The sequence below is a fragment of the Nerophis lumbriciformis genome, linkage group LG02, assembly GCF_033978685.3.
Source record: "Nerophis lumbriciformis linkage group LG02, RoL_Nlum_v2.1, whole genome shotgun sequence".
Lineage (NCBI taxonomy): Eukaryota > Metazoa > Chordata > Actinopteri > Syngnathiformes > Syngnathidae > Nerophis > Nerophis lumbriciformis.
In genome coordinates, this window is record NC_084549.2 from 52312625 (window position 1) to 52369313 (window position 56689).

At 40.6% G+C, this 56689-nt stretch overlaps 1 protein-coding gene and 1 long non-coding RNA gene across 3 annotated transcripts; one reads left to right on the top strand and one right to left on the bottom strand.

Moving 5' to 3' along the window:
- Positions 1-4336: 4336 nt before the first annotated feature.
- LOC133608805 (uncharacterized) lies at positions 4337-7509 on the top strand. Its single transcript, XR_009815631.2, has 3 exons — positions 4337-4549; positions 7106-7272; positions 7363-7509. It is a non-coding gene; the product is annotated as an uncharacterized lncRNA (long non-coding RNA).
- A 1268-nt stretch (positions 7510-8777) lies between these two features.
- LOC133608795 (calcium homeostasis modulator protein 2-like) lies at positions 8778-37764 on the bottom strand. Of its 2 annotated transcripts, XM_061964337.2 has the most exons (4): positions 37744-37764; positions 37585-37639; positions 36774-37344; positions 8778-9272 (listed from the first exon to the last, which is right to left on the bottom strand). In XM_061964337.2, exons 3-4 carry the CDS (start codon positions 37323-37325, stop codon positions 8853-8855), a joined length of 972 nt encoding a protein of 323 aa, XP_061820321.1. In that variant the 5' UTR covers positions 37326-37344; positions 37585-37639; positions 37744-37764; the 3' UTR covers positions 8778-8852. The 2 variants fall into 2 exon arrangements, with proteins under 2 accessions (XP_061820321.1, XP_061820331.1); XM_061964347.2 differs by lacking the exon at positions 37744-37764 and having other exon boundaries at positions 37589-37697.
- Between the last annotated feature and the right edge of the window lie 18925 nt (positions 37765-56689).

Below are 56689 nucleotides of genomic sequence, written 5' to 3' on the forward strand. Positions count from 1 at the left end.
TGCCAATCCAGAGGTACCTCCCCCGATGTCCACGCGATGCTGCAGAGTCTTGTCAACCAAGACAGCCCCACAGCATCCAGAGCCTTAAGGAACTCCGGGCGGATCTCATCTTCCCCTGGGGCCTTGCCACCGAGGAGCTTTTTAACTACCTCAGCAACCTCAGCCCCAGAAATAGGAGAGCCCACCACAGACTCCCCAGGCACTGCTTCCTCATAGGAAGACGTGTTGGTGGGATTGAGGAGGTCTTCGAAGTATTCCCTCCACCGATCCACAACATCCGCAGTCGAGGTCAGCAGAACACCATCCTCACCATACACGGTGTTGATAGTGCACTGCTTCCCCTTCCTGAGGCGGCGGATGGTGGACCAGAATTGCTTCGAAGCCGTCCGGAAGTCGTTTTCCATGGCCTCACCGAACTCCTCCTATGTCCGAGTTTTTGCCTCTGCGACCGCTGAAGCCGCACACCGCTTGGCCTGTCGGTACTTGTCCGCTGCCTCAGGAGTCCTATGAGCCAAAAGAACCCGATAGGACTCCTTCTTCAGCTTGACGGCATCCCTCACCGCCGGTGTCCACCAACGGGTTCTAGGATTACCGCCACGACAAGCACCAACTACCTTGCGGCCACAGCTCCAATCAGCCGCCTCGACAATAGAGGCGCGGAACATGGTCCATTCGGACTCAATGTCCAGCACCTCCCTCGTGACATGTTCAAAGTTCTTCCGGAGGTGGGAATTGAAACTCTCTCTGACAGGAGACTCTGCCAGACGTTCCCAGCAAACCCTCACAATGCGTTTGGGCCTGCCAGGTCTGTCCGGCATCCTCCCCCACCATCGCAGCCAACTCACCACCAGGTGGTGATCGGTAGAAAGCTCCGCCCCTCTCTTCACCCGAGTGTCCAAAACATGAGGCCGCAAATCCGATGACACAACTACAAAGTCGATCATGGAACTGCGGCCTAGGGTGTCCTGGTGCCAAGTGCACATATGGACACCCTTATGTTTGAACATGGTGTTTGTTATTGACAATCTGTGACGAGCACAAAAGTCCAATAACAAAACACCACTCGGATTCAGATCCGGGCGGCCATTCTTCCCAATCACGCCTCTCCAGGTTTCACTGTCGCTGCCAACATGAGCATTGAAGTCTCCCAGTAGAACGAGGGAATCACCCGGGGGCGCACTCTCAAGTACTCCCTCGAGTGAATCCAAAAAGGGTGGGTACTCTGAGCTGTGGTTTGGCGCATAAGCGCAAACCACAGTCAGGACCCGTTCCCCCACCCGAAGGCGGAGGGAAGCTACCCTCTCGTCCACCGGGTTGAACTCCAATGTGCAGGCTCTGAGCCGGGGGGAAACAAGAATTGCCACCCCAGCCCGTCGCCTCTCACTGCCGGCAACGCCAGAGTGGAAGAGAGTCCAGCCCCTCTCGAGAGAACTGGTTCCAGAGCCCTTGCTGTGCGTCGAAGTGAGTCCGACTATATATAGCCGGAACTTCTCCACCTCGCGCACTAGCTCAGGCTCCTTCCCCCCCAGCGAGGTGACGTTCCACGTCCCAAGAGCTAGCTTCTGTAGCCGAGGATCAGACCGCCAAGTGCCCTGCCTTCGGCTTCCGCCCAGCTCACATCGCACCCGACCTCTATGACCCCTGCTATGGGTGGTGAGCCCATTGGAGGGGGGACCCACGTTGCCTCTTCGGGCTGTGCCCGGCCGGGCCCCATGGGGGCAGGCCCGGCCACCAGGCGCTCGCCATCGTGCCCCACCTCCGGGCCTGGCTCCAGAGGGGGGCCCCGGTGACCCGCGTCCGGGCGAAGGAAATCTGGGTTCCTTGTCAGTGTTCCTCATAGAGATCTTCGAGCTGCTCTTTGTCTGATCCCTCACCTAGGACCAGTTTGCCTTGGGAGACCCTACCAGGGGGCATAAAGCCCCCGGACAACATAGCTCCTAGGATCATTGGGACACGCAAACTCCTCTACCACGTTAAGGTGGCAGCTCAGAGAGCATGTTTAGCATACTGCAATTCGTTTTTTGTTGACCAAGTCGTAGTTTTGATACCCGAACGAAACCAACTTTGGTATAAATCTTTCTCACTGACGCGTTGTTTGACAACTCTTGTTCGGTGGTTGTCCTGCAGTTTGATTGGATGAATATTGTGGGACGAAAACAACATAGATCTAATTTGATTGACTGTTGTACTGAGAGCACACACGCTGACAAGCAGCTGACAAGCAGCACACACGCTCATAGACAGACAGACACGTACAAAATGAAAGCTACGGAGCGCTGAATAACTTTTAAATCTTTGGGTTTTGGGGAAAGTAGCAAGTCATGTCAAGTCAAAAGGCTCAAGTCCAAGTGAAGTCACAAGTCATTGATGTTAAAGTCTAAGTCGAGTTGCAAGTCTCTTTGCATTTTGTCAAGTCGAGTCTAAAGTCATCAAATTCATGACTCGAGTCTGACTCGAGTCCAAGTCATGTGACTCGAGTCCACACCTCTGGTTCCCAGAGTGAACTCAAATCAAGGGAGAGCATCATTCAGTCATTATGCAACAAATAGCTGGAATAAACTTCCTGAAGATGTCAGACTTTCCCCAACTCTGACTACTTTCAAAACTAGACTGAAAACTTTTATGTTAACCTTAGCTTTCAGCGAAATCTTTTAATCTTTTAACTTTTAACGTCGGCACTGTTTTTATTTTTTATTGTCTGCATTTTAATTTTAATTTTAATTTTGCTTTCATTTTCTTTCATTTCACTTTGTTGTCCCACATGTTGTGCTGTGAAGCACTTTGAGTCTGCATTGTGTATGAAAAGTGCTATACAAATAAAGTTGCCTTGCCTTGCCTTGCCCAAGCTTTATTAGGCTGATGAATTCCGTTTATTGAAGTATTCCAAATAATAGTTGTGCAGCTTGTTCTTGATTACCGTAACTTTAGTCATGTCTGGTGTGGGAAACAAAAGATCCATTGTGCCCTCGTTGCTGAAGGATGTATTTGACCAATGGCGCAGAAAGCACAAGACGGAAAAGGTTTGCTGTTCTGGGTTTGCGACCACTCCCACCCCCTTTAGCATCATGACTATCTCTCCTCCAACGTTTCACCCTCTCTTCGTTCTCTCGGAGTTTCCACAACCAGCAGTTCAGCTTCAAAAAGATAAGGTGGTGAATCATTATTTTTTTCCAAAAATAGTCGCATTCATCGTCTATTACGAAGTCTGCCTTGATTTGCTAATGCAGGCTTGTGTTGCTGGAAGTACGATGCAATGGGCACTCAAATCAATGCGCCGAGGATATAAGTTCCGGGAATGCTTAAAATTACCAAAATATGGTAAATATTGAACATATTATATTTAGAAATGTCCGATATATCGGCCTGCCGATATTATTGGCCGATAAATGCGTTAAAATGTAATATCGGAAATTATCAGTATTGTTTTTTTTATTATCGTTATCGTTTTTTAAAATTATTTATTTATTTATTTTATTAAATCAACATAAAAAACACAAGATACACTTACAATTAGTGCACCAACCCAAAAAACCTCCCTCCCCCATTTACACTCATTCACACTCATTCACACAAAAGGGTTGTTTCTTTCTGTTATTAATATTTCTGGTTCCTACATTATATATCAATATATATCAATACAATCTGCAAGGGATACAGTCTGTAAGCACACATGATTGTGCGTGCTGCTGGTCCACTAATAGTACTAACCTTTAACAGTTCATTTGACTAATTTTCATTAATTACTAGTTTCTATGTAACCGTTTTTATATTGTTTTACTTTCTTTTTAATTCAAGAAAATGTTTTTAATTAATTTATCTTATTTTATAAATTTTTTTAAAAAGTACCTTATCTTCACCATACCTGGTTGTCCAAATTAGGCATAATAATGTGTTAAATTCCACGACTGCATATATCGGTTGATATCGGTATCGGTAATTAAAGAGTTGGACAATATCGGAATATCGGATATTGGCAAAAAGCCATTATCGGACATCCCTAATTATATTAGATTGTTATGCACCTGTCTGTTACATTACATAAACTCTTAAAGCGTGCATACAGTATATCCATTGATGGAGGGCTCTGAAGGTGTTTTAGAGGGCCCAGAAAGCTACAATTGTGACTCCCATTAGTTGCATCTCTCAAGCAATTTTTTATCTTTAGAATACAATAAAACTATGGCTGTCAAAGGTAACGGGATATTAACACGTTAACTATAAGGTCCTTTAACAGCGATCATTTTTTTAAATGCGCGATTAACGTCCTGACTCCTTTTTGACCCTAGACCCGTTCCGTAGGTTGAGGAAATGTAATGACGTCCCGTTAATATGAAGCCACAAGTGTGGAAAATAGCGAGCAGAAATGTACAAAGAAAGCGGGACGTTATAGAACTCTCAGGTCTAAAGGCATGGCAAGTCGTTCTAAGGACAAGACAAGACAATTTTTTTCTTCAATCACGAACGCTACTGGCGAGCTTTGCCGCTTGTAGAGAGGAGGAGCTTCACGTCCGTGTTTACATTGCAGTTGAGTGCATTAAAAACATAAAAGGTAGATTGTTACTCGAACTGCTTTATTGAGATGGAATAAAAGCTCAACAGAAAAAAAAGACGGTCGCGAGGAAGTCTAAAGTCACTTTAATCGGAGACTTTCGTCAAAATATGTCAAGTCTTTTCTCATACCAGTCACACACATCCGGCTTCACAATAGCACACCGCTTCACATCCGGTCTAACCAACAAACAATGAAAAATAGTCCAAAAATACGATTATGCTTTGTCAAAGATGTTTTGTAAAGTTATTCTGTGATATTTCTGGCAGATTGAAATAAAGTGCATTGCAATAGCGGCGGCAATATGATGGCGGTAGACTGTCTTTGAACAAGTCAGCTTTTTATTTTTGTTCACAAATAGTACTGTCGAACTCAATAGACAGAGGCGCGACACACACACACACACACACACACACACACACACACACACACACACACACACACACACACACACACACACACACACACACACACACACACACACGACATCTACATCTTCGAACACTTTCTCTTTCTTGTCTTCTTCGCTCCCACTGAGACTAGGTTTATTTTACAGGCATGCTTGCCACTGCCCTCCGTAGCCCACATCGACTAATCACAGTTCACTACACAATATTACCATCGCTACAGTATTACCTTTTATAACATGTTCTGATTGATAGTCCACAATTACAGAATGCATTACAAATATGATTTACTTTGCAACAAAACAAACATGATTAACTTGCCCAACATGTAATGTACAGAATATCAGAAGCATTTATTCAGGTAGAAATATCACTTTATACATTACCAAACATCGTTGACAATCAGAGCATGATCGTAACAATCCACATTTTGTGTTATCAATGAGTGAAACTGATATCTTAACATGGAAGTGTAGCTCCTCCTCTGAATGCAAGTGCTTCTACAGTAGAAATACAAATGTTGTATTCCTACAAAATACAAAATCTGGCTAAACACCAAAAGTTTTGTATGTCTTTAAAAGCTTGTGTATGTCTTTATTGTGGTGAGCTGTTTAAGAAGGGATATTGTGTTAAAACAACATTAACATTAAAGCAAACTAATTGTCCAGTCATGGTATTAAAACTTCAGAATGATCTGTCTCGGGTACATTTATTAATGATGAAAAATGATATCTATCTGCGATTAATTTTGAGTTATCTATGGCAAACGGTGATTAATCACGATAAAATATTTTAATCGTTTGACAGACCTAAAAAAATCACAAACAAATGTGTCTTCTTGACCCCCATAATGTCAGTTCCCATTTAAGTCAGTTTTACATCGCCATGGACTGTGAGAATGCCAACCAAGAATGGAGCCACTGTACCGAAATTTCCAACCCAAAAATGGACTAACATTTGCAGCTACCCACATGGTCAAGCCAAATGCCTTTGGGACAACATTATTTTTGGTCAGACAAGACAAAGACCAAGCTATTTTGCTTTACCTTTAATTAACAGCCAGACAGCTGATACTTGGACACAGTTGGGTGTTCTCACTAGTCAACAATTTACATAAAGATTAAGCTATTTTGATTTATTTCCAATCAACAGTGAAATGGCAATACTTGGACTCAATTGGGTGTTCCAACAAGACAGCAATATCAAATACATATCAAAACTAGTTTACAAGGGTTTCAGGCAGATTATATTGACTTTCTAGAATGGCTGTCCCAAAGCCTTGACCTCAAACCTATTAAACATTTGCGAACAATGCGTAGAAGCAGTGCAAAAAAAAGCATTTTTTAAAATGCAATAGATGATCGAGAACTGCTGCTGATATTGTCTTCTGAGGGGCAGAAATTATGCCTGTGGAGGTAGGTAAAGAATGCAACCTATACCGCCTGAACAGGGATTTGAACCCTGAATCCCCAAATGAAAAGTCTGATGCTACAGCACTTGAGCTGACCAGGCCCTTTTAACCACTTGAAAAACAATCATTTAAAAAACAAAACTATTCGAATACCTGTGGCAGCATATTTGACCACTATTCTTGGCAGAATTGGTAGAAAAAGCAGGTATTTGATGAGAAAATGTCAAGTTTTTGGAGTTTTAAACAGGGTAAACATTTTATATACAGGCTCAAATACATCCATACAGCCAGCTGAATATTTTAATTAGAGGTGCGGAATGCTCTAGAACAGGGGTGTCAAACTAATTTTAGATTGGGGGCAACATGGAGAGAAATCTACTCCCAAATGGGCCGGACTGGTAAAATCCCGGCACGATAACTTGAAAATATAGACAACTTCAGATTGTTTTCTTTGTTTAAAAATAGAACAAGCACATTCTGAAAATGCACAAATCATAATGTTTTTTTTTTTATACTTACAGGTTATGGTTAATAGTATTCTACCTTTATTTGTCCTTATTTATACTTTCTGAGTATATTATGTGATAATGTTCATCAGTCATCTCATTGGTGTTCATTTTCAATCTATCAAGATAAAAAAATTATATAAAAACCTAATTATAGGAATTTCCTCGACTGGTGCACTAACATAATGTGTTTTTGTCACGGCGCGGGCTCGAACCCGCTTTTCTCCGGCAGCTGGGTCTGCCAGCACCTCCGCTGGCAGCGCACCGAGACACGCCCCTGCTCGCACTGGCCGCTCGCACTGCCCGCATCAGCAATCAACACACCTGGGACTGATGAGGGCGAGCTGTATTTAAACCAGTGGACCCAAGGATCTTCGCCGGAACTTAGTCTTCTGTACTGTAAGCCGATAACCCAGCTTTATGCTCTCTCTCTCTCTCTCTGCGTTTTCCCCTTCGTGTTTCATTGTTCTTCCTTGTCGTCCTCCCCAGCAATCTACCTTCGTCCCCGCGTGATCGAGCTGTGCGCCTCGACTTCCCTTTTGGACTTTGGACTGCCACCCTTGATCCTCGACCCCTCGCATGGACACGGACTCTGACGCCTCTCTCTCGCCCTGGATCATCTGCCTGCCCCACAGACTGCCTTCCTGCCTTGTTCCTTCTCCTTGTTTTTTTTTAAATATTTCTTTTTACATATGTAGCATAATCTACAAAGATAAAAATAATTGCTTTTGCGACATCTCGTAGACACATTTAGAACAGCAGTTTCTTTCATTAAAAAAAATTTGGCTCATTTTTATATTTAGCAAACTCTTCCCGTGGACCGGATAAAACCTGTTCGCGGGTGTTACGTTTGACATCCCTGCTCTAGAACATGCTGTAAGTTGACAGGACCAAGCTCTGCTAACTTTTTGTAGTTGTCACAATCAACTGCAGCGGGTAGATGCTATTGGATCCGCCAATACTATATACAATAAGAAAGTCAAAGGAACTGAGTTGAGAGCTGAGTAGGAGTACAAGTTGACAGAATCTTTTCGTGCCATTTCAAAACAAATGCAGAGTCCAGCAACATTAGTTTAAACAATTGTATATAAGTCAAATGTGTTAGATTCCATCATTTTCATTGTAAATAAAAACTACATTTAACTTAAAGCACAAGGTGAAACCTATAAGAAGTATATAAAACCAATAAATACTAAGAAAATATATCATCATCTTACATACTTCCCATCATGACACACATGCATGCAAGCAAATAGTGCCTAAAGAAATGCAATCATCAGGAGGGCGGTCCCCGCATCTGTGACATCTTCCCAAGGTTTCGTCTTTTTACCTTTTTGGACTTTTGGAGTTTTTCCTTGTGAGTTCAGATCAGGGGATGTTGTGGTTTGTGCAGCCCTTTTAAGGGACTTGTGATTAAGGGCTATTTAAATAAACTTTCATTGATGGATTGAGTAATCATAAAATAAGACATTTCTGTAATTAAAACAAGTATTGCAATTGACTTTGCTGGGTGGTTTTAGCTTGCTAACAGCTTTGACTTTTGCTTCATCAGGACAAATTCCATGCTTGATAATGTGATGTCCAAGATAGTTTGGTCCCTGGCATGAGCTGTAGCTTCTCAGATAGCTCTATGTCACAAATTCCAATGACCAATATGTCGCGCATATTGTCATTCTTAGCATCGGCAAATGCACAGTTCAATGCTAGTTCATGCAGACTTCATATATATTCTTCCGCAATATCTTCAAGAATCTTCCGACACCGTGAAGTATTATTTAAAGTATTCCAAAACCTGGTCTAACATTGTTGAGCTCTATTAAGAGGACTAAAGAGGACGCTTGGCTGATGACTTCACTTGAATTACTACGTCTTGTAATCCACATATAACATAGTACCATACGACACAGTAACAAGCAAAACAAGTAAACCGAGTTTCAACTGTCTGAAATGCACATGAAAGAAAAATGATGTAGACTATGCTAACTAATAAAAACCTCCATTTCTTTATCAAAACCTTCTACATTGTTGTCCGTAGAGTATGTTGCCCATTTATTGAGCCTGCTGTAAAGAGGTAGATTGTTTTTCTCCCTGTAGAGGTAGACACCTGTCACTCTGTTCCACTCCCTGCTACAAATGGGCTTGACGGCAGTCTGGTATTCGGCAATTTGTTCCTTCTCCGCCTTCTCCAAAGCCACAAAACCAAAGAAGTTTTCAATGTGTTTCGAGGCCATGACGTTGGCGTGGACCTCTGCTGTGCGTTGAAAGAGTTCCTTTTCTCTGGAGCGATACTTGGACCAGTATTCCTCCTGCTGGTAGCCAAGGGGCGAACAGCATCGTTTGAAACACATCACCAGGAACACCGTCAGAGCCATTCCAGCCAGGATCATCCAACCTATCAGCTGAAAACACAAACAAACCTAATTAATGCTGAGCTGTGTTGTTTTGGGGTTAGTCTACTTTTCTGTATAATTATGTGTGAATGTAATATCAGCATTCACACATTAAATTCTGCATCACTATGTGATTCATCTTATAATTATAATTTTTATTCTGGCTTTTTATTTTACTTATGAATTTCATTACTTGAAGCCCTCTTGGAAATTCTCAAACTAACGTTTTATGACAGCATTTTAGCTAATGTTGTATATTTAAAACTATAAATCAAAGATTTATTAACTTGGTGCCATCTTGAAAGTTTGCTAACTGCTAATGTTAACATTAACATGCTAACTATTTTAGATAAATTTGCAGTTATACACATAAAAGTCACATTTTTTATTACTTGACACTAGCACACTAATTTTTAGCATGTTAGAATTCTGACTTCTGAAGCTAGTTTTGTACATTAAAACCTAAATAATGTGAATTTTGTCACTTGACGCTATCTTGCTGGCATGTCAGTCCTAGCATGTTAGCATTAACAATAACTTGCTATTTTTTTTTAACTTATTTTGCAGGTATACACCTAGGAGTCATACTTGTTGCCTGACACTATCTTGCTCGCATGTGCTAAATGTTGACATTTCAGTATGCTAAAAATAACATACTAACTTATTATCTCAATTTACAGATATATATTACACCTAAGAGTCATATATTTTTCATTCCTGTTTTTTATTCCACTAAATTCATTCCACTATTCATTTGACATTTCAAGAGTCATACATTTTATTTCAGCTTTAGCTCTTCAACATTCAACCCATTCGTAAATTAATATTCAATCTACACATTTCTGCATTTATTCTACATTCTAACAGCTTTTCAGTTTAGCTTCAGCTCTTCACCATTCAAACTATTCCTACATTAATTGTACTTATTTTAACATTTATTCAACATTTCACATGTCAAGTTGACCAGGTTTGTACAGAACAATTTACGCCCGTGTTTAGATTAGATTAATTGTGTCAAATGCTTTTGTTGGATCCATAAACACTGCAGCTGCACACTAGCATATAGTTGAATTTATATCTGTCAGTAGACTCCATGTACAAGCACTAAAAACTACAACAAAAGATGACTGGGAGAAGACACCGTCGAATAGGAAGCACGTAAATAGGACTGCCCACAAAACAGCGCATCCTCAAAATACGGTCAGAAAGCGGCTTGAAGGTGGTCTGTAAAATATAATCTATGCAGAATTTTGACCAAAGAACCACTATTGCATGTTATGTAGACCACAAGGAAGTAAAAACAATTTTAAAATGACCTCTTTAAAATATCGTATTTTTCGGATTATACGGCGCACTTAAAATCCTTTCATTTTCTCAAAACTCGACAGTGCGCCTCATAACCCGGTGCACCTAATGTACGGAACAATTTTGGTTGTGCTTACCGACCTCGAAGCTATTTTACTTGGTACATGGTGAAATGATAAGTGTGACCAGTAGATAGGCAGTCACACATAAGAGATACTTGTCGACGGCAATATGACTCAAGTAAACAACACCAACATTTTATATGTTCCCTTGAAAATATAGAACATTACACACAGCGCTCAAAAATCTATCAAAATGTTTTAGTACGACTTTGGTAAGCTATGAAGCCGCACCGCTTGACGGGTTGTCAACATACGAGTATTATTATGGTGTGTGTATAAGGTAAGACATATTATCTGACCTTTTTTTTCGCAATATTATGCAAAAGCAACATTTCTTACCTTCTGGTACCCGCTGATCTGTATTTGGGATCTGCATAAGTCCTGAAAATTTGCGCATGTCCGCCTTTGTATTCGACAAGCTTCTTCTTTTTCTCTATCTTCTTGTTAAGGTACATTCCTCCTCCGCTGTTGCCATTTCTAATATAAAGTAGCAAAAAGTTCTTACTTATATCTAGCAGTAAACTCGCCATGAAAGCGCTAAAACATACCGGGGTAGTGAGTTTCCATTATTCACCCAAGGAACTTTAGTTAGTAGAGTTCTGGTCGGATGCTTTTTCACGAGACACATTTCCAGCGTTGTTATTGCACGAGTGAGCCACGGAGGAGGAGATGTTATTGATTTAAGTAAAGTCTGAATGTCATTAAAACAGTTAGCTGCATCTTTTGACACTTCTTCCACTCCCGTCCTTGCACGCTACACCGCTACAACAAACATGACGGAGAAAAGACGCTACCAAAGGTGAGCCACGCAAATAAGACCGCCCACAAAACGGCGCATCCTGAAGCGACTGTCAGAAAGCGGCTTGAAGATGATCTGTAAAACATAATTTATGCAACATTTTGACCAAAGAACACCACCATTACATGTTATGTAGACCACAAGTGTTTTCAATTTAGAAAAAAAAAAAAAAAAAAATGACCCCTTTAATGCGCCCTATAATCAGGTGCGCCTTTTGTATGAAAATAGACCTGACGAGACCCGCTCATTGGCAGTGCGCTTTATAATCCGGTGCGCTCTATGGTCCGGAAAATACGGTAGGTCTTACTTCCGTCCTATATGTATTATAATACATCAGGGGTGCCCATTAGGTCGATCACAAGCTACCGGTTGATCGAGGAGGGTGTGTCAGCCGATCACTAGGCCTAAAAAAAATTGACCTTAAAATTACAGATCATCAATCTTCACTATGACGTCACTTTCGTCACTTAAATTGACATTCACGACACCCGAAGATCTTGTGAGATGACGCTGGCTGCTGTGAGCTTAGTATGAAAAACAAAATACGACTATATCCCTGAAATGTATGTTTGTATCCCTAGCCGCGTTCTTTGTTCAGACAGCAGCAACACTTCCTTGGTATTAGCCATGTCAATGATACAAAATGTGGATTAATACGATCATGCTTTGATTGTCAAACATGTTGTTGGTGTGATATGTGACATTTCCACACGGATAAATGCTGTTGATCATCTGTACATTTCGTGTTGTACTTACCGTATGTTCTGACATCGCTGCACAAATTATGCTTCTCTATTGTATACGGTGTGACATTGCAAAGCGGTCGGCCAGCCTGCTACTGTTTGTAAATTACATTAATAACATCCTGTTGTTTGATTTTTATTATTATTATTTGTTTCATCTTCTGATAGATTAAAATATACCACAAATCCAATGGGAACAACAATGATGTCCAATGTAGATACCAATGTCTACCCAATTCCATGTAAAAAAACCAAAAAAAACATTACGTATTTTATGCCAGAAAATGTGTGTCTATTTTCCTCAAACTATGTTTGTAACATCATGTGGATCATTTACAGACTCAGCCTTATACAAACCTTGCAAAGTTGGACTCATTTTATTAATCGCAGATGAAGTTATAGGGGATACATAATATTTCAGCATATTTGTGTGCTGTCAGTAAATGTGTCTCCCCTCTATTTTGCTTAAATGATGTACAAACATTAAGTGGGTTACTTTACACTTTAGTAGCATCTACAGCAGGGGTAGGGAACTTACGGCTCTAGAGCCAGATGTGGCTCTTTTGATGACTGCATCTGGCTCTCAGTTAATCTTAGCTGGCATTGCTTAACACGATAAGTAATGAATAATTCCGCTTCTAATCACAGTGTTAAAAATAACGTTCAAAATATAAAACATTCTCATGCATTTGAATCCATTCATCCGTTTTCTACCGCACCTGTTCAAGAAAGAACAATGTAATTAAAAATAATTAGAGACTTATTATGCTCTAAAAATGTTGGTCTTACTTAAAAAATGCACGCATTTAGTTGTCCATCCATCCATCCATTTTATACCGCTTGTCCCTTTCTGGGGTCACGGGGGATCACTGGAACCTATCTCAGCTGCAGTCGGGCGGAGGGCGGGGTACACCCTGGACAAGTCGCCACCTCATCACAGGTCCAACACAGATAAACAGACAACATTCACACTCACATTCACACACTAGGGCCAATTTAGTGTTGCCAATCAACCTATCCCCAGGTGCATGTCTTTGGGGGTGGGAGGAAGCCGGAGTACCCGGAGGGAACCCATGCAGTCACGGGGAGAACATGCAAACTCCACACAGAAAGATCCCGAGCGCAAGATCGAACCCCGGACCTTCGTATTGTGAGGCAGATGCACTAACCCGCATTTAGTTGTATTCAGTGTTAAAAAATATGATATGGCTCTCACGGAAATACTTTTTAAAATATTTGGCTTTCATGGCTCTCTCAGCCAAAAAGGTTCCCGATCCCTGATCTACAGCTTAACTTCTACATTTGGATTTATTTTATTAATTACAGAAAAAGTTATTAGGGGATACATATTATTTCAGCATATTTGTGTGCAGACAGAAAATATGTCCCCGAATGATGTACTAACATCATGAAGGCTACTCGTACACAATTACCAGCATTTACTTGTACATTTGGACTCATGTTATTAATCACAGAACAAGTAAGTAGGGAATACATCATATTTCAGCCTATTTATTTTCTTTTTCTTGCAAGAGGTTTCATATAATGCTAAACTTTTAAAACAATAATGAAAGGGTAATTATTGATCTTGTCGAAAAAAAAAATACACTTTAATATTGTTTGAACAATGACAATGATTATTGTTATAATATTCATACAAACAATAACATTATTACTCACAATTTGTTATTGGGCAACAACACAAGTTAAAGATAAATAAGGACATTTAACACAACAAACATATTGGCTCAACAGTTTAACAAGAACAAATCTAAACATATGCACAAGGACTGTCAAAATTAACGATTTAAGTCATGTAATTAATCACAAACAAATATATCGCATTAATCAACAAGACACTTAGATTAATTATGTAATTTATTTTGAGCATAAAATCTTATTTACCTTAACTATGCGGTCAGTGATCAGATCAATGCATACGTCAGTACAAAAATGAGTGAGGAAACTCCGACTGGTGTGCTGGCTGGAAAATTTCACTCCAAATATCACGAAAAAACTTTAGATAAAACTGTTTATAAAAAAGTTTAGTGCAAATAAATGACATGCATTCATGTAAAATGTTTGAAAACTTTCCTGGATGACATTCCGATGATAAAATTGCATTTGTGTAAAAATATTGGGGGCTTTTCTTGAGCAAATTTTAATTATGCAAGCGAATATTCACCTGTGATTATTCATGATTAATCCAAATTCTAAAATGTGATTAATCTGATAAAAAAAACAAAAAAACATTTGACAGCACTACTAAGAACATTTTCATGCGATACAAATGAAACCCTCTTCTGTTAATGGTGGGCCTTGAAGGCATTCTTGGAGGACACATCGCAGATGCATGACATCACATTGAATCTGAGAGACAAAGAATCTACGGTAAGTTTAAACAAAAAAGTATTTTTTAAGATACCCTACATTGTTATTGTTGAACAGTATTACGTCACAAATATAATTCCAGGTGGAGCAAAAATACAAATAAAAAAATAATCCTTGGTACATCAGTGTGCCATTTTTGATTAAAAACACACTGAATTGCTTGAAGTACCAAATTCACGTATGAGTGATGTTCATGTTCTCCACAAAAGTGGCATTTGTCTGCCAGGTCATCTATTAAAATTGAAGAAAACGGAAAACATATGTGCATATGTGATACTGTCATGCACCAACATTGTCCTAATAATTGGGTAACTTGATAGTATTTACTATGACTAACAGTTTTACTGGATTTTAATGGATTCATGAAATCATTTTTTTCCCCTACCAGTTTCCAGGAGAAGGGTAGCTGCAATATCCAGTCTCAGTCTGTTTATTACAGGTTTTGTGGCAGTCTTTTAGGGTTAGGGTTAGCTTGTGGTTTTTTTAAAGGTAAAACTGTATTATATTATATATTATCAGTGATGGGCAGTAACATATGAGGGGCCGTTAGGGACATTATTCAGAATTACCTCTTACATACACTACTGAAATGCTCTCACACAAACAACTGAAATCTTTTTCTTTTATACACACTACTGAAACACTCTTATAAACACTACTGAAATGCTCTTACATACACTACTGAAATGCTCTCACATAAACAACTGAAATGTTTTTCTTTTATACACACTACTGAAACACTCTTATAAACACTACTGAAATGCTCTTACATACACTACTGAAATGCTCTTATAAATACTACTGAAACACTCTTATAAACACTACTGAAACACTCTTACATACACTACTGAAACACTCTTATAAACACTACTGAAATGCTCTTACATACACTACTGAAACACTCTTATAAACACTACTGAAATCCTCTTACATACACTACTGAAACACTCTTATAAACACTACTGAAATGCTCTTACATATACTACTGAAACACTCTTATAAACACTACTGAAACACTTTTATAAACACTACTGAAACATTCTTACATACACTACTGAAACACTCTTATAAACACTACTGAAACATTCTTACATACACTACTGAAACACTCTTATAAACACTACTGAAACATTCTTACATACACTACTGAAACACTCTTATAAACACTACTGAAACATTCTTACATACACTACTGAAACACTCTTATAAACACTACTGAAACATTCTTACATACACTACTGAAACACTCTTATAAACACTACTGAAATGTTTTTGTCTCACGCACACACACACACACCTGGAATTATTTTTCACTAGTATGTATACCGTAAACGGATTTCACCTGTGTGTGTGTGTGCTTTTTACACGTCCGTGTGAGAGACAACAATTTCAGTAGTATGTGTGCAAAGATATCAGTTATGTGTATGAGCGCATCTTACCAGTGTGTATGCAAGCATTTTACCAGTGTGTGTAAGAGCATCTTACCAGTGTGTATGCGAGCATTTTACCATTTTACCAGTGTGTGTAAGAGCATCTTACCAGTGTGTGTAAGAGCATCTTACTAGTGTGTGTGAGCGATGTTGCATTCCGGTTCCGGTCACCAATAATCCCCGCCCCTTTTCAGACAAGTTTTTTTTTTTTTTTTTTTTTTTTTTTTAAAGCCAAGTTGTTGACAAAATGTCTGCCGACAAGTAGCTTAACCGAGGCGGGAGCTCCACTTCATAATTTGAGGGCTTCAGCGGAGAATATAAGAACACTTTCAATGCAACAAGGGTCGGGCTGCCGCCGTGGGTCGCCCCTGCAGGACGCGGCACCTGAGCGGCCACACAGGTGTCTTTCTCCTCCCGACAGCCAAGCAGCCTGGAGCAAATGTTACCTTGCGAGTTTACACTGCAGCATCATCAAGTGCAACGTTTCAGTTCATGGACATCGAAGCAAGAGGAGGAAAAGGTAATTAGACATTATTTATTTCTAAATGATTGTTGAATCCCTCGAAATGTAAGGCGACATGGCATTGTAGTGCGCTACAATGGTAACATGTCGAAATGTGAGTCACGTCGTGGTACGTCAGTAGCTAATCAAATACTAATGATAATGGATTACAATTATTTAGCGTTTTTCTATCGACTTGATAAGGGGTCCCTAAACTACGGCCCGCGGGCCGGTTACGGTCCACCAAAGTCCAACATCTGGTCCGCTGGAAAAAAAAAAGTTGTATTATTATTTTCAATCTGTCTTTTCTAATCCATTTTTTGGTGTCCCCTAGCCGCTCAGGCAAATCATATTGTCTAAAAATGCATTTCCCTGTATGACTTATATTGTCTTGGCTGTTTTCATGTGATCTGATTGTTACATTCTTATTCCAGAGTCACCACACAGCTGCGTGACCATTTCAACAAGGACAGAATAAACAACCTCTGGATTCATGGAACTTCTCTGCACACAAATATATTAATTGGAATATTCAATCAATTTCACATAGAAACATTGTGATTATTATTTTCAACAGTGTGTTGAAAACAACCTTTTTTGGCTCAGAAAGGTTCCTTATGTCTTATTATTCATATGCTTTCAATACTTGTCGGTGTGTAATTCCAGACATAGATGTAAACATTAATGAGACAACAATGAACATTTTTCAACAAGTGAACCCACTTGAAAATGATGGCAACTATGGAATAGACATTTTCACTTCAATTCTGCACTTTATTCAGTGAACAATATGTGATATATAAGGTTTGTTAAAATGTTTTCTTCTCTTGTGCAGTGTATTCTGCAAATTAACATTTTGTAAAAAATAAATAAAGGAACCTGTTATACAGACATATATGAAGTTGCCCACTTTATTATTGCAAATATCAAAATAACACTGCAATATGTTTGTGCTGTAAACATTTATGTTTCTACCGTTGAGGTTTTTAAGTTATTTTATGTTCTGACGAGTAATGTCATCCAGCCCCCACCATCACACACACTTTGTCAAAATCTCCCCAAACTTGTCCCAAATGTTTGTGCTACACAATTTTTTTGTCTTATGATTATTGTATTTAGGCTAGGTGTAAATATTAACACATTAACTTAAACTATAATTTTAGACAAACAATATATATTGTCTGACTACAAGAAGCATTGAAAAGTATATAAATAATAAGGCATAACAGGGGCATCACTAGCTTTTAAGGACAGGGGGGGCTTAGCCCCCAGGAGATGCACAGGATGCGAGCGAACGTAGCGCACGAGCAAAACACTTCACAAACGGCTAACAAAGACTTATAAATAATTCATTGTTATTATTATTTCAGTCGGTTTATTTTCAATCTGTGTTCAGTACAACAACAAACATGGCTTTGCACAGTGATATTTTGTTTACAGCATCAACAAGAAACAATTACTTGCATGATCCTTCAAGATACACTGAAACACAATGAAAGTGGTGGCATTAGCCTTTATGTTATTAATTCACAACATAGAGGCTAATGCCACCACTTTAGCTCACAATACAATAATTGTTTGTTCCCAAATATTTTGAAGTTGCACAGATTACATTTTGGGCACATACCTGTATGTGACTAAAATGGTTGTAAATTAAAGCCCTGGAAATATTACTTAGTTACTTGAATTAAAATAATATCTGGATCGGGATAATTTGGCTTAAATATAATATAATATATATATAATATATATATATATATATATATATATATATATATATATATATATACATATATATATATATATATTATGGCAAGCCGTTAAGGAAATTAAATATATATGGAAGTCTGAATAGAAATGAGAAAGGTTTATATATACTGTAAATAAGAAAGACTTATAGAGTCCGTCTGCTGATCTGAAAAAGAGCCAAAGCTGTCAAAGAGTTGAGGGATCATCTTCAAAGTGCAATGCTGAAACAAATAATGCAAACAATAAAATGTAACTTCCAGGGCTTGAGATTAACGTAGTCCCGGGGACGGTAAAAAAAATGCACGTGACGAAATGAAATGCTCCCCGGGACAATGGCTTTTAACCATTGTTTTTCTTTTTCTTTTTATGTATTTATTAATTTTACATTTGATATTAAATGTCTTGGTTTTTCCTCCCTCTGAAAATACAATACAATAAAACAAATATATTTAATGATGTTTTTTTCATTATTTTAACAATAGGATAATGTATATTACTTTATATAGACTCTACCAGAAACACAAAACTTAAAAACTAAATTATTTACAATTGCAGACACAAGGTTTCGTGCAGCTTCACTCATTGTAAAGGAAGACAGAAGTCCACGCAGGAGAAAAATGACTACAAAGATGGTGTCTGGGTTTTTCTTATATAGATATATATATATATATATATATATGCAAGGTCGCAAAGAAAATGCGGACTGGATTTTGAGTGATGTGGGCATTTTCTATATGAACAAGTGGAATGGATTGGATACCGACGCACTAAAGGGGCTCTCTACCTTACGCTATGAAGTGAGGGGAAACTGAGTGAATAATGACAGGTTATATAATTATTTATTTAAACTCATATTCGGGCCACTTTATAATGAATATGTCGGCATGTATTTGTAAAAAAAATAAAAAAAAATTGTCCCCTAATTATTTAGGGGGGCTTAAGAATATTTTAGGGGGGCTTGAGCTGTTACGATCCGCTGCACGGATCATAGTTTGTTTATGTTTCTCGTCACATATGTTTTCAGCACATTTGATTTTGTTTGTGTTCAGTTGCCATGTCAGCTGATTACTTTCACCTGCCTCTGGTTAGTGTTCGGGACGCGCACCTGTTGCCCGGGCACTAATCAGAGGGCTATTTAGTCTTTGCTCTGGCCTCACTCTGTCTGGCTTCGTAGTTTGTTCCCATACAACTGTTAACGACTACTTTGATTCTGCTAGCTTTTCACGCTATGCTATTTTTTTCCTGCTAGCTCCCACGCTAGTCCTTTTGTTTTGCCTTTTGTGCTACATGCATGTTTTTTGTTTATCCATCATATGATTTGTATTTAAAATAAATCATTTTCCTACCTGCAAGCTGTGTCCGAAGCCGTCTGCATCCTTGGGAGAACCACACCCGCATCACTATGCGACCTAGTCGTCTCAGTACGAAGCCAGCAAGAAACAATTCTCCCGCACTGGCTAACGAGGAGTTGGACGAAGGTACGCTCATGGTGTTGCGAGCGATGGAAGCCGAGACGCTTCGCTATTCGACGGAGGAGAGGTCGAATCTCATGTGGGGACCTGGAGGCTCTCTTATCCCCATCGATTCCCTCTGGTCGGAAGACATTGCCGCTACACCGCAGTACTGTGCGCGCCGTCAAAGACGGAAGCCGGCCAGGAGGTCTTTCCCTCGCCGCCAAGACGCGCCGCTCCTGCAAACTCCTCCCCCGGACCGAAGCAAGCTACATGCAGCTCAAACTCCCCCTCCTCAGATGTTTGGCAACCCCATCGACCACTTCGCCAAAAAATTCTCCGATTGGGCTGTAAGTCACATGGACAGTTGCAACAGTGATGTCATTTCATTGGCGCCTCCCGAAGAGGTAACTCCGCCCACTTCTGATGACATCATTGAACAAGAATTTTTTTCCCCCTCTTCTAATTCTTTCTGTCAGCCAATACCAAATGATTTTCATTCTAAGATAAAACATTATCAGGACATTTTTGCTAAGTGTAAATCTAGTCAGTCACATTCTGATTTTCAAACTCCACCTCCAGTGACTTTGTTTCCACCCCCAGTGACTATTGCTCCGCCCACTGCACATATTTTTTCCCCCTGTGCTCCCACCCAATCTCAAGTGAGGAGTAATAATAGTCAATTTGGACAATTTAAAGAAGAGTATACCCCCCTCCATACCTCCCCCCACCCACCCTTGAAGACGGTTCCAAACCGCAAAGAGCGCGTCTGGTATCCGCGTCTTGAGGGGGGGGGCTAGTACTGGGAACTGTGCTAGTGCGGTGGCACAACTTCGGCGTACTAAGCCGCAACCACCTGCACGGCCACCGCCACCAGTTTTTCGGCGTGCTAAGCCGCAACCTCCTGCACGGCCACCGCCACCAGTTTTTCGGCGTGCTAAGCCGCAACCCCCTGCACGGCCACCGCCACCAGTCTTTCGGCGTGCTAAACCGCAACCTCCTGCAAGGCCACCGCCACCAGTCTTTCGGCGTGCTAAACCGCAACTTCCTGCAAGGCCACCGCCACCAGTCTTCCGGCGTGCTAAACCGCAACCTCCTGCACGGCCACCGCCACCAGTCCTTCGTCCTGCTAAGCCACAACCGCCAGCTAGGCCACCTCAAGCTGCACCTCGGCTAGCACCTGTTCCTGCACCTCGGCTGACACACCAAGCTTCGTCTCCAGTACCTCCACCACGCCAAGCTCCACCATGCCAAGATCCAAGGCTGGTTCCCACACCAGCGCCGGCTCCAAGGCTGGTTCCCACACCAGCGCCGGCTCCAAGGCTGGTTCTCACACCAGCGCCGGCTCCAAGGCTGGTTCTCACACCAGCGCCGGCTCCAAGGCTGGTTCTCACACCAGCACCGACTCCAAGACCAACCCCTGTCCCGGCTCCAAGGCTGGTTCCCACACCAGCGCCGGCTCCAAGGCTGGTTCCCACACCAGCGCCGGCTCCAAGGCTGGTTCCCACACCAGCGCCGGCTCCAAGGCTGGTTCCCACACCAGCGCCGGCTCCAAGGCTGGTACCCACACCAGCGCCGGCTCCACGGCTGGTACCCACACCAGCGCCGGCTCCAAGGCTGGTTCCCACACCAGCGCCAGCTCCACGGCTGGTACACACACCAGCGCCGGCTCCACGGCTGGTACCCACACCAGCGCCGGCTCCACGGCTGGCGACGACGTCTCCTCCTGCCTCCACGGCGACGACGTCTCCTCCTGCCTCCACGGCGACGTCGGCTCCTCCTGCCTCCACGGTGACGTCGGCTCCTCCTGCCTCCACGGCGACGTCGGCTCCTCCTGCCTCCACGGCGACGTCGGCTCCTCCTGCCTCCACGGCGACGTCGGCTCCTCCTGCCTCCACGGCGACGTCGGCTCCTCCTGCTTCCACGGCGACGTCGGCTCCTCCTGCTTCCACGGCGACGTCGGCTCCTCCTGTTTCCACGGCGACGTCTGCTCTCTCCTCGTCTTCGTCTCAGCGACCTCGAGTGGTCTGGCTGCGCAAGCGGCGCTCTCGGAGGTTTGTTTATGGACGCCAGTGGCGCAAACAGCAGCGACACCCGAGACGTAGTCGTAGAACTCTCCGGCTGGTGAACTTCTGGCGCCACTCACGCCCACCTTCTCGGCAGCCATGAATGTGGCCTTTCCGTGGTCGCCCGCCTCGCCTGCGGCAGCGGCGTTCCACTCGCCGCCGCCACCTGAGTCTTCCCCGGTGGATTCGGGGACACGTGGCCTGGCGACCCACCACCAAATCCTCCCTCCACCCTCCCTTGACTCTCGAACTATTTCTTGTTTTTTGGGTTCTAGTTTTATTTAGTGTCAAGGGACATCTGGAATCTGTCCTTTAAGGGGGGGGTACTGTTACGATCCGCTGCACGGATCATAGTTTGTTTATGTTTCTCGTCACATATGTTTTCAGCACATTTGATTTTGTTTGTGTTCAGTTGCCATGTCAGCTGATTACTTTCACCTGCCTCTGGTTAGTGTTCGGGACGCGCACCTGTTGCCCGGGCACTAATCAGAGGGCTATTTAGTCTTTGCTATGGCCTCACTCTGTCTGGCTTCGTAGTTTGTTCCCATACAACTGTTAAAGACTACTTTGATTCTGCTAGCTTTTCACGCTATGCTATTTTTTTCCTGCTAGCTCCCACGCTAGTCCTTTTGTTTTGCCTTTTGTGCTACATGCATGTTTTTTGTTTATCCATCATATGATTTATATTTAAAATAAATCATTTTCCTACCTGCAAGCTGTGTCCGAAGCCGTCTGCATCCTTGGGAGAACCACACCCGCATCACTATGCGACCAAGTCGTCTCATGAGCCCCCCTAAAACAGGCCTAACAACGCCAATGAGGCATAAGGAACCTTTTTTGAGCAAAAAAAAAAGGATATTTAATATGTTTATGTGAAATTGATTGAATATTCCAATTAATATATTTGTGTGCAGAGAAGTTCCATGAATCCAGAGGTTGTTTATTCTGTCCTTGTTGAAATGGTCACGCAGCTGTGTGGTGACTCTGGAATAAGAATGTAACAATCAGATCACATGAAAACAGCCAAGACAATATAAGTCATACAGGGAAATGCATTTTTAGACAATATGATTTGCCTGAGCGGCTAGGGGACACCAAAAAATGGATTAGAAAAGACAGATTGAAAATAATAATACAACTTTTTTTTTTCCAGCGGACCAGATGTTGGACTTTGGTGGACCGTAACCGGCCCGCGGGCCGTAGTTTGGGGACCCCTTATCAAGTCGATAGAAAAACGCTAAATAATTGTAATCCATTATCATTAGTATTTGATTAGCTACTGACGTACCACGACGTGACTCACATTTCGACATGTTACCATTGTAGCGCACTACAATGCCATGTCGCCTTACATTTCGAGGGATTCAACAATCATTTAGAAATAAATAATGTCTAATTACCTTTTCCTCCTCTTGCTTCGATGTCCATGAACTGAAACGTTGCACTTGATGATGCTGCAGTGTAAACTCGCAAGGTAACATTTGCTCCAGGCTGCTTGGCTGTCGGGAGGAGAAAGGCACCTGTGTGGCCGCTCAGGTGCGCGTCCTGCAGGGGCGACCCACGGCGGCAGCCCGACCCTTGTTGCATTGAAAGTGTTCTTATATTCTCCGCTGAAGCCCTCAAATTATGAAGTGGAGCTCCCGCCTCGGTTAAGCTACTTGTCGGCAGACATTTTGTCAACAACTTGGCTTTAAAAAAAAAAAAAAAAAAAAAAAAAAACTTGTCTGAAAAGGGGCGGGGATTATTGGTGACCGGAACCGGAATGCAACATCGCTCACACACACTAGTAAGATGCTCTTACACACACTGGTAAGATGCTCTTACACACACTGGTAAAATGCTCGCATACACACTGGTAAGATGCTCTTACACACACTGGTAAAATGCTTGCATACACACTGGTAAGATGCGCTCATACACATAACTGAAATCTTTGCACACATACTACTGAAATTGTTGTCTCTCACACGGACGTGTAAAAAGCACACACACACACAGGTGAAATCCGTTTATACATACTAGTGAAAAATTATTCCAGGTGTGTGTGCGTGTGTGTGTGTGCGTGAGACAAAAACATTTCAGTAGTGTTTATAAGAGTGTTTCAGTAGTGTATGTAAGAATGTTTCAGTAGTGTTTATAAGAGTGTTTCAGTAGTGTATGTAAGAATGTTTCAGTAGTGTTTATAAGAGTGTTTCAGTAGTGTATGTAAGAATGTTTCAGTAGTGTTTATAAGAGTGTTTCAGTAGTGTATGTAAGAATGTTTCAGTAGTGTTTATAAGAGTGTTTCAGTAGTGTTTATAAGAGTGTTTCAGTAGTATATGTAAGAGCATTTCAGTAGTGTTTATAAGAGTGTTTCAGTAGTGTATGTAAGAGCATTTCAGTAGTGTTTATATGAGTGTTGCAGTAGTGTATGTAAGAGCATTTCAGTAGTGTTTATAAGAGTGTTTCAGTAGTGTATGTAAGAGTGTTTCAGTAGTGTTTATAAGAGTGTTTCAGTAGTATTTATAAGAGCATTTCAGTAGTGTATGTAAGAGCATTTCAGTAGTGTTTGTAAGAGTGTTTCAGTAGTGTGTATAAAAGAAAAACATTTCAGTTGTTTATGTGAGAGCATTTCAGTAGTGTATGTAAGAGCATTTCAGTAGTGTTTATAAGAGTGTTTCAGTAGTGTGTATAAAAGAAAAAAATTGCAGTTGTTTATGTGAGAGCATTTCAGTAGTGTATGTAAGAGGTAATTCTGAATAATGTCCCTAACGGCCCCTCATAGTAACAGGCTTCATGTAGCTAAACTACGTAGTTTAACTACATCTTGGTGGTAGCTTAGCTACTTTTTTAAGGAGTAGCTTTTCCTGTAGCTTAGCTACTATTAGACCCATCTAACGAAGTAGCTTACATACAATCTAAAAGCTACAAAGACAAAATAGACAGAGAGTAGACGTTGGGGGAATTATTGTAATGGGATGACACATAGAGGGTGACTGCAGGAAGACTTCAGATGCCTTATGGTAGCAAAACAGTGTGTCTCTGTTTACGTAGAGACACACTGTTTCAATCCAGGTAAAAAAAAAAACAATGAGAAAATCCAATGACCTGGATGAAAGAGAACATCCATACATACGGATAACATCAATGATGATTGGTTGGTGTTTGTATGATGAGTCACAATTGGCTAAGTTTAGGGCGAAAAAATATGAAATGACCAAGCAGAGGCAAGATAAGGCGGGTCATCAAAACGAGTGAGCAAAATAATAACATGTCACATGACGACGAGGGAGTCTGAGACAGAGGGACGCTTCAAGCTGACGACTCAAAACCCCCCCAAAAAACCTTGAATATAGTAGAGAAATTCCCTACGGCAAATTAGATTTTTCCTTTAGTGGTGAAGATGACGTGCAGGAAACCCACAACAATGTGTATCCAAGGCCCTATTTAGACAAATGTATGCATTTAGAGAAAACAACACCCAAAACCTTAGTTTTTAGTTGTTAACTCCGTAAACCAAAATCATAACTGCTCTCTTCATCTAAGACGTCCAACACACATTTAGGAACACACATTAATGTGAGTTGAGTTCATGACAAGTTTTACTGCACATAACTATTACTAATCTGTTCCCAAACAACACACAAGTCATTGTTTTTTTGTGTTTTTTTGTCAAGCTATAGATAAATGCTGTTTTTTTGTTTTACTGTAGATAGACAAAATAAAAAAAATTATAGGGCTGGGCCAAAGAAAATGCAAACTGAATAAATACATAGAGTGTGGTGCGGGGACTCCTCGAGGTAGATGTAGTGTGTCCCCAGCTAAATGACAGAATGACAGGTAATGGAACCTTGTTGGGTCCAGTTGTACACTCTCAGTTATATTAACATTGATATTATACATGAGGGCCCATAGATAGAAATGTTGTTGAATGTAGCTTTGGTGTAGCAAGCTACTTTTACATTTAATTGAGAGTAACTTGTAGCTTGGCTAACTACATTTTCCAAGTCGCTTGCTCATCACTGTATAGCAGTGTTTTTCAACCTTTTCTGAGCCGAGGCACATTTTTTTCATTGAAAAAATCCCAAGGCACACCACCAGCAAAAAACATAAAAAAATTAAACTCAGCACCCGATATTGACAGTGAAAAGTCGTTTTCGCAATTGTTGAATACAAATTCTAACCATAACCAACCATGCACTGCAGCTCTTGTCTCAAAGTAGGTGTACTGTCACCACCTGTCACATCACGCTGTGACTTATTTGGAGTATTTTGGTGTTTTCCTGTGTGTAGTGTTTTAGTTCTTGTCTGGCGCTGCTATTTTGTTGTTGATTGTCATGTCATGTAGTGATGTACTTTGTGGACGGTGTCTGCTGCGCTACACGCTGTAAGTCTTTGCTGTCATCCAGCATTCTGTTTTTGTTTACTTTCTAGCCAGTTCAGTTTTATTTTCGTTTTGCGTAGCCACCCCTAAGCTTCCATGCCTTTTGTTTATTTTTGGTTTAAGCATTAGACACCTTTTTACCTGCACGCTGTCTCCCGCTGTCGCCTGCATATTGTGATCACGACACATCATGTTCCTGACGTCTACAAAGCAATTAGCTACCTGCTGCCACCTACTGATATGGAAGAGTATTACACGGTTACTCTGCCGATCTCTTGACATCACAAATAATTACTAGTTTGCAAATAATATTTTTAACCCAATTAGGTGAAATTACATAATTTACCACGGCACACCAAACAATATCCCACGGTACACTAGTGTGCCGCGGCACAGTGGTTGAAAAACACCGCTGTATAGTATACACTGTCAGAAGATGTTGAGCCAGGAGAAATAGAGTATGCAGGATCATTTTGCGCAAACACAATACATTTAAGCTTCTGGAAGATACATTTGTCAATCCACATCTGGCAACCTTGACTGATATGTTTTCTGGGCGCACATATACTGAAATATGCTGTATTCCTTTTAATTAAATGAGTCAAAATGTACAAGCTTAGTTGTGAATGTGTACAGAAAAAATCAACATGATGTTATTACAATGTGTACAGAGTAACCTTCATGATGTTAGTACATCATTTGAGGAAAATAGACAGGGGACATATTTTCTGGCGGCACACAAAAAATGCTAAGTCTGTACATAATAAGCCACATGTTAGAACATAGTTTGAGAAAAATAGATGATATAAATAAGTAATGTTTACATTTTTTTTTTACATGGATATGGGTCTACTCTGCAGTGTTGTTCCCATTGGATTTGTGGTATCTTTTAATCTATCAGAAGATGAAGTAAATAATAATAAAATTCAAAATTAAACTACAGGATGGTATTAATGTAATTTCCAGACAGTTGCAGGCTGACCGACCACTTCGCAATATTACACTGTATACAATAGAGAAGCATAATTTGTGCAGCGATGTCAGAGCGTAAGTACAACACGATAAGCATTTATCTGTGTGTAAATGTCACATGTAACACCAACAACATTTTTGACAATCAAAGCATGATTGTAATAATCCACATTTTGTATCAGTCTGACATCGCCAATAAGTAGCCTCCGGGTCTGCAGACACATACTATTACGGCAGGTGTTTTGGAATATTTCAGGGATACAGAATTTCCTTACCGGCCATCAAGAGTTTAAAGACCAACAGCACACTTCCTGTCTTCACAATAAGTGTGCTGCTCCATACTTCCTGCGCTAACAAAATAAAAGTCTCAGAAAACTTGCATACAAGCTTGCGAGCTACGGAGTTAACTCCAATGTATTTCTGGTAGGGATGTCCGATAATGGCTTTTTGCCGATATCCGATATTTCGATATTGTCCAACTCTTTAATTACCGATACCAATATCAACCGATACCGATATCAACCGATATATACAGTCGTGGAATTAACACATTATTATGCCTAATTTGGACAACCAGGTATGGTGAAGATAAGGTACTTTTTTTTAAAAATTAATAAAATAAAATAAGATAAATAAATTAAAAACATTTTCTTGAATAAAAAAGTGTTAAGATTGATCTGCGCTCTTGCTCTGTGTAGTACTGTGTATCTTTGTTCAAAGGTTGAATGTTATAGCGCATGTTCCCCACTTGGGGCGCTCTGGTGCTGGTGAGTTATATTCAAGAAGAAGAAGAATAATAAAGTCTCCTCGTGTGAGAGGACGATGAACAGACTCGATGAAAGTGTCATTCATGTGCACGCAGAAAAGAACTCCACGAAGCTCAAACACCTTAACAGGTTATGGTGCCCAGGAACCCCAGAGATTCCAGCCAACTCAAGCAAACAAGGCCAGGTAGCGTTGAGTCGACGCACGGACAGAGAAGCCAAGAAAGTTTGCAGGTGTGGACTTGAGCTAACAGAGGAGAACTGCTTGACCAAGGATAAAGGTATTGCAAACGTGAAGTATTACACGGAGCATAAAAGTGACTTTAGCCAATAAAGTAGCATGTACCCTCGAAGAAGAAGTAACCGCAGTAAAGTTTGAGCTAATTAGCATAGCATAGTGCTAAAGTGCGGAGCTTAAACAAATATGGCGGCTCGTACTACTGGAGCAGTATCCCCGCAACTGTACTTTGATGGATCCGAAAGCAAGTATGACCTTTGGGAAGCAAGATTTTTGGGACACTTACATATTTTAAAGTTGAAAGACACTGTTCTAAATGAACCAGTAGGAGAAGAGCAAGCAGCAGCGGACAGAATAAAGAATCCAGACTGCTATGCAGAGCTCATCAGGTTGATCGATGATAAAAGCTTGTCTTTAATAAGACATGATGCTGCATACGATGGCAGGAAAGCACTGAAAATACTGAGGGACCATTACTCAGGAAAAAGCAAGCCACGAATAATCAACCTGTACACGTCCTTGACAAAACTACGGAACGCAGACAGAGAGTCAACTACGGACTACATCATCAGAGCAGAAAACCTGATTACAGCACTTCGTGATGCCGGTGAGACTCTCAGTGATAGTCTGATCATAGCCATGATTCTTGGAGGCCTACCTGACTCTTACAAGCCATTAGCTGTACATGTAACGCAAAATGAAGACAATGTGACATTTACAGATTTCAAAAGAAGATTACGTATTTACGAAGAGTCAGAGAAAATTAGTACTGCTGAGCCAACAGACAATGTGATGAAAACGTTCACAAAACAGGATAGAAATATCCAGAAGAAGTACACCAGCAGCACTAAAAGTAGAAGTGAAGATGGAGATCTGACATGTTTCAAATGTGGATTAAAAGGACACAGAGCAAGAATGTGTATCCGAAAAGTGTGGTGCAACTTTTGTAAGAGCAACACACACCAAGAAACCATATGCAAAAAGAAAGATAAACGAGACAATGTCAGAAAGGTTACTGATGAACAATCCAGTGATTACCTCTTCAAAGCAGCACAAGAAGAAAGTGAGTCAGCACCCAAAATAAAGATGAAAGGCATTATGGTGGATGCAGGAGCGACATCCCACATTGTAAATGATGTAAATAACTTTACAAGCTTTGACAACACTTTTCAACCAGAGACTCATTCAGTGGAACTAGCTGATGGGACAAGATGCAGTGGAATGGCCCAAGGAAGAGGAACAGCAACGATACATCTAGTGGACAGCGATGGACGACAGCACAGGGCACAACTACGAAATGCTCTGTACATGCCCTCATATCCCCACAACATCTTTTCAGTGGCGAGAGCAGCCGACGGAGGAGCAACCATAACTTTCAAGAAAGGAGAGAGCCACATGATCACTAAAGATGGTAACAGATTTAACATAAACGAAAATGAGAAGCTATATTATCTACCAACTGTTGATGCAAATGAAGATCAGTGTAAAGTTTGTCATGACGTACAAACATGGCACGAGATTCTAGGGCACTGCAACTATGATGATGTAATCAAACTCCAAACTGTGGTCAAAGGTATGGTAATTAAGGGAAATGTTGTTAAGCCAGATCAGATGTGTGAAATATGTACAAAAGGCAAGTTTACCCAAACGAGAAATAGGGAGCTAGATGCTAAAGCAAATAAACCCCTGGAGTTAATCCATACAGACCTAGCAGGGCCAATGAAAACTGAGAGCATAGAAGGACACAAATACGCACAATGTTTCACAGATGACTATTCAGGTGCTGTATTAGTATATTTCCTTAAGTCAAAAAGTGAGGCAATTGCTGCAACAGAAAAGTTCTTAGCAGATGTAGCACCCTATGGAGATGTGAAGTGTATACGTTCAGACAACGGCACTGAGTTTACAAACAGAGAGTTCCAAATGTTACTAACAAAGAACAAAATAAGACATGAGACGTCAGCGCCTTATTCGCCACACCAAAATGGCACAGCAGAGAGAGAATGGCGAACACTGTTTGACATGGCTAGATGCTTACTGATAGAAAGCAAACTACCAAACTATTTGTGGAACTATGCCATTCAAACAGCAGCACATGTTAGAAACAGGTGTTACAATAGACGGACAAAGAAAACAGCATATGAGTTACTTACAGGAAAAGTACCAAATGTGTCACAAATGCAAAAGTTTGGGTCTACATGTTTTAGTTACAAACAAGAAAAAGGAAAACTAGACTCCAAAAGTGAGCAGGGCATTTTCATAGGATATGATAAAAACAGCCCAGCCTTCCTTGTATATTATCCAGAAATGGAAAAGGTCCAAAAGATCAGATTGGTGAGATTCGCAACCAAAACAAGTGTAGAGAGAGAGACACAAACTTTGGAGCCATACGCAGGACATGACATTGGCAACAGAGACAATGCAGTCTGTGACTGTGACCAGAAGGATGAGGACAGAGTTCAACCTGAAAACAAAACTGAGGATTTAAATGAGCAGGAAGATGTGGAACACTCAGCGGCAAATGCTGAAACAGAAATCAGAAAGAATCCATTCAGGATAAAACAAAAGCCAGCTTATTTACAAGATTTTGAGACTGATGATTCATTGGACAGATTACAAACATGCGTTGATTTCTGTTATCGAGCAGTTTGTGACATTCCAGAAACTTATCAGGAAGCCGTGTTATCATCCAAGTCAATGCACTGGAAAAACGCCATGGATGAGGAGATGAACTCACTAGTGGAAAATGACACATTCCAGTTGACTGACTTACCACCAGGTAAGCGAGCTTTAAAAGCGAAGTGGGTTTATGCACTCAAAACAGACACAGATGGATCTAATAAATATAAGGCGAGATTTGTTGCCAAAGGATACGACCAGAAAGTAGGAACTGATTACGAAGAGACGTTTTCACCGACAGCTGACATGTTAAGTGTAAGAATTCTCATGCAGAAGGCGGCACAGGAGGACCTAATCTTACATCAGATGGACGTGAAGACCGCGTATCTGCACGCACCCATAGACTGTGAAATCTATTTAGAACAACCACAAGGATACGAGAAAAACTCTAACACTGGTGAAAAACTGGTATGTAAACTGAACAAATCATTGTATGGACTCAAACAGTCGGGCAGAAACTGGAATACAGTGTTACACACCCATTTATGTGAAAATGACTTTGTGCAAAATGAAACAGATCATTGTGTGTACACAAGAGAAAAATATGGTCAAAAGGTAATACTTATTATTTGGGTAGATGACCTTATTTTAGCTGCTTCAAGTGAAAAATCAATGCAGGATGTAAAAAGAATGTTAACTCAGCGATTCAAAATGAAGGATTTGGGAATCCTAAAACATTTCTTAGGAATAGACTTTGCACAAACAAATGGACTAGTCAAAATGTCACAAGAGAGATATGTGAAAAAGGTTTTACAAAGGTTTGATATGGAAAATTGTAAACCAAGAGAAACTCCTTGTGAACCAAAACTTGATTACGCAGAAAATGCTGAAAAGTTGAAACAACCAAGACAGTACAGAGAAGCAGTGGGAAGTTTAATTTACTTATCAACATGCACTCGACCTGACATAAGCTTTGTTGTGAGTAAATTATCTCAACACTTTAATGAACCTACTATGGAACATTGGAATACAGTGAAACATGTATTCAGATACCTAAAAGGTACATCAGAACAGGGATCTTAACAAAACAGGATGATAGAAGATGTTCTTGAGGTATTGTTTAAAAAATTGGTTTAACACAGTGAGCTAATAGCGAGTGGGGGTGTTAAGATTGATCTGCGCTCTTGCTCTGTGTAGTACTGTGTATCTTTGTTCAAAGGTTGAATGTTATAGCGCATGTTCCCCACTTGGGGCGCTCTGGTGCTGGTGTGTTATGTTCAAGAATAATAATAATAATAAAGTCTCTTCGTGTGAGAGGACGATGAACAGACTCGATGAAAGTGTCATTCATGTGCACGCAGAAAAGAACTCCACGAAGCTCAAACACCTTAACAAAAAGAAAGTAAAACAACATAAAAACAGTTACATAGAAACTAGTAATTAATGAAAATGAGTAAAATTAACTGTTAAAGGTTCGTACTATTAGTGGACCAGCAGCACACACAATCATGTGTGCTTACGGACTGTATCCCTTGCAGACTGTATTGATATATATTGATATATAATGTAGGAACCAGAATATTAATAACAGAAAGAAACAACCCTTTTGTGTGAATGAGTGTGAATGAGTGTAAATGTGGGAGGGAGGTTTTTTGGGTTGGTATCTTGTGTTTTTTATGTTGATTTAATAAAAAAACAAAACGATACTGATAATAAAAAAAAACGATACCGATCATTTCCGATATTACCTTTTAACGCATTTATCGGCCGATAATATCGGACATCTCTAATTTCTGGTAAAGTGCATAAAAACAATCATGAAATCCTGACCGATAAGAAGCTAAAAACCAACCATGTGGTATCGGAAAGCGAGGACTTTTTACCTCTTACAATGTAAATTCGAAGTTGTGGAATTTATCAGCTGTACTGTGAATCCTGTGTGATTATGATCAATGCAAGTGTGAATAAGGTCAACTTATATTATTGTCTTCATGAAAAAAGGGAATCTGTATATATATACATATATATATACATAATAGATGTTTTTTTTAAACATACAGAATGTTTAACACATACAGATTCCCTTTTTTCATGAAGATAAGAATATAAGTTGATGTATTACCTTATTCAGGTAACTTGCATTGACAGTATTTGTCTTATTATGTTGTGGCAATCGATAAAAGATAATCACCAAGTGGGACTGCCGTTTCGGGGTGAACAGTAACGTCCGGTGTCATGGCAATGAAGCCATTCATGTTATGCAAAGTTTAATCAACTATTTGACTTCATTTGCGAGTCTTGCCTTTGAGCAATGTTGAAAGACAACATCGTGACTAATGCGGCAGGACTCCATGGTACCCAGCGCGCCTCTTCATGCTAACAGCACTGCTAACGTCGGCGCAATGCTAAGCGTAGTCAAACTACCTCAAAGCACTTCATCTTTGACGTCAGTAACACAGCTCCACGTGACATTGGTGAGCCTTTGGAGTGAGTGGTGTCGAATGACAACAGAGGGGGAAAAACTGCCATCAAAGTGGCTAAAGTCGGCGGCATTTTTTTTAGGTTTTTGAAGAACAACTTAAGCCTGTACTTTTAGAACATGGAAGCCCAGTTCTAACTTAGAGGAATTACCCAAGATCTGACCAAGTATTTCCACATGGAAAGCGTAACAATGACCATAGCAATGATGCTTGGACGATCCTCCGGGTACCGGGAAGTAAAACACACTAAAGGCTACTATATTGTGTGAAACATGTGTAAAGGTGACTATATGGCCTTGATTTCATGTTTGGAGGGCTCTACCACAATAAAAAGTATTTTTTTAATGCACAAACTATGAAAATATTGCATTTATCGAGAATAATCCTACTTCATGAAAATTAATTTACCACGGTCAAGCTCGGAATCAATTATTTGTACATGATTGTATATTTGTTTTAATTGTGTATTATTTATATTGTCTCTGTCTCTCTCTGTCTGTCACCACAGTGGTGGTCAACCAAGCTACGATGGCTGTTGTACAGCAAGCAGCGCACGCACTATCTGAGTACAAAAGGGGCCTATATTGATATATAGATATGAGCAAAGAAATCCAACTGCGCAACGCAATAGATCCCTATACTTTATAAAAAAAAAGATTTGTCGAGTGATTCATCGGTGCAGTTCCCAAAAATATCAAACTAACGTGTCAGACGCCATTCTACCAGTGTTGGGTTAGTTACTGAAAACCAGTAACTAGTTACAGTTACTAGTTACTTTATTTAAAAAGTAACTCAGTTACTAACTCAGTTACTTACACCAAAAAGTAATGCGTTACTGTGAAAAGTAACTATTTAGTTACTTATATTTTTTTTATTTTTTTTTAAGGCCCCCTTTAATGTTCTTTTAGTCTTCATTTCAGTACTGTTATTGCAGTGGAGAATAATACAATCTGTTGATCAACTTGGCATGCATTTGCATCACTGAACTCTGCTAAGCAATGTGGTCTACATACAACACACAAAGACAAAGATATGTTTCAAAGGGCCAATTTGTTTCAGGCCAGAACAAATTGACAAAACTATTTTAAATAGCTGCAACATAACATACATAAGTAACAAACAGCATAATAACAACGTAGCTGTAAACCAAGGAAGGCACACATTACATACAAAAAGCCTAACCAGGCGTTTTTCCTGAAATAAAATCATATCTGAAGCCCAGAACACTCTACACATTTCCCCAGTTTTAGTTAAGAGATAAGGAAAGATTGGCCTGGACCACTAGCAACCCTCTTTATGTTTGTGAACTTTATAGTCTATACATTTAGGGTGATGTGATAATCAAACACTCTAGAAGTCTAGAATGAAAGAGTATATAAGAAAATTGACAGAGTGTGTGTACCTTCAGTGCTGCAATGGCTCTATCAATGTTATCCTGGCTAGCAGTGCCTCGTTAAAATCCAGCCGCTGTTGCTTAGGAGGTGAAGTGTGTCTCTCTTTACTAGCTTCGTCGAAGCATGTTGCTTTTGTAGCTGTTTCAGCAGATTTGAATTGCTAGGATAGGATCTTTGATTCAAGACAACTTACATTTAACTAAAATGTTCTTTTCTTTGTGTTCGACAAAAGAAAATTAGTGAGAATATCTCTATGTTAAGAAACTCGGCTTCGGCTCTGCCATGTCTTGTTAGTAAACACAGACAGGCCCCCCCGCCCCACGCCCACACACAGAGCAGCGCGCCTCTTCTCCGTCGCCTTTTCTGCAGCTCTCCAATAAAACACACTCAGATCCTCTCAGTTTCTAGCCGATACTACATAAAAAATTACGCAAAATAACCCAGTAACGCATCATGTAGTAACGGTAACTGAGTTACTGAATATAAAAAATAACGCGTTAGATTAGTATTTACCGCCGAAAGTAACGGCGTTACAGTAACACGTTACATAGTCCCAACACTGCATTCAACACAACAAAACAAATGAAAACTTGGAAAAACATGGCGGTCTACGACTTCTTTGTGTGTGGCTGGGTCAAGGAAATTGGTATCAAGACTCTCCCGGATAATATGCATCGTTTTTGCTTGGGTAAGGTTGCATTTCATGATTTAACTTTGTGTTTACTGCCATGTTTGTTGCCTGCCTTTGCTGTTGCACACGCCGTTTATGAGTACGTGTTTTTCCCCGTCTTTATCAAAATATAACTATAGATGTCAACATTGTGTATGTGCTGAAAGCTTTATTTATAATCGTTGCCTTTAGTAAAAGCTCAACTCTTTTAAGTTTTGCTCACATTTGATTTCTTTTAATGAGACTTGCCGAGTTGCTGCTCTACAGAACGTAGCAAAAATGTGTCTTAAGAAATACAAATAATACCAAGATAATACTTAAATGGGAAACACTAAACGTTAAAAGCATATTAAACAAATCTTTAATGGAGTGGTCACTGTAAACTTGTGCAGTCTTCGGCTCTGCTCCCTTGTACTAGAGTGTGTGGTACTTTTGTCGTCGTTTTTCGTAAAATCTTGCAGTCTTCCGCCATTCTTGATTAGGTCTCGGGGAACTTTGAAGAAGTGTTTATCCTTATGGCGATTCAAACGGTTCGTACAGTCCAAAACAACGCAAGCGTAGGGCATTTTTCTTCAAGAAAGGCTAAATTGCGGCCAGTACCCATTGAGAACAGACGCTGGCTTGACCACCACGTGTATTCAATGAGCCGGACGTGACGTCATTTTAAATCCAAGCCATACAGCAAGACTGTCATCTTCTATTTTTTTTCCACATTTGTTTAATTGTTTTTGTCAGTGTATATCAAACTTTTCATTTCGTGGCACATCTGCTGACGACACACAGCCCGGTGTCCCGACCTGATATTGATATCGGTTCAATATCCACAAGAAAACAGGTAAAACCTACGCGGATTTGAATACACACACTCGGATTGATACACAAATGATATGGGCTTGCATGTAAAATATGTGACGTAATCTCCGATACAAGCAGTCCTGCAGCGTGTTTATTTGTGCAAAGTTGGACTGCCAATTAAGCGTTTAAAAAAGTATCATTAAACTTACTGCGTCATGAGCTAAACTTCATTATTATTATTGTGGCTACTCTGTGTTGCCAAAAACAAATTACCAATCCACTTCAATTTAAAGACACCATAAATCCATTCCAGACGGTTAATAATAAATAGGTTAGTGTTTATCATACCTGACATTGCTCTGTTTGACCAATTTGACTTGATCAAACCTTTTTTGCATTCAATTATAAAATATGTATGATTCCTACTGATATTATATCAGATCACTTTTAGTATTGGCCAATACTCAAGGCTCCAACATTGGTATCATATCGGAAGGTAAAACATTGTACCTGGACAACTTATACACCATTGTTCCTTTTCTATGTACTGTATTGTATTGTAGGACCCTTTAACTTCTGTAAATATGTACTTCACTAAAATATAATTTAAATAAATGGAACAAAAATAGTAGATGGCATTGGAGAGTTTTTTACTACCTGAGATTCATATTTCAGACGCCGATCAATTACTGCCCAGAAGCCTTGCAAGTCTTCTGGAAGACTTTCCTTGCACGGGAACTTTGCCATTATCTCTTTGTCTTGACCTGGGGGGAAGCCCTCCACTGTCCTGGATTCTGTAAACTCACTTAAAGCACATGTGTAGGCGTGACCTTGCAGCATGGAGAGAACAGTCCATGTCAGCGGTGCCACCACGGCTCGGCCCAGAATACTCCCCAAAACCGCGGATCCTGCGGCTGCTGACATTTTGCGGAACTTCCTGATGCGGAACTCTGATACCAGGTCCCAAGTTCTCTTGTTCAATAATATTCCCACAACAAAAAAGGCCAACGCTGGAACGCCAATAGCGGCCAGGCCGTAGTAATAATTCCTGGAGGGAGAGCACGGACAATCAAAGGCAAAAACGTTGTACGCCGTCTGGCTGGCCACAGTGCCCAGAGCGATCATACCATTAAATATCATCACATCTTTACTCTTGAAGAAGAGAGATGCGAACTTAAAGTTCTCTGTGACAAGGGCATAAGCAGCCATGTTGAGATGTTGAGGTTAGCTACAAAGAGAAGAACACAGAAAGATGAAGACATTAAATGTGTCATGTGGTCTTTCTTGCACTTTTTAGAGAGGAGAGACAAAGAGAGCACACGCAAGCGTGCACACACACACACACACACACACACACACACACACACACACACACACACACACACACACACACACACACACACACACGCTATTTTAGGCTCAGTCCCGCGACTTGAAACAGACAACAATGAAAAGCAGTCATGCTAACCTACAACGTGTGGCGTCCTGCTACTCAGTCTTGATAATCCAAATATACGCTTCCTCTGGGAAAAAATGGCAATTTAAGGAGAAAGGTGTTGACTTCAACAAGTGAGAAGTCCTCAACTTTGAGTTTGTGTAAGCCGTCTGGGCACAAGCTATGACTCACCGCCAAGACCTGCCCTCTAGTTTCCTCCCCAGTGGAAAAAAAGGGAGGGAAACTCGATCTGCAACTGAAAACATGTGCAAACACAACCACGCCAAAGGAAGGCATCAATGAATAGCATGACGAAGAGCCTGAAAATGTTACTACAAAATAAATGCACTTAGAAGGTAAAGTGCATTTATGACCAATGACATTTGTGTAGTTAAGTATTTTTTTTTATCTATTTGTACTTTTTGAAGTCGTTCTAAAAAATGTGTAATTCTACTTAGAAATAAATACGGCAGTACCTCTACTTACAATCTCAATTCGTTCTACGACCGCGCTCTTAACTCCAAACACTTGTATCTTAAAGGAGCCCCGCCCATTAAAAATACATTCGAAAACATCAAAACATTTACCTGTAAGAGGCCTTTTATAAAGAAAACAACTTTTTAAACACAAATATTGTTTAACAAGCAATATACTAGTGGTTATATTAAGTAATTTACTATAGTAATACAAAATCCTGAAACCTGAAAAAAATAAAAATAAAATTGCATTAATGGCCTAGAAAGCCCCAAATGTCCTTAAGGTCATTTACGAAAATCCCATTTCCCAGATCCAGGGACGTAGCAACAAATTCCCAGCCCCCATACACATAACTCCTGAAGCCCCCCCACCTTGCCCTAAACCCAACGTGCCCACAGAATATACACACACACACACACACACACACACACACACACACACACACACACACACACACACACACACATACATACCGTATATTACCAAATAAATGCCCTTGGGCAAATAACCGCCCATGTCCTAATAGCCGCCCGGGGTCTGACCCCATTTTGTGAATTAACCGCCTCTTCCTAATAACCGCCTATGTCCAAATGGGCTGTTATTTGCATAATTCAGATTAAAATGCTACTGGGGTTGCGTTTGCTGCAGTATTATTTTTTTGATGGCTTTATAGAGTACTTGGTACCATAATTTTACTTTTCCTGTATGCTGCTTTATTTAAAACTTGGAGTACTGTAGCCTTTATTTTATTTAAGTGACAGTATTATTGTTCTGTTTTGATGGTGGGTTTTGTACTTGAGTACTTGGTACCATAATTTAATTTTTCCCGGTAGGCTGCTTAATTTAAAAAGTTTATTTATTTTTAGTATTGGTATTCTATTTGACAATTGTTGCACTACTGCCATGTTGAGGCCTTGTTGATCTCTTGTCTTTTGATAGCCTACCTCATGTTGATCTCTTGTTTTTTTGTTTGTATGTTTACAATAGCTTTAACATTTAAAGTTTTTTGAAAGAAAAAAAAATACTGGACAGTAACCATTGTAACCAAATAATGGCCTGGTGCAGGCTGGTGCAAAAATAAATAAAAGCCTTGTGCAAATAACCGCCTGCTTCTTTTAAACGCCTGTCTCCAAAAATCGATTTTGTGAAATAAACGCCCGGGCTACTATTTGGTAATATACGGTATGTTTACATGCACAAAAGACAAATAATTGTATGAATTACCTTAAACCTGTCATGATTGGCCTTTGCTGGAGTAGGACCGTAACGCAGAGACAGAACGAATAAGAATAAAAACAAAAAGCTTACTCAAAAATGAGAAAAACAACTAAGGATGCATACAAAAGGTGTGGCGAGGAATAAGTAAACAATACACGGCAGCGCCGGGGCAGATCCATAGGAACAAAGAGCGTGAGTGGAGCCAAAGCAAATGAGATGAACACGACTGGAAGAGTGAACCATCAGGAATCTACTAACGCCAAGTAAATGTACTGGAGAGCTTAAGCAGTAAGGAGAAAATAGGCATCAGGTGTGCGCGAATGTGCCCCCCCCGCCCGTAGCAGCGGAAGAACTGTGCCAGCATGACAATACCTTAATTATATTCTTTACTTTTTGAAGATGGGCTTAACATATAAGTTAAACAATCAGTTATACAATCAATAAAATAAATTTTATTGATACGGCCCTTAATCGGACGTGCTTCAAAGGGCTTCACAAACTCACAACGACATCCTCCGATCTGAACCCTCTGGGCAAGGAAAAACAAAAACAAAAAAGCAGAAGTAGGAAAATAAGAAATTTGAGAAGGCACCGCAAATGTAGAGACCCCTTTCCAGGGTGATCAGCTGCAATGTGTGAACACTTAATAGTGAGCTTTGATGACGTTCTGAAATCTGTGTCGAGTGAAGTGTTTAAAGTTACATTTGGCCCTACCCAGGTGGAGCACAACCTTTTGCAATTTTTATAAGGGGAGTAGGTAGTTACCTGTTCCTAATTTGATTCAAGAAACCTTAATATTGATCTTTCATGGCAACATTTATTTTATCTGAACTTTTATGATGTTTTTTAAATAACTGACTACTGACATATTTAAATAAAAATGGAAAACAACCTTCAAACTTTACAAAAGCCCAGTGTTAATGGGTTCACCCTGCTCATTATGTTTGAAGCATAAAGTTTCTTACACCTCGGGCATTTCTACGATGTCACCTTGTATTGTCGAGATATCATGTACAAACCCCGTTTCCATATGAGTTGGGAAATTGTGTTAGATGTGAATATAAACGGAATACAATGATTTGCAAATAATTTTCAACCCATATTCATTGGATTATGCTACAAAGACAACATATTTGATGTTCAAACTGATAAACATTTTTTTTTTGTGCAAATAATCATTAACTTTAGAATTTGATGCCAGCAACACGTGACAAAGAAGTTGGGAAAGGTGGCAATAAATACTGATAAAGTTGAGGAATGCTCATCAAACACTTATTTGGAACATCCCACAGGTGAACAGGCAAATTGGGAACAGGTGGGTGCTATGATTGGGTATAAAAGTAGATTCCATGAAATGCTCAGTCATTCACAAACAAGGATGGGGCGAGGGTCACCACTTTGTCAACAAATGCGTGAGCAAATTGTTGAACACTTTAAGAAACACCTTTCTCAACCAGCTATTGCAAGGAATTTAGGGATTTGACCATCTACGGTCCGTAATATCATCAAAGGGTTCAGAGAATCTGGAGAAATCACTGCACGTAAGCAGCTAAGCCAGTGACCTTCGATCCCTCAGGCTGTACTGCATCAACAAGCGACATCAGTGTGTAAAGGATATCACCACATGGGCTTAGGAACACTTCAGAAACCCACTGCCAGTAACTACAGTTGGTCGCTACATCTGTAAGTGCAAGTTAAAACTCTCCCATGCAAGGCGAAAACCGTTTATCAACAACACCCAGAAACGGCATCGGTTTCGCTGGGCCTGAGCTCATCTAAGATGGACTGATACAAAGTGGAAAAGTGTTCTGTGGTCCGACGAGTCCACATTTCAAATTATTTTTGGAAACTGTGGACGTCGTGTTCTCCGGACCAAAGAGGAAAAGAACCATCCGGATTGTTATAGGCGCAAAGTTGAAAAGCCAGCATCTGTGATGGTATGGGGGTGCCCAAGAAATGGGTAATTTGCACATCTGTGAAGGCGCCATTAATGCTGAAAGGTACATACAGGTTTTGGAGCAACATATGTTGCCATCCAAGCAACGTTACCATGGACGCCCCTGCTTATTTCAGCAAGACAATGCCAAGCCACGTGTTACATCAACGTGGCTTCATAGTAAAAAAGTGCGAGTACTAGACTGGCCTGCCTGTAGTCCAGACCTGTCTCCCATTTAAAATGTGTGGCGCATTATGAAGCCTAAAATACCACAACAGAGACACCCGGACTGTTGAACAACTTAAGCTGTACATCAAGCAAGAATGGGAAAGAATTCCACCTGAGAAGCTTAAAAAATGTGTCTCCTCAGTTCAGAGTGTTGTTATAAGGAAAGGCCATGTAACACAATGGTGAACATGCCCTTTACCAACTACTTTGGCACGTGTTGCAGCCATGAAATTCTAAGTTAATTATTATTTGCAAAAAAATAAATAAAGTTTATGAGTTTGAACATCAAATATGTTGTCTTTGTAGTGCATTCAATTGAATATGGGTTGAAAAGGATTTGCAAATCATTGTATTCCGTTTATATTTACATCTAACACAATTTCCCAACTCATAGGAAACGGGGTTTGTAGATCGTATGTCGCGGCTCAGCCTCCACCCACATATAATAAAAGATTTATTGTCAAGGGGAGGGACAAACAATTAGATGCAAAGCAAAAGCAGGAAACAAGTCATGATCAGTGAATGATGACAGGATGTTTTAGACCTGACTCAAAACGAAAGTACGTCGAATTCAGCTGAAGCTGAAGGAAGGAAATGCTGAACCGTGGCCACATTTGAGGGACCAGTTTTTCTTCCTGATCAAGAAAGGCAACCTCTTTATTATGTAAATCGTGTTTGCCCTGACTCAATGAACTAGCAATGTTTAAAATACACAACATCAAACCAGCCTTCATGTAGAAATAATTTAAATAATATTTGTGTTGTTACGTTGGTAAAGTTTTCATATTAAACCTGCCTTCATGTAGTTAATTTAAATAATACTTGTGTTGTTATATTGGTAAAGTTTTCCTAGATTAGCAAGAAGATATGCACCAGTGACGTGCGGTCACAGTAGGCAGGTGAGGCAGGGATCAATTGACATGATGAAAACAATTACTAATAATTAAAAAACAAAATAATTATTATATGTGTGTGGTTTTTGTATGATTACAAAATTATTATTTTTTTAAATATTATCGTTGGTAAAAATCTCTAACATTGCATATTTCCTGATTAAATACAGGACAGAAACCTGTTGATGCTTAGGCTAAGAGAGTGTTGTTGAGCAAGTATAGAGTACACTAGGTAAATACACAGTACAGGCAGTGGAGTGGACAGTAATGTATTTTAGCTTTGATTTTGGGTCTGTTTTCATGAGATTCAAAAATAAGTGTTAAATAGCATGGGCAAAGTAAACAAAAAAGTCAGTACTATTAGTGGCCGGTGTTGTGGGTGATCTACTTAGACTTTGCTTACAATTGATAACAAATACAAAAGTGGCACAGACCACCTTACGTAAACATTATTTGTCCCCCACAGTCCAACCTGTGCTGTTTCTTTATATTGTGGAATATGCAGCACACAAATATAATATAAACAAAACAAAAAAAAATGGTAAAATGGGTTATACTTGTATAGCGCTTTTCTACCTTCAAGGTACTCAAAGCACTGTCACACTATTTCCACATTCACCCATTCACACACACATTCACACACTGATGGCGGGAGCTGCCATGCAAGGCCCTAACCACGACCCATCAGGATCAAGGGTGAAGTGTCTTGCTCAAGGACACAACGGACGTGACGAGGTTGGTAGAAGGTGGGGATCGAACTAGATTTAGATTTAGATTTAGATTTATTGGTCCCCTTGGGGAAATTCAATGTCACTGCCGTACATTTAAACACTAGACATTACACATCACACACAAAAAAAATAGCAAAAAGACATCATACAAGACTAACACACATTTACAGGCTTGTCAGATGGGTCGGCCGGGCCTGCTGTTAAGGGCGGCTATAGCTGCAGGGATAAGGCTTTTCCTGAGGCGGCCCTCCGGAATTTGATAGTTCTGTACCTGCGCCCTGATGGTAGTGGGATGATGTATTGGTGTAGTGGGTGAGTGATATCCTGGACTATTGTTTTTGCCAGTCGGGTGATGGACCTGTGGTTTAAGTCTGAAATGTTGGGTGTGCGTAGGCCGATGATTTTAGCTGCTATGTTTGTAATGCGTGTGAGTTTGGTCCGGTTGGTTACAGAAAGCATGGTGAAAAAACATGTGGAACAGTACAGAAGGATGGGTTGAACAGTGCTTTGGTAAAGTAATAACAGGAGATGAGGTGCAACGTATAGTCCTTTAAGTTTTCGGATGGCTGACCGTCTTTGTTGACTTCTTTTTTGAATGTCCGTGGTGTGCTGATCAAATGTGAGTTTATTGTCCAAGGTTACGCCCAGGTATTTGAAAGTGTCAACTGTTTTAACTGTTTGTGTGTTTATGATGATGGGGTTCTGAGGTGAGGGGGGGTTGAACCATATTTCTTTTGTTTTATTGACATTGATTTCCAGATAACTGGCTGTGCATGACTCTGTGAAATGTTTGACTGTGTTATGATAGTCCAACCCTCAGGTTGCTGGCACGGCCACCCTCCCAACTGTGCCACGCCGCCTCCCCAAACAACAATTTCTGGACGACATAGAAGTGAGATCTAGCCAACAGAACCCAAGGCTGGTTCTAGGCAGGCATGGGCATCATGTGTCCATCTTGCTTCAGCATTTTTTTTTCTGTGCTAATACAGTAGTAACATTACATACCATTTTTCATTGAATTTGCTTGTTAGCTATGTGTCCAAATCCAACCTGGAGAAGTGGAGTGCGCATTGTCAAGCCTCTTCAGACCCAGCTGCAGCAAAATATTTTTCTGGGGGAGGCCCCTGCCACAAAATTGATTCCAGCTGTGCTAGCGCGCGCACTTGTTAAGGCTTTAATACTGGCCTTTGTCCTTCCACAACTGATTACTACATGTAAGAGAAACATTTTATATTGGTGATTATCATAAGGATATGTGTTTAAAATTATTTAGGCCTTTATCGTGTCCAGAAAATTAAAGAGTTGGCCATTTCTATGCTATTAATTATAAAGGACTGCTGTAGATCCTATGTTGAGGTGCTAAAACCTCTTTCTTGTTTAGAAGCTATATACAATATTAACTATACTTTGTTCAATTATACAATAAATATTAATAAAGTGTTTGTTTGTATTCATTAAATCAATGCATTTGTGATGATCCATTGCCCGGATCATGTTTTGTTTTAGTTTAAGACTCTCTTAGTCCTGTTTCAGGACCCCTGGGTTTGTGTTTCTTGGTTGCCATGGGTACTGATTATTTTCACCTGCCTCTGATTAGTGTTTGGGACGCTCACCTGCTCCCGGGCACTAGTCAGAGAGCTTTTTATTCCTGCCTTTCACTACACTCGGTCTGGCTGTTTTGTTTGCTCCTGCAATAAGTTACGTTTGTACTCCTTTGATTCCTGTTTATATGTTAGCTTTCCAGTGATAGTTTTCTGCCTTAGCTCCCCGTGCAATCAGCACACTCTTCTTGTGTTTGTTTGTATTTTTCCTACATTTTTGTATTATGGACTGATTTATGGAAAATAAATCATTGTCCAACCTCCACGCTGCCTCCGGAGGTTCGTCTGCATCTTGGGGAAACGATTCGCGAGCAAACATGCGACCCTGACGTAACAGTATTCTTGGTTTGATGTGATGCAAAGTAATATTTTGATATTGACACATGTCGTCTGTTCATACATTACTAGAATAACCTTAGGAGATGCACAGGTGACATGTGTCAATATGAAAATATTACTTTGAATCACTAAGATGTTGTTTGGGGTTGAGTTCAGCTTTTTAAAGGGTACTTAAACATGTAAATAGTACAGTATATTTACTTCATTATCTTAAATGTAACTCTCTTTAATGAACACATTCACACAGTTTATTAATATTAACTATGTGCTTCAACACAGAACAGTTAATATTGGATGTATAGCTTCTAAACAAGAAAGAGGTTCTAGCACATCAACATCGGATCAATACTAGTCCTTTACAATCTCATTGTTACCATAGAAATGGCCAACTATGTCATTCTAGGGACACAATAAAGGCTTAAATAATTTCAAACACATATCCTTACGATAACCACAACTATAAGCGTTTGTCCTACTTGTAGTTAGTAATCAGTTGTGGACAGAAGAAACCTGAAATGTTTTGACATGGAATCAGTTTTTGGCGCAACATTGATCGCAGCAAATAATAGATTTGACTTACAGTTGTGTCAACGTCACAATCGATCACACGCCTGCTGATGGCATCATAGTAGTAAAAATGAAATGTGTCCTGTTCACTGTCCCAAGTGTATAAATATTACATATATGAAGCCACACATTTAGGTTTTGGCGCTGACTCCCTTATCTCCCATGGAAAAGCATCTAATTGGCTGTCGTTCATAAATAACCCCCACCACTCTTTACAATGTACGCCATGGGTGTCAAACTCTGGCCTGTGGGCCAAATTTGGCCCGCCGTGTAATTTCACTTGGCCCTTGAGGCGATATCAAATTAACACTAAAGCTGGCCCGCCGATCCTCCTGGGAGTCTTCCAAACGCCAGCCAGCCAGCCAGCCAGCCAGCCAGCTGTGGTTTATTTAAAGGTAAAACTGGCCCAGTCACATAACATGTGCAGCTTCTGCACGCACACACATTAAAATGCAACGCATACTTCATCAACAGCGGAACAGGTTACACTGAGAGTAGCCGCATAAAAAACTTTAACAATGTTAGAAATATACGCCACACTGTGAATCCACACCAAACCAGAACCCTTTGCAGCACTAACTCTTCCGGGACGCTACAAGGTGTGTGTGTGTGGGGGGGAGGTTTGGTGGTAGCGGGGGTCTATTTTGTAGCGTCCCGGAAGAGTTAGTGCTGCAAAGGATTCTGAGTATTTGTTCTGTTGTGTTTATGTTGTGTTACGGTGCGGATGTCCTCCCGAAATGTGTTTGTCATTATTGTTTGGTGTGGATTCACAGTGTGGCGTATATTTCTAACAGTGTTAAAGTTTTTTGTACTGGCACCCTCAGTGTAACCTGTATCGCTGTTGATGAAGTATGCGTTGCATTTGCTCGTGTGTGCGTACAGAAGCCGCACATATCTTGTGACTGGGTCTGGACGATGTTAGAATGGATGAAAAGCAGACGTGACGATAGCTCGTAGAGTACGTTAAAGGTTAATTTTTTCAACCTTGGCTCGCGGCTTTGTTCAGTTTTAAATTTTGGCCCACTCTGTATTTGAGTTTGACACCCCTGATGTACGCCATTTAAGAGCTGTGATTGGACATATTCCGAATTTGCTCCACCCATTGACTACACAAAATTAAATATGATTGGATTTAGTTTCTGTCAACAATATTGTTACGTACTAACATGCCAGTTACTTCTTTTAACATTTTAGTCGACGTGCCCTTGTTTTGATTACTGATAATCTTATTTTAACCTGCTCCAATGTCCATCCATCCATTTATACAAATGAGTTTTAAGTCCCATCTTAAAACTCATTTGTATACTCTAGCCTTTAAATAGCCCCCCTTTTTTAGACCAGTTGATCTGCCATTTCTTTTCTTTTCCTTTCTCCTCTGCTCCCCCCTCTCCCTTGTGGAGGGGGAGACACACAGGTCCGGTGGCCATGGATGAAGTGCTGGCTGCCTAGAGTCGGGACCCGGGGTGGACCGCTCACCTGTGCATCGGTTGGGAACATCTCTGCGCTGCTGACCCGTCTCCGCTCGGGATGGTTTCCTGCTGGCCCCACTATAGACTGGACTGTTACTATTATGTTGGATCCACTATGGACTGGACTCTCACAATATTATGTCAGACCCACTCGACATCAATTGCATTCGGTCTCCCCTAGAGGGGGAGCGGGGGGTTACCCACATATGCGGTCCTCTCCAAGGTTTCTCATAGTCATTCACATCGACGTCCCACTGGGGTGAGTTTTTCCTTGCCCTTATGTGGGCTCTGTACCGAGGATGTTGTTGTGGCTTGTGCAGCCCTTTGAGACACTTGTGATTTAGGGCTATATAAATAAACATTGATTGATTGATTGATTTTCTACCGCTTGTCCCTTCCAATGTAAAACAATTTAATAAACAAATAAAATTAAAAAAAGAGCTTCCAGCCCAGGGCGGGCAAGGCTTACTTTGTGGGCGGGCTTAGCCCTCCCAGGCTGCTTGCATCTGTACTGATTGGAGAACTGGCAGCGTGTGATGTGGATGTGGATGACACCGGAATTGCCATTGCGACATCCAGTGGACACATTTAGAACAGCAGTTTCTTTCATTAAAAAATTGCAGCTAATTTTTATACTTCGCAAACTAATTTTGTGGGCGGCGTGACGGATGAAACATGTTCGATGAGAATAGAGAGTTCCTGCTTCTTGTAGATCATAGATACACACGCACATATTATATTACACGCATGCGCTTCTGAGTGCACGCGCACGCGTTGTATTAAACGCTCCCAAATCTGCTCAAGTCATACAGCCTATCGAGGGTTCTTTCTGATTGGGGACAGACATACAACTTAAAACACACGTACACAGATCTGAATACACACACTCGGATACAGACACACAAATTAGTACACATGCACGCAAATTGGATTACACGCGCACAGATTGAGATACAATAATAATTGCAAATAATTTTGCTACAATAGTACTTCTATAAGAGGGGATGTCCAGATTGGCCAAAAAAATATCAAGATCAGGTGTAGACCAATGAGAAGATGAGAAGAGGGATGCATAGGAATTCCTAAATACATTATTGAGTTTATGATCATCCGTAGATACACCTGAATCAGATTGAATCTGCGGAACATAATGGGGTGCTAATATCCGGCGTAGTTGATGAGCTAATAGTTTACCAGCTTTATCGCCATGTTCATAAAACTGAGATCTTGGACTGAGTATTTGTTCAGTCAAGGACATCCAGTTTTGCCTTTCCTTATAAGCGTCTGGGTTTTGAGAGGTGGAGTTCAAGTTATCTAACAGAGATATGCGTTGTGTCAAATTAGTAAATGTATTCTTCCTGAGTTTTTTCTCATAACTTGTATAGGATATTATCTGCCCCCTATGCCTTCAGCGCCAGACAGAGTACAGAGGCCAACATCCAGGGAATCTTGTTCAAGAGCAAAAAAAAAATCTATATGACGCAAAACAAAATCCAAAAAGTCCTCATGTGAAAGTAATCGTATATTTAGACGTCATGACGCAAGGGCTATTGTCAGGTTTATAAAGAGTAAATCCCTTGAAATTGGAGCATGATCAAAGATAACAATTGCATCATATTTACATAGATGAAAGTAATTTATTAATAACGAGAAAGTAGTCAATGCAGGTGAAAATGTGATGGAAGGTAGAGATGAAGGAACATAGCCTTCTAGAGGGATTTAAAAAGCGTCAGACATCTGAAACAGAAAATTATTTAATAAAAGACTTAGCGGACCTTGAGGGTAGGATGTTTCAATCAACAATCAAGCCGGGGATCAAGCCAACAGTCAAAGTTTCTTCCTAGTTTTAAATAGGGAGATTCAGAAAAAGACGTTTGAAAAAGGTGTGATCGTCGTAGTTGGGAGCATAAACATTTACGAGGGCTACTGGGGTGTTGGAAATCTGGCCAGTGATAACAACAGATCAGAAATACTATTGGAGTGTACAAAAGGAACAGATTTCCATCCATCCATCCATTTTCTACCGCTTATTCCCTTTGGATGTAGCAAAATAGCAACTTCCTGTCATGACCTATCAATTCGAGGCATACTTGCCAACCTTGAAACCTTCGAATTCGAGAGATGGCGTCGTCGGGGGTGGGGCGGGGTGCGTGGTTGGGGGCGTGGTTAAGAGAGGAGGAGTATATTTACAGCTAGAATTCACCAAAAGTCAAGTATTTCATATATATATATATATATATATATATATATATATATATATATATATATATATATATAATTCACCAAAAGTCAAGTATTTCATATACATATATATATATATATATATATATATATATATATATATATATATATATATATATATGAAATACTTGACTTTTGGTGAATTCTAGCTATATATATATATTTATTTTATTATATATATATATATATATATATATATATATATATATATATATATATATATATATATATATATATATATATATAAATAAAAGAAATACTTGAATTTCAGTGTTCATTTATTTACACATATACACACACATAACACTCATCTACTCATTGTTGTACTTGAAAGTGCAATGCTTTGCAGCCAGAAGCACAGCTTGCTGCTTACTAAAAAAACAACAACAACACTTACCTTTCACATTTGAGTAGCCTTTGTTCTGCCATTTGCGTACTGGCGAACAATCTCTGAATCCGGGAACATATCCTTCACGGATTTGTTGAAGACATCCGCAAATGAGAACGGGATGTTGCTTGTAGCTATCAGCATAGCCATCTTTGTCTCGGCATAAGTTACACCCTCGGGTCTCCATTTAGGGAGGCGGCCCATAACACTGGGCTGTAACCGGTGCTGCGCTGCCGCCACCTTGTGCTTCGCCGACCGTTCATGAGTGAGTATATCCGTTCGGCCACCGTGTTCAATGGAGAAGTCGGTTCTACAAAATTTACAGGCAGCATACCCCTTTCCCTTCGAACTGTCCTGGATAAACTGAAATTCTTGTTTCCATTTGTTTTGGAACTTACAAGCGTATTTCTTCATCTTACTCGTCGTCGGCGTCGCCATGGCTGTATCTTCCTCGTTCTTCTGCTTCGTCTCCTTGTTGTGTGCGCAGCTGTGCACTCTCTAAAAGCTGTAGATGTTATAATGTGATAGGGCAGGCACGCTGTTTATATCGTGGGAAAGCGGACGTGAAAACAGGCTGTCAACTCGTCACTCAGGTCCGCATGGAGCTGGAGGGGGCGTGGCCTCCAGCTCCGGCTGGAAATCGGGAGATTTTCGGGAGAATATTTGTCCCAGGAGGTTTTCGGGAGAGGCGCTGAAATTCGTGAGTCTCCTTGGAAAATTCGGGAGGGTTGGCAAGTATGATTCGAGGTCATGTCTTGTATAATTTTTGGGTGTCAAACCCGCTGCCAACTCCTCCCGCCACCCTCCCATGACTTTGGACTTGTATTGTTTGAGATGTCAGCAACCCGTCCCTTAAGGGGGGGGTACTGTCATGACCTTTCAATTTGAGGTCATGTCTTCTTTAGTTTATTGGTTTACTTCGTGTTTTACGCTCTTATTTGGTTCCCACTTCCTTTTCTGTATGTGTTGGCTTGCAGTGGCTTTACCCTTGCTTCCAGGTGATTTGCGATTCTGCTTTCACCTGCTGCTAATTATCAACTGAGGACTATTTAAACAAGCTTCACACCTTAGTTGGTTGTCGGGTCATTGCTTCTTTGTTACAGACACTGCTGCTTTTTAGTATCTGCTTTCTCCTGAGGAAACTGTGAGTTTTTTTGGATTCTGATTCTCGCTCTGCTTTGTCCATCCATCCATCCATTTTCTACCGTTTGTCCCTTTTGGGGTCGCGGGGGGTGCTGAAGCCCTTTGTTGCTTCATGGACCTTTTTGTGTTTAAATTTCTGTGTACATTTTGTAGCCCCTCTGTAGTTTTTGCCTTTTTTGTATATTGCGCCAGAACTTTTGAGCACCTCTTTTTGTTATTAAATATTTTATTCACATCAACTGCCACTATGTAATTGCATCTCGGGGTCACGCCACCAACACAAAGAGCAGAACCTAACACTGCCCTCGATTTGCCCGAAAATGAAGAGTGTTGAAAGTATCATATCCATCCTCTCCTCAGCCTCAAGTGATCAGAAGGTATAAAATGAGTCTCCTGCTGGACGACAGGGATAATGGAATATCTTACTTTTTTTAAAAGGATTATTAAGCCCTTTTCAATTAAAACTGGTGAACCCAATGCCATACCAGCTGGACATTGCTTTTGGATTAGGCCGGGCCACAGCAAAAATATTCAAACATCAAATATATAGTACAGAAATATGAAAGTCTTTGGTGAAACTAAAAAAGAATAAGCTTGACTGATGCAAAAAAAAGGAAAACAAAACTGTGCTCCCCCCAACCCCCACCCCAAAGCTCTTGCAGAAACATCCCTCTAAACTGGGTGTGCCCAACAACCCCACCTCACAAAAAACAACCATTGGGTCTGTTCTACACTGACATCTAGTTAGCAAATAAAGTACACTAAGGTATATGTTTGAATAAGATGAAAAAAGGCAGTTTAATTACAGCTTACTATCAAAACCTAGTTCACCGCCCAAATTAGTCAACAAGACAATACCAAAATATAAAAAAATACTTAGTAGTTATACCCACGGAACAAAGGAACTACACCATCTGAATAAAGTAGAACATAATCGATAACAAAAGCGAAATATCTGACCCTTCTGGTATCTGTAATCCTTCAGTTCCAAAATGGTGGCGGCCAGATAGCATGCTAGCATGCCTCCTAGATCAATTCTCAGGCAACTCCCATTTTAATGTTTTTGTCGACATAGTCCACCGCCTTTTTGGATCATCGAATATGTGAGTCTGGCCATTGGATAAAGTGATCCACAACATCGCCGGAAAGAGAAGACCAAGCCTCACGTTGGGGTATGAATGTAGCCTCTTCTTCACCGCAGCAAAGGCCGCTTGCTTTCGAGCCACGGTCGGGGTGAAGTTGGGAAAATTGAAATCTTCTTGTGTAGCGGGGAATCCTCACCCGCTCTTCACAGAATCTGGTTCAGCACTTGAAATAAAATCACTCGTACAACGAGCGCCCGAGGAGGTTCGCCATCTTTAGGTCGAGTGTGGAGAGTCTGGTGGGCACAGTCTAACAAAGGCTTGCCGACAAGTTTCAGGACCTCCTGCAAGAATTTCAACGGTAATCTCAGTCGGACGGAGGCCCTCACAGACATCAGGGAAGCCCGCCACTCGGACGTTATTTCACCTCGAGCGGCTGTCCAGATCATCGTATTTTTTAGAGAGATCAGCGGTGGGAGTTAGCTTGTTGACGCGAGTGCGGAGCTCGGCTAGCTCACTAACATTATCATTAGCACTGAGCTACAGGCCAGGGATGAACAAAAACAGGTACCAATAGGTAAGAAAAGTTTGTTTTGCATAGGTCCCCTTTAATGCTTACATTGTATGTTCTGGGTGGTGTTCGAACCAAGTCCTCTGGAACAATAGACGTTTTGGCCTTTGCATTACCAAGGATCAGCAAGCAGGGTGGTGTAATCTGTGTCCTTACTCTCTTAGGGTTAGCTTTGTGTGATTATGCTACAAAGTTTTATGTCAACAACATACCATAGCCACCTATGAGGGTAACAAAAGCCTCTTCATTTTATTTTGTGCTTTTTGTTACTTGCACCTGATTCAGTGAGGCCAACTCCTCTTTCCCGCTGTATCCAACTGCCCGTCGGCACATCTGACTGCTCATTGGTGTTACAACCACGTCATTCTTTGTTTAGCTTTTTGGGCATTTTTTCCTGTGTTTCGGTTCACATCCTGTTTTGCGCTCTTATATTGTTTTCACATTCTGTTCTGTTTGTGGTATTCCTGCAGGAGCTTCACCCCTGCTGCTTAGCGCTGTCTTCTTCACCTGGGGGTGATTAGTGATTATGTTTTGCACCTGCTAGGATCATAACCTGAGGACTATTTAAACCATTCTCACAGCCCAGTTGGTTGTGCGGTCATTACATAGGTTTGGTGTTTGTTGGTGGAATGCATATGGTATGTGGACTATTTTTTCACCTTGGAATGTGTTGTGTTTGTTGGCTCACCAATCCAGTTTGCTCTTTTTGATGCACACCTTTCCCAGTGCCTTTTTTGTGTGTTCTTTCCGCACTCTGTTTTGTACATTTGGACATTAAATTCTCATTTACCTGCATGCGGCCTGCTTTTTGGGGTGACGACCTCTACTACAAAGAGCATTCATACCAATTGGTCAGTTGCTCTGTGCTGTCAATCCTTGTCACAAGAAATGGCAGCACCAAAGAGCCAATTAATGAGCTTGTGGGCAGCTTAAGGCAGGGGTCCCCAAAATGTTGTACCCCGGACCGGTTTAATGTAGGCATTATTTTAAGGGCTTTACACTTGTGCCAGATAAATACAGCAAAAATAAGTGCATGAAAAATACAACTCACTAAAATGCTGAATTAGTGGGATTAGTTTCTTTGCAATGAGATCTGCTGTCAATCAGCATTTGGCTACAATCTGTCACATTTATATTTTATATATTCATTAATGTGCATTGTATTATGTCACAAAGTTATAATAAATATAACAAATGGCAACTTCCTATGAATAGTTTTACTGTACATCCATAAACAGGCTTATTGGTGTGTACTGTGTTTAGTGGGACAGATGAAAGTTAAGTCGGAGAAAATGCAGTCGTTTGTAAATTATTTAATGTTTCTCTGCGACCCGGTAGAAAATGCAACATGGACTGGTACCGGTGGTTGGGGACCACTGGCTTAAGGGACACCGACTTTAACTTGAAAGGCCACTTTTGGACAGTCCATAGTGGATCTAACATAATAGTAAGAGTCCAGTCCATAATGGGGCCAGCAGGAAACCATCCCGAGCGGAGACGGGTCAGCAGCGCAGAGATGTTCCCAACCGATGCTCAGGCGAGCGGTCCACCCCGGGTCCCGACTCTGGACAGCCAGCACTTCATCCATGGCCACCGGACCTGTTCCCCCCCCCCTCCCCTCCACAAGGGAGAGGGGAGCAGAGAAGAAAAGAAACGAAACGGCAGATCAACTGGTCTAAAAGAGGGGTCTATTTAAAGGCTAGAGTATACAAATGAGTTTTAAGATGGGACTTAAATGCTTCTACTGAGGTAGCATCTCTAATTGTTACCGGGAGGGCATTCCATAGTACTGGAGCCCGAATAGAAAACGCTCTATAGCCCGCAGACTTTTTTTTGGGCTCTGGGAATCACTAATAAGCCGGAGTTCTTTGAACGCAGATTTCTTGCCGGGACATATGGTACAATACAATCGGCAAGATAGGCTGGAGCTAGACCGTGTAGTATTTTATACGTAAGTAGTAAAACCTTAAAGTCACATCTTAAGTGCACAGGAAGCCAGTGCAGGTGAGCCAGTATAGGCGTAATATGATCAAACTTTCTTGTTCTTGTCAAAAGTCTAGCAGCCGCATTTTGTACCAATTGTAATCTTTTAATGCTAGACATAGGGAGACCCGAAAATAATACGTTACAGTAATCGAGACGAGACGTAACGAACGCATGAATAATGATCTCAGCGTCGCTAGTGGATAAAATAGAACGAATTTTAGCGATATTACGGAGATGAAAGAAGGCCGTTTTAGTAACACTCAACAAGATAATACCCAGAGTCTTTACTGAGTAGCCTTGTGTAATTGTTTGGTTGTCAAATGTTAAGGTGGTATTATTAAATAAATGTCGGTGTTTAGCAGAACCGATAATCAGCATTTCCTTTTTCTTGGCGTTGAGTTGCAAGAAGTTAGCGGACATCCATTGTTTAATTTCAAATTTAAAATAAATAATGAACGAAAAGGAGCAGAAAGAAGTAAAATGTATAGCTGCTCCCTATTCATACAGTTACATTGTTGGTCAATTCTGTAGACTGGCTATATCTATTCATAACATACATATTTAATAACATACAACAAATAACTAAACATGGAAACAATTTACTCAATCGAATATTTTCATCATTGTAATTTTTACATTTTTTTAAATACAGCAGGAGATTTCGATATTTTATGGAACAATCTTGACAGTGAAATAAAACAAACACCTTTTAATTAAAATGCTTCTCTCCTTTATCCCTGTTCTAAATTTCGATTTAGTAAAGAGCTCAGTACCTTTTAGATTATAATTACTTTCTCGTTTAACAAATCCGTTTTGAATGTTGTTTAGAATACTTTGTGTATGTGCTTTGAACATGATTTTCAGGATATTGCACTCTACCAATAAATTTAATTACAATAAGTTCAACTGTTTGAATATTGGTTTTGTGTTAAACAGAAGAAGTGAACAAACAACTGCTGAGACATGGAGCAGAGGATGGATTTGATCAAACTTGCTTCTGCCTGCTCATTTTCAGACATTTTGAATTGTAAAGCTATGTGATGCTCTTGAATGTAACTTTATTTATTATGTTCCAAATAAACCATTACCATGATCAAGACCCATGCCTTTGTTACAATATGCATGCATGCAGTGTATGTTAGGATTAAAGAGAGGGTGTGCAGGGTGGTTGGAATCCTTTGTGATGCAGCGAGCCCTCTTTCTGCATTTGCTGATGAAGATGTCTGTGGTGGTGGTGGGACTGCTGCTCCCCACCATCTTCTGAGCAGCTTTCCCCACCCTCTACAGTGCCTTCCTCTCTTCAGCCGTGCACCTGCTGTGCCACACCGTTATGCTGGTGCTAAGGGTGCTCTCCACCACATATCTGTAGAAGCTCCTAAGCATGGAGCTCCCGAGTCCATTACTCCACAGCTTCCTGAGTAGGTAGAGATGCTGGTGTGCCTTCTTGAGCAGACAGGAAGTGTTGTGGATCTAGGTGAGGCCCCTGGACAGATGAGCCCCAAGACAGTCCAAAACTCCTACAGCACTGCAAAGGTGCAGCCGCGGGGGTCAGCAACCCGCGGCTCGAGAGCCGCATTGCGCCGCCCTTGTGGCTAACCAGGACCTTTTTCAGAGATGTGTGAAAATGGAAAAAGATGAAGAATTTTTTTGTTTGTTTGTTTTAATATATTTTCTGTAGGAGGACAAACATGACACAAACCTTCCTAATTGTTAGAAATCCCACTGTTTATGTTAAACATGCTTCACTGATGAGAGTATTTGGAAAGCACCGTTTTGTCCTACTAATTTCAGCGATCCTTGAACTCACCATAGTTTGTTTATATGTACAAATGTATCCGATGCTGCCACAGAAAGACTTGTTTTATGCCACTCCTTCTTTGTCTCATTTTGTCCACCAAACGTTTTATGCTGTGTGTGAATGCACAAACGTGAGCTTTGTTCATGTTATTGGCTCGTTGGAGTGCTGATCAGGCGTCTTTGGTCAATCCATGATCGCAAGCTAATATATGCTAACATGCTATTTAGGTTAGCTGTATGTACATATTGCATCATTATGCCTCGTTTGTAGGTCTATTAAAGTAAACTAATACAATAATTTCCTTTACTTATGTCCTCTGTGTATTCAATTTATATTTGCATGTCTCATGACACATTATCTGTATGTAATATTGGCTGCATTTCTCATAGTTGTTTGTGTGCCATGTTGTTCGAGACCACAGCAAACGTTACCCAGCTTGTAAAGATTGAAAAACAAAACATTAAAAGAAG

Bases quoted from the DNA above. Each gene is read 5' to 3' on its own strand.
- LOC133608795 (XM_061964337.2), bottom strand. From the start codon at position 37,325: ATGGCTGCTTATGCCCTTGTCACAGAGAACTTTAAGTTCGCATCTCTC. The intron at 9,273-36,773 runs GTAGTAAAAAAC...TTGTGTTTTCAG, and splicing joins GTCTGAAATATGAATCTCAG to CTGATAGGTTGGATGATCCT.